This window comes from Theobroma cacao, chromosome 8, assembly GCF_000208745.1.
Source record: "Theobroma cacao cultivar B97-61/B2 chromosome 8, Criollo_cocoa_genome_V2, whole genome shotgun sequence".
Classification (NCBI taxonomy): Eukaryota; Viridiplantae; Streptophyta; class Magnoliopsida; order Malvales; family Malvaceae; genus Theobroma; species Theobroma cacao.
The window spans coordinates 5,495,109-5,562,994 of record NC_030857.1 but is presented as its reverse complement, the minus strand read 5'-3'; the positions used below and the strand labels follow the sequence as shown (position 1 = coordinate 5,562,994).

The 67,886-nt window shown below is 36.3% G+C and overlaps 11 protein-coding genes across 23 annotated transcripts in view; 3 read left to right on the top strand and 8 right to left on the bottom strand.

Moving 5' to 3' along the window:
• On the bottom strand, positions 3,379-4,983 carry LOC18592199. Its single transcript, XM_007018786.2, has 2 exons — positions 4,456-4,983; positions 3,379-3,823 (listed from the first exon to the last, which is right to left on the bottom strand). The coding sequence occupies exons 1-2, from the start codon at positions 4,824-4,826 to the stop codon at positions 3,661-3,663; spliced, it is 534 nt and encodes a 177-aa protein (XP_007018848.2). The 5' UTR covers positions 4,827-4,983; the 3' UTR covers positions 3,379-3,660.
• Positions 12,647-16,866, bottom strand: LOC18592198 (probable glucan 1,3-beta-glucosidase A). Its single transcript, XM_018125388.1, has 8 exons — positions 16,666-16,866; positions 16,431-16,550; positions 16,127-16,324; positions 15,009-15,167; positions 13,822-13,991; positions 13,567-13,722; positions 13,123-13,475; positions 12,647-13,027 (listed from the first exon to the last, which is right to left on the bottom strand). Exons 1-8 carry the CDS (start codon positions 16,849-16,851, stop codon positions 12,846-12,848), a joined length of 1,524 nt encoding a protein of 507 aa, XP_017980877.1. The 5' UTR covers positions 16,852-16,866; the 3' UTR covers positions 12,647-12,845.
• On the bottom strand, positions 18,478-21,005 carry LOC18592197 (probable glucan 1,3-beta-glucosidase A). The gene is made up of 8 exons (XM_018125482.1): positions 20,820-21,005; positions 20,615-20,734; positions 20,329-20,526; positions 19,859-20,017; positions 19,541-19,710; positions 19,296-19,451; positions 18,843-19,195; positions 18,478-18,659 (listed from the first exon to the last, which is right to left on the bottom strand). Exons 1-8 carry the CDS (start codon positions 21,003-21,005, stop codon positions 18,478-18,480), a joined length of 1,524 nt encoding a protein of 507 aa, XP_017980971.1.
• Positions 22,616-24,115, top strand: LOC18592196 (major pollen allergen Lol p 11). Its single transcript, XM_007018783.2, has 2 exons — positions 22,616-22,981; positions 23,597-24,115. Exons 1-2 carry the CDS (start codon positions 22,828-22,830, stop codon positions 23,920-23,922), a joined length of 480 nt encoding a protein of 159 aa, XP_007018845.2. The 5' UTR covers positions 22,616-22,827; the 3' UTR covers positions 23,923-24,115.
• On the top strand, positions 28,692-33,008 carry LOC18592195 (2,3-bisphosphoglycerate-dependent phosphoglycerate mutase). 2 transcript variants are annotated; one of them, XM_018126360.1, is made up of 9 exons: positions 28,692-29,127; positions 29,759-30,021; positions 30,313-30,536; positions 30,771-30,889; positions 31,030-31,186; positions 31,317-31,418; positions 31,516-31,635; positions 32,483-32,535; positions 32,652-33,008. In XM_018126360.1, the coding sequence occupies exons 2-8, from the start codon at positions 29,760-29,762 to the stop codon at positions 32,525-32,527; spliced, it is 1,029 nt and encodes a 342-aa protein (XP_017981849.1). In that variant the 5' UTR covers positions 28,692-29,127; position 29,759; the 3' UTR covers positions 32,528-32,535; positions 32,652-33,008. The 2 variants fall into 2 exon arrangements, with proteins under 2 accessions (XP_017981849.1, XP_017981848.1); XM_018126359.1 differs by having other exon boundaries at positions 28,693-29,127; positions 32,483-32,545.
• Positions 34,189-38,392, bottom strand: LOC18592194 (random slug protein 5). Of its 7 annotated transcripts, none has more exons than XM_018126313.1 (7): positions 38,112-38,386; positions 37,956-38,028; positions 36,888-36,980; positions 36,573-36,749; positions 36,062-36,160; positions 35,333-35,575; positions 34,189-34,848 (listed from the first exon to the last, which is right to left on the bottom strand). In XM_018126313.1, the coding sequence occupies exons 3-7, from the start codon at positions 36,960-36,962 to the stop codon at positions 34,429-34,431; spliced, it is 1,014 nt and encodes a 337-aa protein (XP_017981802.1). In that variant the 5' UTR covers positions 36,963-36,980; positions 37,956-38,028; positions 38,112-38,386; the 3' UTR covers positions 34,189-34,428. The 7 variants fall into 7 exon arrangements, with proteins under 7 accessions (XP_017981802.1, XP_017981804.1, XP_007018839.2 ...); XM_018126315.1 differs by lacking the exon at positions 37,956-38,028 and adding an exon at positions 37,802-37,880 and having other exon boundaries at positions 36,888-36,982; XM_007018777.2 differs by lacking the exon at positions 37,956-38,028 and having other exon boundaries at positions 36,888-37,035; positions 38,112-38,392.
• LOC18592193 (helicase sen1) lies at positions 39,163-47,342 on the bottom strand. 3 transcript variants are annotated; one of them, XM_018125947.1, is made up of 10 exons: positions 47,196-47,342; positions 45,890-46,138; positions 44,678-45,787; positions 43,590-43,778; positions 43,256-43,351; positions 42,993-43,158; positions 42,689-42,821; positions 40,826-42,592; positions 39,911-40,715; positions 39,163-39,797 (listed from the first exon to the last, which is right to left on the bottom strand). In XM_018125947.1, exons 2-9 carry the CDS (start codon positions 46,035-46,037, stop codon positions 40,266-40,268), a joined length of 4,059 nt encoding a protein of 1,352 aa, XP_017981436.1. In that variant the 5' UTR covers positions 46,038-46,138; positions 47,196-47,342; the 3' UTR covers positions 39,163-39,797; positions 39,911-40,265. The 3 variants fall into 3 exon arrangements, with proteins under 3 accessions (XP_017981436.1, XP_017981435.1, XP_007018836.2); XM_018125946.1 differs by having other exon boundaries at positions 44,678-46,138; XM_007018774.2 differs by having other exon boundaries at positions 42,993-43,155; positions 44,678-46,138.
• Positions 50,786-53,851, top strand: LOC18592192 (metallophosphoesterase 1). 2 transcript variants are annotated; one of them, XM_007018767.2, is made up of 5 exons: positions 50,786-51,192; positions 51,847-52,442; positions 52,553-52,719; positions 52,929-53,015; positions 53,557-53,851. In XM_007018767.2, exons 1-5 carry the CDS (start codon positions 50,935-50,937, stop codon positions 53,622-53,624), a joined length of 1,176 nt encoding a protein of 391 aa, XP_007018829.2. In that variant the 5' UTR covers positions 50,786-50,934; the 3' UTR covers positions 53,625-53,851. The 2 variants fall into 2 exon arrangements, with proteins under 2 accessions (XP_007018829.2, XP_017981651.1); XM_018126162.1 differs by lacking the exon at positions 52,553-52,719.
• LOC18592190 (probable beta-D-xylosidase 7) lies at positions 53,974-58,441 on the bottom strand. Its single transcript, XM_018126161.1, is given in 8 exon segments — positions 53,974-54,456; positions 54,945-55,190; positions 55,193-55,846; positions 55,946-56,710; positions 56,945-57,042; positions 57,166-57,335; positions 57,482-57,781; positions 57,939-58,441. Coding segments are annotated over 7 exon segments (2,463 nt in total). The 5' UTR covers positions 58,377-58,441; the 3' UTR covers positions 53,974-54,456; positions 54,945-55,152.
• LOC108663135 (probable beta-D-xylosidase 7) lies at positions 60,256-63,550 on the bottom strand. Of its 3 annotated transcripts, none has more exons than XM_018126377.1 (6): positions 63,043-63,550; positions 62,622-62,938; positions 62,319-62,488; positions 62,111-62,208; positions 61,119-61,883; positions 60,256-60,987 (listed from the first exon to the last, which is right to left on the bottom strand). In XM_018126377.1, exons 1-6 carry the CDS (start codon positions 63,449-63,451, stop codon positions 60,398-60,400), a joined length of 2,349 nt encoding a protein of 782 aa, XP_017981866.1. In that variant the 5' UTR covers positions 63,452-63,550; the 3' UTR covers positions 60,256-60,397. The 3 variants fall into 3 exon arrangements, with proteins under 3 accessions (XP_017981866.1, XP_017981867.1, XP_017981869.1); XM_018126378.1 differs by having other exon boundaries at positions 62,622-62,921; positions 63,038-63,548; XM_018126380.1 differs by having other exon boundaries at positions 63,038-63,118.
• Positions 64,529-67,886, bottom strand: part of LOC18592189 (probable beta-D-xylosidase 7) — a 4,364-nt gene continuing 1,006 nt past the window's right edge. The window contains exons 3-6 of the mRNA XM_018126165.1: positions 67,374-67,543; positions 67,149-67,246; positions 65,496-66,257; positions 64,529-65,368 (exon numbers count right to left, since the gene is read on the bottom strand). Of these exons, the coding sequence (XP_017981654.1) occupies positions 64,779-65,368; positions 65,496-66,257; positions 67,149-67,246; positions 67,374-67,543 (1,620 nt within the window). The 3' untranslated portion in view covers positions 64,529-64,778. The remainder of the gene's footprint in view (positions 65,369-65,495; positions 66,258-67,148; positions 67,247-67,373; positions 67,544-67,886) is intronic.

The window sequence follows — 67,886 nt, the reverse complement described above, 5'->3', positions numbered from 1 at the left end:
TATTTTAAGTGGTTCATTGAATGGGTTTCTCTGGCATTACATCTTGCATTTACCACAATCAATTGATTCAACCATTAAACTGTTGGAAGTAAATTGTAGAACAGCATGTGACATGCATTACACTCTCAATTAAAACCAATTAGTATTTGAGGTAAACCTATGCATGTAGATGTAGTAATTAATGGTTACCTTTCTCTTGCTAAAGATAAGCTTCTAACTAAAAATTAGAACCACGGGTACTTATCTAGTTCTCAACTGGACAAAGGATAGCAAAATCATCTTTAATAAATTCATTATATATATTGAGAATGTTTAGAACATGTAGGCAGGGCAGGAGCATCGGTAATTACAAAAAAAGATTTTACTCCCTCAGTTTCAAAGCCATGAGACTCAGAAGAGACATCTTTTGCTAAAGGACAAAGTACAATCGACAGGGATGGATGGTTATTGAATTTGTGGTCTTCCACTGAGGCATTTGGAATCCATTAATTATCCAACAAATTAAGAATGGATTTCTGCGGCAAACAAACGCGAGATACACCTGTCTCACTTAACCTCGATGAAAAAGAGGATTCGAGAGCTAATCAAGGATCATCAATATTGTACAATATTCATTGTATACCTCGTAGCTGCATTTAAGTACTGAGGCTGCTTGGTACCTGAAGAATTGAAAGCTTGAATTATACCTGCAACGTTTTTAACGATAGTTGAGAATCAGATTGTAGTATTAACAATGCATTTATCAAAACATAAACCTCTATTTGTTTATTGATGCACTATCACCCTCTCGGATTATGGCAACGTAAACGGCTCCAATGGACCATACATAAGCCAAAACCCAAATTAGAAATCTAAAAGTTGAGAAAAGAAATTGTACTATGTTTAACGTATATTTTAATATGAGCACTTGTTTAGGCCATTAATGAGACCGGCAAAATCTGATTATTTATCACAATCAGGGTGGATCAAAACATAGAGAAGGAGGTGGAAAAAGCTCGTGGGATTGGTTAGCTCTGACCCCACTTGACAAATTAGGAATCACTTCGAGTCAGAGACATGGCACACCTGATATATATATATATATTATTTGTTTTTAAGTGCATTGACACCCGTAATTAGCATTTGATTAAGACACATGTCCACTTGCTCAAGTGGTGTTAATTTTTTAAGGAACAAGAATTGCTCCAATGTTTAGAGTAAGTAATTGAGAATAAAGTAACTTTCACTAAAAGTTTGTGTGGGGAAGGTAGACTCAAATAATTTCACCTTTTTTTGTTTTGTTGATTATTGTGTCGCTGGTTTCCTGATTCTCAACACAAGGGGAATTGGTGCAACTTGCGTCCACACTCCCGAAAACCTCTTCAACCAAAGCTATACAAAAACTAAAACCCTATTTCCCAAACCTGTTTTACAATCTCCCAAACCTCGTCCTGTTAAGGAATCAAAGCCGCTCCTATGATGTCTAAGCCTTTAACTTATCAATCGGATTTCAGATACCCCTTGAGAAAATGTGAAGTACGTACTATATTTAATACATTAATTTATCATTATCGTTGAACCCTTATATATACCTAGATGACATAAACAATAGTGCAAGTACCCCGGTGCCCTAAAACTTACTACTATTAATTTAAGCATAATGTACAGACACTAGCAAAACATGAAATAAAGCAAATGTGATGGTTTGCAGCTTGTATGAATGTGATTAAACATACTGGAGTATTAAGTGGTTTATGTTTACAAGGGAAGCCAGAAAAAGCAAAATATATTCCGTAGAAAGCATTAGATATTATTCTATAGCTTTAATTCTCTTCCTCAATTGGCCAATTTGATCGAAACCACTGACCCTTCCAACGAAATTTAGCCATATCTTTCCCACTGGTTCTACCCTTTTTTATGGAGATTTTATAATTTAGGTTAACCGTAACCATTTTTTAGAAGACAAAGAACATCATAGACAGCGTTTTTGTTACATTTTTAATGTATTATTCATACACCTGAATACAAATTTACAATATCAAAACATAAAATGACAATCTTAAAATCTCATTTAATATTTTTAAGAATTATGAGAATTAAAAGCGAATAAGATATATGTACTTTTATTTATATAAAATCGATTGATTTAAATGTTTAAACAATTACAAATTTTATAACTATTAAAGTTTAAGTGGAAACGTGATAGAATTTTGAAAAAAAAAGTGAATGAGGTAATGTATTGTCTCTTTAATTAGTATAAAAAATATTTAGAGTAAAATTATCTAAACAAAAACAAATATAAGCATTTAAAAAGTGTTAACATATTTCATAAATTTTTTTTTTTTAGAAGCCATTTCCACGACACAAAAGAACCCTACGTGGTCCTTTTATGGGTGATTGGTCCCAAGTGGGGAACTTCACTGGGGAGCCATAGGCTACAGCTCACGTATCCTTTTAACCTATCATCATTTCCTCATTTTCATTTTCTTCCTTGGTGTTTTTTTACCTCAAAGAAAATGAAAAATTAGAGAGGTGAAAATCTAGTGGCGTAGATTTCGTCCAAATCACATGGCGGGAGTTAAAATCAGAAAGCCATGTGGAGCCACCAGCTGGGCCCACGTGACAAAGAAATAAGTATGTGGGGACATTTCTAATTCATTCGAGTGGGCCCACATTCACCCCCCCCCTCCGAATCAATCAAAACAACTCCCCGTCCAATATTCCAAATGAATCTCTTGCCTTTGTTTCTTTTTCTCCCCTTTGATTTATTTATTTTTTTTCACTCTGTACTGTGCAATTCGGGACCCACTCCATGCAAAGCTGACTAGGCCACATATTCCCCTTCTTCTCCCAAATTTGCTTTCATGAGCACTAATCATGGTCAATGTCACATTAACGGAATCGTCCTTTTTGGGAATTTAGTTATCAAAATTAAACCAGCTCGGTAATTTCCTTTTTTTTTTTTTTACTTTTTATTGACTTAAAAATACTAATCACAACAGTCCCAATGTCATTCTCATTGCAATTAAATCTTGGATATTGATTAAGGAGAAAGTCTTTTCTTATTCATTAAGAACCATAATGAGAACAATTTTTTTTTTCTTTCTGGGATCAGTTCTTGCTATAGATATATATATATATATATAAATATATTGAATCATGCTTTGCAATTGCAAACAATTCTTTTAAGCTGGCTCTTCATGAATCAAACCCTATAACACTTAAAAAACCCATTAATTTTTTGACGAAATTAAATTAATTTCATCAAAAAAATCAAGCCAAAAATCCTGTAGAACTTCTATCGAAAATAGTTTTTTATTTAGTAGTGTAACCAATGGAATAAATTGAAGAATACCTTCAAAACCAAATGAATTAAAGATCACAATGACAGAGTGGAGATGTAAGAAATTTTGTGAATCTGCAATTTTTCTTCCATTACCACTGAAAGATAACAAGGGATAAAAATTAGACAATAGGAAGAAGTACAGATTTCCATTTTTTTTGTATAAGGTTTTTTTTTTTTGGATCCACATAAAATAACATGTCAAAAACTTGCCCCATTAGCATTACAAAGTTAAACTTGGACTCCCCACCCTTATAGCTAGATATATTAATTCCTTTGAGTACCGTGGAATTTTAGAGCTTGGGTAAAATCCTTTTGGGACCACGGGTGATTTATTTCTATACGGCCGCAACGGTCTCGCCTTTGGCGGAGACGCCGGATCTCGCAGCAGAAGAGGCAGCGGCGGCTTGTTTCTTGGATGCAATCGAACATTTCTCCTTTTTCTCGTCTTGGTTCATCTGCTGTTGCCTGCACTCTAGGCTGCAAAATGCAGTATCACCCCTGCAATGAATAAATAGTTCACATGAGTTGATTAATTCCAAAGTTAATCCTATAACAATTAATCAGGAAGAGATATGCATTTGGATTGTCCAACTAATTAACGTATAAAGCTCAGACTTTATTTTATTATAAGCTAGTAAAGATCAGATAAAGATGAATTCTGGGATTTAAATTGGTAAATCATTTTGGTACCATATATACAAGGTTGTAATTGTAAAGGAAAGATGTTAATTTGGAAAGCTGCAAATCCCTCATAAATTATAAGCTTCCAAAAGAAAATTTTGAAAGAGATGAAGAGAAATTGAGAAGAAGACAAGAACTGGGTAAGAGTCCGTGTAAGAAAGTAAACTTGAAATTCCTTGGTATGACAAAACAAAAACATCATTAGCAAAAGAAAAAATCAAAAGGGAAAATAAAACAAAACCTGCCCCATAGGCCATAGCAAATTCTCTTTGAGAAAATGAAACCTAAACAAGAACCAAAAACAGAAGGGTGATGAACTTAATTGACCCCAATAATCAAAACTCAAAACCTCTCAAAAAATTAAACAAAAACCATAAAGATATATAACACAAAAACAAGGAATCCAAAAAAAAAAATTTAAGGCGGCAAACCAGGCAATCGAAAAGTACCTATACATGTAGATATCACGGCCAGGAACAAGGCGACGTCTGCAAAGACCACAAGCCCTTAAGAAGTGGGCGGTTTCTATAAAATCAGCCGAATGCCTTCTATGAGCTCTAGGTGACACCGTCACCAACAACCGTTGATCGAACCCTTCAAGGCCGCTACCACCACCAGCTGCACCACCACCACCATTAGCCTGGATCTGTGGACCCCAAACACCACCAAAGGGGCCAGCAGCCTGTTTTGGGTAGTTGTTTAAAGGGTTGTGTCGATCAGACGGTGGAGCTTCAGCGTTGCTTGTGTTTAGATCAAAAGTGATCTCTTTCATGCTTGTCGTTCTCTTCATTGGTGGCCTTGGCCTCTTCCCTAGCAACATCTTCGTTGTCTTCTTCTTCTTCTTTCTCTGTTTTTTTTCCGTGGATACTCTTCGAAGGTCTCCAAGGGAAACCTTGAGAGAGCTAAGAAGGAGAGAGAGGGGAGAGAGAACTGAAGAAGAAGTGGAGATGGGGGAGATAAAAGAAGAGCCAGAAACCGAGGAATGAATCTAACCCGTTCATTCATTATACAATTATTTTTTTCTCCGGTTTAGGGTGTTTACATCATATCATGGGAAATCCACGTCATACTACGTTACGTTTAATACGTATTTAATTGTCTTTGGGGGTAAATGGTATTCTTCGCTTACCATGCTCTAATTCCCCAATGACAGCAGTCAATTGCTTTGAGTTTTAACCGCCAATTATTTGTTCACACATCAACATGAGGTTTTAATTTTTTTTTATTTTCTTACTTGGGTAGAGAGAGCTTTTGGAGCCTCCTCAATTTAGTAAGTCATCATGTCAGCTGTCCTGACATGAAATAATTTATTGCAGCAATGTTGGAAGAAAAATTATATAAGGAAAGTTATCATTAAATGTCCAAATTAGAAAGCAAACTCACTTTGAGAAAATTATTTTATTTTCTTAGCAAAATCTAAATATTTAAAGATATGATAAAAACATCATCAATTAACTTAATTTGTAGAAGGAGTTGATACATTATTATTCACTCCCAACTCCAAACTCTGGCTTTTCCACTTTTAACTTCTCCCAACTTTTCAAAGGGCAGTTCTTTCATGAAAGTAGAATGGAAGAAGAGCTTAATACTGTATACCCTAATAATGAGACATGAAATCTTCGCAGTACTAAAGACATAAATGTATCACAGGAAGCAAGGTCACCTGCACTGTACCAGCTAAAGTCTAACAGGAGCTCCCCCTCCAAGCACTCTTCCTTGGAAAGGCCCATCTGTTTCAACTTCCAATGCCAGATAGACTTGCTGCTGCCAAAATAGTTCCCTCTCTGCTATCTGTATAGTTTGTCCACAGTCTAGAATTTATTTGAGGACTGGCGAAGTAAATTCTCAATAATTTTTTTTAGTATTGTGTTTTCACTTTTCCCTTTTCCCTTTTCCCTTATATACCTTGTTTGCATTACCCAAAAAAGGTTCTTTTGTTTTTTTTTATTACCACTAGTAGTGTTTTAAGCATAAAATTAAACTATGTTACTAATGTGGCACTTCACATTTGGTGAAAAATGCCTCTGGTGGGGATCATGTTGTTACAATTTCATGATTACAACCTTTTGATGTATTGTCTACATATATTTGAGTGTGATTAGATTTACCATTTCACGATCTCAGAACCATTTTTGATTGTTCATAAATTTGAATGTCAGTCAGGTAGCATTTTTTAGTATAAAGAATTGGCATTATATATGCTTTATTTTATGCTGTTCTTCCTTTTTGGTATTAAATGAGAAAGGAAAAAAATAAAAACAAGTGGTAGCAAATCATGCAACGTTTCAATTGGAACAATGTGCATTTTGTGTATATGGTGTGTGAAAACTAGAGATAAAACAAAATCAGACAGGAATACAATTAGATGCCTCCTCCTTTATTCATTGAGGGAGAAAAAAAAGAGTGGGGTGTGGGGGGAAGGGGAAGAAAACCAGGAGAAAGAAAAAAAAAAGCTACAGATTTTATACATATATATATATAGAGAGAGAGAGAGAGAGAGATAGATAGATAGATAGATAAACAGTGAAAAACCTGAAATCCAGCTAGCTAGACCAGTTATTAGTGGATCTCCCAAGTGATAAGTCCTTGTCTAGACCTTTGCTTGCACTGTGCATCAATGATTTTGGAGGTCGGGCTGAGCCCCGGCCCCCGGGGGTGGGGGGGAGGGGTGTGGTTCTGTCCACTTGCTGCTGGCCATAGTGAGAAAAATATCAAGTGGTTAAATAATAATAATTTCCATGCACATGCAAAAGCTGCTTGTTAAATGTTAATGCCCTAGGAAATCCAAATTAAACCCTAGCGAGTGTATTGTTTGGAATAATGTTTTATAGTACAAGCTCATGGTTAAAAGCTAAAAAGGCAGTTGCTGTGACATATATCTGTGCAAGGCTAAGGTTTTATGACTTATCAGCATCCCTTAAATACTTCTATATTTGGATTATTTATGATCTTTGGTTAAAATTAATATAAATCTTTTGCTGAAGAATTAAGAAATCCCAACTGGGTATACACTTAGCTTATCTTGTATATGTAAGATGTTCAAACGGAGATCTTAGTGGTCCCAAATGCATCATCAATTAGAGATTTTAACTTTAACATTCAGTTCCTTTTTGTCTTTATATTTGCAAATACTTAGAAGTAATGAATAGTTCCTTAGAGTCAATGAAGTTTTGAAGAGAAAGAAAAATAATGCAACTGAATAAATAAAACTATACTACTAGCCACATAAAAATACTCTTAAAGCTCTAAAATTATTCTCTTTTAAACATTATAAAGGACAAATTAAGTGTCTCAACTCTTATGTTTCCATATATTCCAAATGAATGTCTGAAAATTTATTTCTCTAATTTCAAATTAAAGAGTATAATGAATTATATATATGTACATGTGACATTAATAGGAAAAGAAATAAATAAAAAATTCTACTAATTCATCTGTTGTGAGAGCTTTAAGAATCTCACGTTGAATGACTTTGAAAAAGTTCTTGTTCTGAATGTGTGAGAGGTTTTAGAACCAAACATTAAGCAAATAATATTTTCCTGGGTTGAGTAGATATGGGGTACATCATATACATGACTTTGGAATTTTTTACCATTTATTGGAAGAAGAAGAAAAGCGTCAGTCACACCATGATCACGTATAGAATTGGTTGAGAGTGCAACATTATTGAGGGTAAGAAAAACAAGGCTTGTCTTTTTGACTTATTATTTTCCTTTCATAGCAACTAGCTAGGTGGGACAACCTGCAGTTTCTCATTGTTGTGCCCATAATTCAGCTACGAAAGCCTTTTTTATATATATATATATAAAGCTAGCAATATTAAAACAAAGTCTAGGCCTAAATTATGTTTGCTTCCTAGAGTAGCTTCTTAGGGGAAAATATCACACCTACCATGTTTGTTAGCATAGTTCGTGTTGCATGGCTGCATGTGATCAATAACATAATCGTTATTACAATATATGTCAAAGCTAGTACCGTAGTAGGATTACTTACTCTAATTATGCACAAGAAAAATATATCCTTATTAGACTTAAAAATTAGACGGTATCTAAAATTATCCGCAAAAGATTCATATATATATATATATATATTCTCCTCTTTCATTTGTACCTAACTATTTATTGCTTGATGGCTAAAAGTCTTAACTAAAAACTTTCTTGACTTCTAATATTGGAAGGGAAGATTATTTCACCCTTTTTTCTGCCGATCTTGAAGTTTAAGTGTAAGAGTTCTTGTCTAACTATGAAAAACTACTTCTAAAGCAATCCTTTTTTTTGGTTTACATGGTTATTATTAATTATCTTATTATAGCACCAATGCTTCTAAATTTGATGTAGATGCTCTTACAAGTACATGAGCAATTTGAGCTAATTAATTACAATTAATAAAAAATTTGGAAAGTAAATAGAAAAATATATTCTAATCAAAAGTACATAAAGTTGATTAAATATTCCTAAAAAGATTTGAAGAGTTTAAGCAATATTATATATGTAGTTGCATAAGCAAATATAATTAAAATATTTTCCTTAAGTCTATGTTTATAATAGTTGTCAACATGTAGAGATATGTAATGTTAATTATTCAGAATAGAATATTAAACTCTCAACAATATAAATTATATAATACTAATTAACAATCAACAAAGCTATATTTTATATTCAACTATATATAACTAGCTAAGATATGTCAAAATATACATTACATGTATATAATTATTGTAGCACCAGAGCATCAATTGGTTTATTAGTTGTTGTATGATCCATTACTTAAAGAGTAGGATTTAAATCTCATTTCTTTCAATTAAAAAAAATGCATATAAATATTGTATCTTACTTGTACGGTTTTTGGGGTCTATCATGCGCAAGTGAGCTGATGAGCAAAGGAAATTAATAGACTTAACTATCTGTTAGTATATTATTCTTACAGCATCCATGATAGTGACTAGAAATGCGTTCTTGAAGTGGAAAGTTGGGGATATGAGTAAGATCGATTATGAGATTTTGAGCTATCAAAATCTAAAGTTACATTTTTTTTTCTTAAAGCATTTGGTTCTTTTAATGTGGAGAATATGCCAGAAAATAAGTAACAAAGAGAAGTGCATATTCTTATAACACATCTAACTTTTTATCTTAGAGGGGATATAACTGTTTTGCTTCAAGTGTGAGATTTTCCAGCACCTACTTTTGAAGATGCAAATGGGTTGAGGGGATTGCAAGTGAAATATTTGCAAGATTACACAAGATTTTGCTGGATATTTGGCTTCCAAAACACAGTTGAAATCTTTAATAGTTTTACTTTCTATTATAATCTGATGTATATGGAGTCTTTTCCACTTTCTCTTTCAAAAAACAAAAGATAACAAGATATTCTCAGCATTTGTAACATAATAAGTTTTGGGGCATTGTTCTTTCTTTTAAAGTGAACCCACTTTTCTTCATGACAATGACCTAAGAGAGAGATGGAAAGGAAGGCAGAAAGAGGACAGGAAAAAATTTTAAAGAATCCATCCTGGTTTTTGTGAAGCTCAATGCAATGTGAGTGCGCAAAGTGCCTAGTCTGTCTCTCTCAAAATGCTAATTGCTTGTTTTTAATAAGTTTTAACCAAAGGGCTTTGAGACTTTAATTTAATCAAAGGTCAGAGCAGCAGCCAGTCATAATGGAGCTTGCTGCAATCCAAGTCACTTCAGTGACTTTCCCCAAATTAAATTAAAAAAAAAAAGAACTTTATTGTTATTTCTATATAGCATCTTTTCTCTTAGCCCAGCATAACCCAAGTACTTTTATGCTTCCTTTGGGAATGGTAATGCTTTCTCCAAACAAAATGGGAAAAGATTGTACTATATGAATTGTTATCTTAGCATGAAGATTTTCCTCGTCTGTCCCTGCCTACCAAGCGGCACATACATCTTTAGTTCTTAATTTTAGACTTCGGAGACTGCTTTTGGGTTAAAACATATTGTGGATCAAACTAAATGATGATTTAAGCAGCATGGTGAAAAATTATATATTTTTTACTCAGATTCCAATTTGAATTGAAGAACATCTGGATCGTTTAAGAACCCAAATGCAATGCCAAAACCACCCTTGGTGAGCTTATATAAACATGTTGATCTTGAAAGACTGTAAGCTTGGTCGGATTCAACATCGGCATAAAAGGGCTCCACACTTGCTGATAATTAGTCTGACACCCTGGTAAGTAATAAAACGATATGGACCGCTGAGTAAGAGAGATTGATTCATGGCTAAAATAAACGAGGTTTCCTGTTTTCTGTACATTAACTTCCCAATTCTCGGCTATGATGCCATTCCGATGCAAAAATATCAAATGGATGAATCAAAGATAATGATTGCTAGATGTAGCAATTACTTGGAACTAAGGAGTTTCTTTCTGGGGTTGGACCCATTTTTATCAGTGGTCCATATCCTTGACGTGAGAAACAACACATGTGAACAGCTCATTTGAAGTTGAGATGTCCATGTATGTGTTTTCTTTAATAATTTGCCAGTGAAATTGTTAAGCAAGGTGAAGTTTTTTCTTGTGAGCTACGTTTACCCACTCTAGTGGGAGATTTCTGAGGGCGTCATCACTTGCTTCTGCAACAATGATCAGTTATTGTTTGGCACCCACCATCACAACTCACAAGAAGAAAATCTACTCCATCTTCTTCAGTAATGTCTCTTTCTGAAAATGTTTTTTTTTAATCAATTATCAACGTCGAAGAAGAAAAACCTTTGCATAATTACATCCAACTTTTTGGTGTTGTTTTAAGCTATCACTAAGTTGATGTAATTTTCATGGATGTAAAATATCATAAAGCTAGATATACAATTATAACTGGTTTTAGTGGCTGAACTATATGCTTAATAATACCATTATTTGCATATAATCTCCTCCTATAGTAGGGCGCCCACCCAGAAAACAAAATATCTTCATAAATCATAGGGCTGTTGCTAGAGTGCTGGGGATAGATAGAGATTTCAGATGAAAAAGATTTAACCAAAGGAAGAAAGAAAATCTAATTGGTAAACTGTGGGATGACAGATTAATTTATGATGTAATAATTATTGCCTTCCACTGGCATGGACATGATAGACAAAAACCTATGATGCATTAATGTATGCATAAAGGTTAGACTGTCACTTCTTTCTTCCATGGATTCCACTCAAGCTTGATTCTTGGGTTCCATTTGTGGGGTGTAAAGAAAAGAAAAGAAAAGAAAAAATTTGCTGTTGTGCACCCAGCAAAGTGCAAAGACATCATTGGTAGCAAGACGCAGCAATTAAAAAGACTTCCCTCATATCACTGTCAGCTTTTAGGCCGATTCATCCCTGTTGTTTCACTGGCTGTTTCCAGCTTGTTCAAGCTGTTTAATGCAGTTTTGTAACTTGTGAGAATTTCAGGTTTTCCCTGTCAAATGCTACATTCGTATCAGTTTTGGACAGTTTCTTACTACATACTTTGCTCCATAGCCTCAAGTTGGGCCCCCCCTTATGGATCTTAATTGTCTCACTTCTTTGGATTACAGCTCAGAACAATTAGACTTGATGACCCAAAACATTAAACTGACCTAAAAGACTAAAAAGTGCACACACACACAAAGGACATAAAACATGAATTGTGCTACCTCTAAGGTACATATTATTAAACTATGGGGACATGTTGTACTCTCAATTGTGCAATTATATCTGCCCATGGAAAGAGGACAAATTTCAGTTCAGAAAAAGCAATAGAAAAAAAAAAGTTGGGAGAAAAAATATATAGAAAAACAAAAAAAGAAAATTTGAGTAGTCCACGTGTTTAATTTAGATAAAATTTGTGAAATAATTTGTTGAAAATTAATTAAAAAATGAAACTTGTGAAGGATTGTATGTGCTCTGTCATGTTAATGGAGGAAAAAGCAAATCAACATAGACCCACAAGCACATACATAAAATCTATTCGACCAACATCGAATCATGAAGCACATGTCATTAAATATATAGTTATATAAAATACTTATATTTATGTATTTATAATGTTATATTTAAACAAAACCTATGATACCTGTCAATTGATGAACTTTTGTTTTTAATAAAATAATAATCAAATGAAAAGAAAGAATATATAAAAACATATTGATACTTTATTGCTATTCATAAACGGAAATAATTATTGTTTGCAAATTGATACTTTGATCGACTATCATTGCCCTCTTATAACCGTTTAATTTAATGTTGTTAGTCAAATGTGTTTTGACTTTTGAAGGTCTCAAAACCTTTTTAATTTGAGATAATATCTAACAAAATTTCTGAATTATTTAAGAAAAATCAAATAAGTTCTTATTTTTTATTATATTTAATTCATTATTTATATTTTTATTTTAAATCAAATAAATTTTTATAAAAATATAGAAATTTAATTGACAGTTTTAAAAGAAGGAATATTTATTTGAAAATTTTAAAATAGTTCAGGAACTTTTTCAAATATTATACTTTTTAATTTCTATTGAAAGTGTCTTTTTTATACTGATTAACTTAATTGGACAATTCAATCACTATATATTTTTAGGAAAGAAAGGAGAGAAAGAGAATTGAGCATTACGTCGATTGTTCCTGAGTTACAAAGTTGGCATATATTGCGTTATTTAAATTTGACTCAAATGATAAAGTGAGGTGAGATTTGGATAAAGAATTGAAGTCCAAATTTAGTATTTTTTTCCTAAAAATAAAAAAGTAGTTGGGGTGTCTATAACCATGCTACAACTTTTTTTCTTTCCTTTATTCTTTTTTTTTGGGGGGGGGGGACATGTTGCACCCTTTATTTACTTGCTAGATGCTCATATTGCAACCTAAGGGCTAACTAAAGCTTGATATAGCCGTTGTTGATCATCCACTCGAGGCTCCAATGTCTGTTGACATTCCTCAGAGTCCAGTAAGCCCAACCAAAAGTCGCCCTCCCGTAAACCTCTAATTGGGCCTTGGCGAACCTTTGGTAATCCTCTTTAGTAGCTCCACTAACGTTCCACTCAGCCACCCATTCACCTGAATCAATTGTCATTGAATTAACTCACCAAATCACCATAATTTTCATCAAAAAGTAATGAATATCATAAAATTTGCAGGAGGATGATTCTTACCAACAAAAGTCAGAGGACCATTAGATGTAGTAATATGATTCAGCTGCGAGGACCGGTTGGTGTAGATAAAATCAATGTTCAGTTGGACCGTCAAGTTGTTGAACATGTCTTGGAAAAGATTGTAGTAATGTACATCGATAACGGATCCCCTTAAGCCACTGGCCATCGGGAATAGCTCCCTTGGCTCCATCGGTCCTAGCCTATTCGACAACACTACAAAAGCGGTCGAAGAGTGCCGACGGACGGCGGCGTAACCGGCTTTGTAGTATTTGGTCACGCTCTCCAGTGTTGCTCCTGGGGAGAGAGGCTCGTTGATCAGCTCAACTGCATAAAGGCTTGGGCTCTTTGCATATCTATATTCAAGGACCAAGATAAGGAATATTAAGTTGGAAACAGAAGGTTAGAGTTGGTTTGTAAAGGAAGAGTGGATTGCTTTGCTTTTACCTGGCTGTTAAGAATTCTATAACAGCAACTGTTTGGTGTATGTTTTCATCTGTCTTGCCCCATTCCTGGGAGCCATCTCTGGAAGCGCTGTGCTCCCAGCCATTTTGTGAACCAGGTGCAGCATGTAGATCAATTATTACTTTTAACCCATATTTCCTGCGAAAAGCACAAACCACAAGATCAATGGGGACAAAGTTTCGGTTTCAATATTTGGTAAATAGAGGTTCTTGCAGGGAGGAAAAAGGATGAACGTACTCTGCCCATGAGAAGGCATGGTCTAATGCTTGCAAGGAGCCCCCAACATAAGGCGGGGGTGGCGTTGGATCGCTGGCTATCCACCAACCAACCGGAATTCTGACAGCATTAAGTCCATTTTGTGATATAAATTTAAAGTCTTCTTCCACAATGAATGTTCTCCAGTGGTCCTGAGATATGCAATGACACATCAAATGATTTGTACTATGATTTACGCTGTTGGTTAGAAGCATTATCAAATTGCTTATCAAGGTTGCTGTCTAAAATAATATTTTGAATTATTGATCAATATCCAATAATTGAATCCCAAGAATATACGAATATAATTCATCTTTTAAGCAGATATAATGTACTCTCCTCGAAGAAGCATCTGTGGTCAACATTTATTTCTAAGATAGATGTGGTATATAGGTATCATCTGACTACGAATTTTCAAAGAGTAATTAACCATGATTGGAGCAAGAATTGTTGCAATAATTAATTGAGGTATATTTACTGGGATGCAAGCATTGCCAGTCGAAAGATCAGAAATCTGACACGTTTAGCACTGTTCCATCTCTCTCTCTCTCTCTTTGGAGGTCATCAGGTCAACAGCCAACCTCCATTATTTATTTTAAAGGTCAACAAGTCTTGTATCTTCTAAGTCAATTTTATCATGCATCACACGGTATAGTTGGCCAAGCAAAATCTGCATATAGTTGAGATTACAATTTGCATATACATGAACATGATTCCCTTTGTGGTTGACCCCATGTAGATTTGATACCTTAAGTTATTGATTGGTTTGACTCTTTTATTTAGCAAGAAGTTTGAAAATCAAATTTTTTTTTTAAAACTTGTCAATTATAGTAATTACTTTGAGAGGAAAGATTCAACCCCAAACTTTCATTTTTTTTTTATAGTTATGTATCTTTTAAGATATTATTAGTATTACATAAATTTTTTAAATATAACAGACTTTTTATGATATTCCATGAAAATATTACTTTATATAATAATTTTAAAAAAGACCATTAAGGAACTCGTTAATCTGATTTTTTTTCTCAAGCATGACAGCTAATTAGTTGAAGAAGGTTATCATGAAGCTAACTTTACATTGATAATGTCTAATTAAATGACCATCGCATTAACATTATTTTTAGTAATTAATCTTACTATTAATTTAATTTATGTTTAGCGGTACTTACCCTCATGACTTGTGGGGCTCTGTCCGGGCCATAGCCATTAGTTACTTGAAACTCGCCCTCAAGCCGTCCGGTCATCTGCATCACAAATACTGATGGATCATCATCTCCCCACCCACTACCCCCCTGCGAATCAGCTGTCACCAGCTCTTCTGTTTTCGCCTGCGAATTAGATTATTCAAAGGGTGCTTCAATATTTTAAGAAAACCATGAATTCATCTTTAATCCATGGAGTAGGGGAAGACCTAACAAATATATAATAGTTTATTAAGATGCCAATTGAACTTTGCCTAATTCGTCCCACCTCAAATCATGGCCATATAGGAATAATTAATGGATTTTGTTTAGTGGGGGGTAATTAGAGTATTTTGATTAACCTTACTATTATGAAATGAGAGCTATCTCAAGGTATACTTTAGACTTTTAGAGTTACAAAAAAAGAACATTCTAATTTCAATTGCAATTGTTTCAATGAAAAGTCACTCAAGACTCCCAGAGAAAGTTATAATTCTACTGCATGTGCTAAATTAACAGTAATTATTATCCCACTTGTGAAATATGATTATGTTATTTTGAATTTTCAATTTTGTTACTATTAGATTATATTTAGAAAAGTCTAATTTATTAAATTCATCTTATTTTATTTATTACAAGAGAAACTTTCATACATATTAGATAACTTTTCACACTAATCAATAATCATTAGATTAAGATGAGATTTTGAATTTTCTTGAATATTATTGACTTTTATTTTCAAGATTAATTAATTTATTCTTTTGTATAAAAAATGACTATTTTTTTATTTGGCCTTCTTGTTAATTGCGGTAACGTTCATTACTTTGCTAACTTATGAATGATAATATAGCTACTAGTTTATATAGAAAATTTCGATATGATGCTCCAATGGCGCCATTTGGTACGGCACAAAACTTCACCATACAATACAAGCTTAAATGATAAGAAAGACTTCTAGCTTATTTCCTCTCTTGTTAATGACTATGCCAATGATTGATCATTCTTACAAGATATTACTTAGCCAAAATAATAATAACAATAATAACAATAATAAAATCCAGAATGCTAAGAAGAATGGTTTTCAGACTGATATAAGGTAAAATTACCTGTAAGTAGTACCCATTTGGTGCTTTGATTCGAACCCGGTTCCTATCATTGGAGTCCCTCACAATCTCGAAGGTCTCCGAATTTCCAGGAGTTTTTGAAACAGCTACCATGTCGATCCCATTTCCATTTGTGTCAAGTCCAATGAATTGCTTCTCAAAGACCGTAAAATTAAGAGCTGTCCCATTGATCCTCCACAACTATCCATAGCAAGGGGAAAAACATAATAAGATGAACACTGAACTTCTGAAACAACAGGAAAATTACTTGTATAAAACTTCAGAGACAAGGGTAGCTTGAGTTTACTCTAAAGGTTTCCCAGCCAGAAGCAGCAGTCCGGTTGGCAACTATGATACTTCCTCCACCTAGCTCGGCGCAAAGATATTTTCCGGTTGTTACTGACTTGAACTGAAGCGCAGTTCCATCCTGATGATCATATCAATGAAACAGAGAAAATGTAACTTGAGTTAATCATATGGTTTCATGAATAGTAGCGATAAAAGGGACAGACAGCTCTAAGAAAAAGGTTGAATATCCAAACCAAGAAGTCCTTGTTCAAGATGCCATCAAAAAGAGTAGGCTTAATCCAACCTTCTGTCACAAGCCAACCTCCTAGATTAACTGCTCTAATCCGGAAATTTGGGTCTACCCTCCCCTGACAGAAAGATAAAACCAATGACAGGAGGACACAAATGCTCAGTACATGCCTTGTTGAGGAGACCAACATTTTGATGTTTCTTTTGTTTTCACTTTCGTATGCCCGCCTCTAACGTGCAGCTGCATATATACACACACACACACATGGCAGAGGTTGGAGCTGGGAGTCATAATCTAGAAGAGCTGAATGTTGACCAAATAGACGAGTTGAAAACGGCTGTACCTGTATTATATGGATCAAGAATCTCTGTATTGTATCTTTTGCCAATGTACAGGTCGCATTCACTTAACTTAGTCTAAGAAAAATTATGTTTAATTAGTCTCATTTTGTTATTAGTCCACATCAAAGCATTCTAAAGGCTGATATCCAAGTTTTTTTTTTTTCCAGTCAAATCCATACATAATAATGAAATGCAATAACAATATTTTTATTATGTCAAAAAGAGATGCTCAATACGGTATATTTTGTAGCATTATAGACTGACGGCTGCTTGATCATAAACGGCTGTTTTGAACTGAATTTGTATATAATAACATACATTAGACGTGACAGTCATAGCTGGCTAATGTTATTGCTCTTTCCCCAACTCACCATTCTCATGGACTGAATGCTTAAAATATTGAAAGGGGAAAAAATTATCAGAAAAGATGAACAAGTACTTTGACGACGTAGAATGTTTTAAACGTCAGATTATATATTGATGATAATGCACGGTGGCGGTTCTGATGACAAAAGCATGCTTCCATAAGTTAGCTTCTAGTTACTAGTTATTACTTCCACAATATCTTATCAGCCGCCAAGGATGATTCGGAATGAGAAGAACAAAGAGGGTTGATCACTGGATTAATGGATATGGTGTTAGTGGAAGCCCGCATGTTCATTGTGGGGTTCAAGATGAATGAATGGTGACAAGTTGACAACCTCTGGAAGAGTTGCATTTTTTATTTACAACACTGAATTGGATCATCTACCGACTAAAATCAGGGGACTTTAGCCACTAAAAGAATAGCAATCATTAACCTTCTTAAAAACTACTGCTTTGTTTGCCACTGTTGCCTAATTTTTTTTAATAATTTGGACTTTATATATGCATTAATTAGCTATATACTGATATTGATATCTCTTCCAAGATTCATCCATGTTTTTCATAGAAAAAGTCCATTTATTTATTTCGGTCCACGTTCCCTCGCTAATCCGGTGAGGTGGTACCAGTGCGTGAAAGAGCAATGATTGAGGGAGAAAAGGTTGACTCAAAAAAAAAAAAAAAGTGGAATTCAATGGTGAAAGGTCAAATAAGGGCGTTTGAATGGTTTTATTGCATAGTTGTAACTATTGTTGGCTTTACAAGTAGTCGGTCGCAAGAGTGAAACAATCTTCTTCGTCAATGAAACTGACATTAGCTGTGGAAAGAAACAGTGGCACAACTAGTCTTATAGGCTCATTTTCATTCCCTCAAAACAGTGGCTGAAAGAAACTGCTGTTTTTCCTTTCTTGACCAGGCAAACCAGTGAAAATGAGCATGACCATTTTCAGATATCGATTTGAATATAGGCCTTACAAAGCAAAAAATCACATTGTCCAGGCAGACGAATTTTGAGTTTTTCTTCCCAGTTAATATCTATGTTTGGCTGAAAGAATAACAACCGGAGAAGGCCCGAAAGTTGTGGAAGGAGTCCAATTATTGATGTTAAAAAGCTAGAGTTTGATGTAGCCATTCTTGATCATCCATTCAAGACACCAATGATTGTTCACATTCTTCAGAGTCCAGTAAGACCACCCAAATGTGGCACGCTTGTACACCCTTTTTTGGGCCTTTGCAAATCTCTGGTAATCCATTTTAGTTCCTCCCTTGAATTCCCACTCTGCGGTCCATTCCCCTGGAAAACAAGATAGCCACAAACAAGCAGCAATAAAATTTCCATTTATTGGCATTACACAACTTTTTTTTTTCTTTTATGGGATACTTGGGAGAGGAGGGATTTGAAAATAAAGATCATCCAGTTAGTAATTAGAATGCGAGTGTTATCAGACTATAACTCGTGAGAATTATAGTTGCATACCTACAAAAGTGAGAGGGCCATTAGATTTGGTTACATGATTCAACTCTGTGGAGCGATTAGTGTTGATGAAATCAATGTTCTGTTGGACAGTCATGTTTCTGAAGTTATCATTGAAGAGACTGTAATAATGGATATCGATAACGGATCCCTTTAAGCCACTAGCTAGCTGGACCAGCTCAGTTGACTCAGATGTTCCTAACCGGTTTGACAACACCACATAAACTGTTGAGGAGTGCTTGCGGACAGTTTTATAACCGGCTTTGTAGTACTTAATCAACCTTTCTATAGGCACCATTGGGGCACGTGGCTCGTTGATCAACTCTACTGCGTATAGGCTTGGGTTCTCCACGTACCTAGATGTGACCATGATAATGTCTAGAGCCGAATAATTGCATGCGTAATATAGCAGATTATGAATTTATGACATATATATCGTGGAGGTTTGATTTTCACCTGGCTGTGAGAAATTCTATTACAGCTATTGTCTTTTCCAAAGTATCATCTGTTTTGCCCCACTCGAGTGAACCATCTCTGGAAGAGCTGTGTTCATATCCATTCTGAGAACCAGGTGCGGCATGCAGATCGATTATAACCTTCAACCAGTATTTCCTGCATGCAAAACACTATCGGATATAAGATATTACTAAGAAGATGCTTTTCTGTTACTGCACTGATTCTGCTTAGAGTGATAAACTTACTGAGCCCAAGAAAAAGCATTGTCCAACGCATTCAAGGATCCCCCAACATAAGGCAAAGGAGGCGTTGGATCACTAGCTATCCACCATCCAACTGGTATTCGTACTGCGTCTAGTCCATTCTCCACGATGAATTTGAAGTCATCTTCAACTATAAAAGTGTTCCAGTGTTCCTGCATGCAGTAAGCCATTAAGTTTTCCATGCAGTTGACATATGATTGAAAGAATTTCACTTTATGGAGAGTTAAACAATGTCATATATGCCGCAATTGCACTGATCAAGCGTTCAGTATTCTTGGTAGTCCATCAATTTGATCCCACCCTCATAATTGGTGCAGCTTTCTCTGGTCCATAACCGTTAGTCACTTGATATTCACCATGAGCTGTTCCATTTACAGTCACTATAAAAACAGAAGGATCATCATTTCCCCACACAGTGTTGCCTGCATAATCAGCTGTCACAATATTCTCCTTGTTCACCTGAAAATTAGAGAGACAGAAATAGTCAGCAGCAATGGGCTGCTGTAATGGCTATGCACTATTTTGTATGGATATAAGTTGAAAAACTTTTCTTTCAGAGTAATTCATGAGAATACAAAAATAGCATTAAATTTAGATTATCAGCAAATAAAGTCATATACAACTGCGAGTGATATGTTAGTTATCAGCATCTGGATAACATTAATAGCTTTTTCCTGATCCAAGACTAATTAAGCAACTCAACTTGCTGAACTCGTGTCAAAAGTCAGAAAACAGTATTATGTAAAGCTCTCAAGTTGCATACTAATTACCTGGATGAAGAACCCATTCGCTGCTTTAATCCTTACAAGACTTGAATCATCAGGTTTCCTGACAATCTCAAACGTTTCAAGTCTAGCAGGCGTTTTTGAAACAGATACTACATGTGTTCCGTTTCCAGCATTTTGTAGTCCCACAAACTGGTTGTTGAAGACACGAAACTGGAATGTACTCTCATTTACCCTCCAAAGCTGAAGAGCATATGAGTATTGCTTTTATCAATCAAATCATGTACTGTTATTAACTATTAAGCACATGGCATTGGCAAAGTTAACTTACTCTAAAAAGCTCCCACTCCGAAACAATTGTTTGATCAGCAGCTATACTTGTTCCTCCACCAGACTTGGCACTAAGATATTTCCCATTTGTTACTGATTTGAACTGAAGTGAGTTTCCATCCTAGTGAAACAGCGACCAAAAAGAATGAAAAACATAATTCATAAAAAGAACAGTGCAACGAAGGATGGTTGCACATTTCACATACCAGAAAATCATTGTTTGGAATGCCATCAAAAAGAGAAGGTTTAATCCATCCCTCTGTAACCAACCAACCTCCAAGATTAACTGCTTTTATGCGAAAATCTCTAGTCCTTCTCCCTTTTGAAAGACATAGCATACAAGAAGATAAGATCCAGAGAAGTAGCAGCTTCCTTTTTGAGAAAATTGCCATTTTGGTATATGCTGGTTTATTCACTTGCAGCATACATTGATGGTCGTCATTGTATATACCATGTGTCTTGAAGTTGAAGTGCACCATATCTTCCCCAGATATCGATATACCATTGTTTTAGATTGAAATAGTCGGTTGTTGATAAAGTGGAAAGCAAAAATTTGTCTTGTCCTTGGATTAATTTATTCAATCTAGGCAAGAAATATTTTAAAAGAAAGACTGGATAACATATCACATGGGCAAAGGAGAGGAGCAGTAATGGTTTGAGGAGCTCCAGCTCTTATGAGCTTGAACAATGTCATGCCTTGATCAGTTTTAGAAGTCGATTTTAACAGTCTTAGACATCTTTTTGGCCTGATTGCCTTAAAGGAAAACTTAAAAAATTGACTTAAGAAATCTTACTTATGTTCTGTCCCATTTTCAAAGATCATGTACTCAAGCTCAGCTCACTGAAGTTTTCTTAGTTCAACTTGTTCATATTTTTCTTATTTTCTACACACAAAAAGATGATTAGAGCTGTCATTGACGTTCATGCTTAGCTGTTCCCTGTTGCGTCTTTCTAGTTCTTCTAACTATATTATTTAGCTCATGGCTCGAAACAATAATGAAAAAAAAAGGAAGCAACACATTGGATCCATTTCCTGCTTTTATTGATCTTGATATCTCGGAACTTCAACGTTAGACTTTAACTCATGTACCCGTCCTTCTTGGGAAGTTTCTTCCTTCTGAGTTATATACAAGTAACCTTGAATGGAGAATAACATAGTGAATTCAATAAACAATTTCAACAACAAAAACTCTACCCGGTAAGCATTTTTTGTGTATAACACTTCACCAGGAGATTGAATAAAAATTTCGGATGCTGTCTACCATAACAAACTCACGTAGGAACCCAGCACTCAATTTCAATATACAGAATGTGTGTCTATGCTAGTATAACTTTTACATGAAGATAATGATAGTTCTACTTTCACTCCCAAATTTGGCTCTACTCCACACTTGTGCGCTACAATCACATCAGTGAGCTAAGTTCTTTGAAGAATATTTGAAGAGATGGAGGAGCAAAGGAGTATTTTGTGAATTCATCGTAAAACTGGTCCCTGAGAGGCTTAAATCGCAGTCTCTGTCTGGGCCATTGTCCAAACTGCAAAGGAAGAAACCATCACTTTACGGGCCTGTCTAAAGGAACTTGGGCACTTGGCCCTAAGTCCATATCATGGATTCACCTCGTCATGTATGAACACAAATGGACTGGCTTCACGAGCGTGATTGGTGGTGGTGATTGAAGAAAGAGATGAAAACAGTTGCCTAATAATAATGCTACTGCCATCCCACTCCCAGCCCTCAACTTTGCTTGCCTTGGCATCCTTCTCAAAGACCCCATGTGACCACCTCCCACCGACACATGCCAGCTGCAATCAACCACGACCCGTGTCATATCCTCTACTTTCTCCCTCTCCAATCCGCTTTCCAGCCCCCAATAAAACCTCCCCACCTCACCATCCTAAACCCATCTAATCCACCAAAACACCCTTTCTTCCCTTCAATATTACCCAAAAGCCACCACCGCTTTGACGTGGCATCTAGAAACAGCAACTCTTATTCTCTTATCGACCACACCTGGAAACACTCTCTTAACGCGGCTTAGCCAGTTTTCAATTTTTTCACTTTTCTTTAATTTCCCTGTATCACTCCGCTTTATCATCACCCTCTCTTTATGCCTTTTAATTTGTTGCTAAGAATTTAATCTCCAAGCCCTCTCTCCGTTTCTTCAGCATATTTCGAGAAAAACCCAGATTTCAGAGAAATAAGCAAAAAAAATATGGCCAAAGTACTGTTGCTCATTGCACTATGTGTGCTGCCAGCTCTGGTCAGTGCAACACGAATGGTGAAGAACCCTTTGGTGGTGCAAGGACAGGTGTACTGTGACCGTTGCCGTGCTGGTTTTGAAACCCCTAAGACTAGAAACATGGCTGGTACTTTCCGTTTCTGTCATTCTTTTATGCTATCTATGTTTCCTGTGTCAGTTTTTGTGTGTTATGTTGGTGGCATTGTTAGATCTGGGTTCTTAGTTTGTGAACAGGTAGATCTGTGGACTAGTTTGAGGCTTTGATGTTACATGAGTTCAAGTAAATAGGGGTATGGAACGTAAGATAATGTTGGACTGGTCGTCAACTGGTCTTTTACAGAACTAGTGAAAACCACAAAAGTTTACATCTTGTAGAAACGGCAGAAGGCAATTAGCCTAAAAATATTGAAACTACTTTTTCTTTTACTATAATTTTGCAACTGACGGATCAACCCTTGTCGTGAGGGTGATTGTGTCTCTGGGCGATATAAAGATGTGATTTTAACCAAAAAGGGGAAAGCTATAGGTTTCCAAAATTATACATTTGGTCATAATTTTATTGGACCAAAATTGCTGGTTTATGGAGATGGAATATAGTTTATGGTTCTCCGATCAAATCCGTTGGCTTTTGGTATTTTGGGAATTGAATTTTTTTTATTAGATTTTACTGTTGGGTGATTAATGGTACAATTTGTTGTTTTTGGTTCTGAAATTTGGTTTATTGTGTCTTTGTGCTTTGTAGGTGCCAAGGTTAAGGTGGAATGCAGTGACAGGAAGACCGGCCAAGTTGTGTACAAGAAGGAGGGATACACAGATTCAACTGGACATTACAAGGTTGTTGTGTCTGAGGATCACTTGGATGAGATCTGTGATGCCATTCTTGTTAAGAGCTCCCAGCCTGACTGTGCCAAAATGTCCCCAGGTCGTGAACGTGCCCGTGTGATCTTGACCAACTTCAATGGCATTGCATCCAACACCCGCTTTGCCAATGCCATGGGCTTCATGGCTGATGAGGCTGATGCTGGCTGTGCTGAGATTATGAAGCTATACCAGGAAGAAGATGTGTAGAGTGTGGTCTCGAGTTTCTTGCGAGTCTAATGGACTAGTCGGCATATGATGTTTGTCTGCTCTTTGTTATGTGAATTGTTTTGTTATTTCTCTGTTTAGAGGACTTATAACTTGTCATCCTTGAATTCTATTACAATTTTATAAATATGCTAGCTTCTGTCTCAGAAGTATTCTGGGTAATCGCTGTTCTTTTTCCTTGATGAATCTACCTTAAAATGATATCGTTCTCGAACCTATTAGTTCTAGAAGCTGCACACTGGAACCAACCGGCGCCTGAACCTGCCCTGGCCGAACCTATTGGTGCAGGTTATATCCAAGTATCTGCTTGATGGTGTGGCTCACAGAGCAACGGATCAAATCCAACTAAATGGAGTGGAATTGATTCCTTCACTAACATGGGAAAGAACAATCGATTCTATTAGCATGGAAATAGATAATGGCCGTTACTGGTTGAGTGTCGATGCAGATTTCTATCTTTTTCTCTCCTGTTGAGAGATGCTCACTCACTTCTAAATTCTAAGCATATGTTTGGCAAAGAAAAAACAATTGTATAGGAAAGGAATGTATGTTGTCATAAAACTATTGGATCTAAAAATTTTCACTTCCAGAGAACTGACTCAAACTGTCCAGGGCCTCTAGGCCGCGATTGGCAAAGTAAATCCAATGGACTCTGTTTTAAGCCCTTGGGCCACTAAGGAGTCCAAACTTTTTTCTCCGCTTCCTTTTCAATTAATGAAAATTTAAAAGTCAATTTGAAAATTTAATCTTTGTATCGTACTATCTTTTCGTTATAATTTATGTAAGTTGATTCTTTGTATTCTCAACAATTATCAATTTCAATTTAAAAGTTAACGCACCATTAAATAAGTTGATTTGATGTTTTGGCGAAATTATTATAACGTTATTAATTATTGGACTGAATTTAACAATTTTTTGAAGCGCATGGATGATTATAATAGAGGGATTAAATCAAACATTTTTGTTAAAAATTTGACCAAATATAAAATTTCCAATTTCCCAAAAGTCAAAACTTTGCATTGTGCACGAAGAGACTACTTCTAAGGTACGGGGGAACCATTTTCAAAGATAGACGTGAGTTAAATTAGTTTCACCTTAAATATTTATTTTCTTTAGCAAAACAAGAATAAAGCATCATCATCTGTTAAAAAAGTGGAGAAGCAATATTTTATCTATATGAATGTTACAGCTTATAAAAACCAATTGGAGAAGCAACTTAATCAGGTGACATGGAGTTGTGTCAAGTATTTGTCATTGAATTATGCTTATTTGTCATTTTCTCTTTTCATTCATTTCTGAATTTTACTTGGACGTATAGTCCGCATGACATGTTTCCTTTCCTCATTCATTTAGTGCTCAACGAGAAGCTTGAAACTTTTACCTTTTATATTTAGAAAGCCTTTTAAATCTTGGAAATGGGGTAGGGTTTATAAGGTAAATCAAAATCATATTCTCTTGATAACCCATTAACTTGTTTTTGACTTGCTAAGAAAAGTATACACAAAGACACAATCAATGTTACGGTCCACATTAATTCTTTTGAGATATTTTTTACTTTGACTCATTAGTCTCACGATTTTATCTCATAAAAAACTTCTCACAAATTGAAAGTATCATTCTAATACATAGTCCATGTGAGATTCATAACTTCCATCTAGGAGCATGATATCTTCCCTTGCCTCCTCGCTAAGAGCATATCTCAAGGATGTGAGATTCATATGGTTACACGATAACACCGTGATATCCTCTCTTACTCTAACAATGGCTTATTGTCTTTAATAACACATCATTAATACCTCAAAGTTTGCTTTGATACTACCAAATTTGTCACGCCCCAAACACAAGGATTTAAGACATAACAAACACCACATACTTATGAGATGAATCTCATGTAAAGTAATAATATCATACTTAGTGCTTGTTTGGCCTAATTTACTTTTAACTTATTTATTTTTTAAAAATAAAAGTTGGGTCAAATAGTATTTTATGGAAGCTCTTAAAACAATTAACTTTTTTTAAAGAGCAAAATTTTAATAAAAGAGCTTAAAAAAATCCAAATAGGATTTTTTTTTAAAAAAAACACGTTAACTTCTTAAGAGAGTTATTTTAAAAAAAAAATCCTTTTTCAAAAAATACCTCCTCCTTCTCTTTGTCGATCTCCTTCTTCTCTCCCTATCTTTGCAAATCATCTTTCTAAGTTTTTTCTTTGTTTTTACAAAAATTAAAAGAAAAAAACATTCAAAATTCAAAAATGCGTTCAAGTACTATTTCTTCTTTGTCTTTCTATTTTGTTTTTCATTTTATTTTCTATGGTTCTTTTTTTTGCCTTGAAAACTCTTTTTACTGTTTGAAATTTCTAAATTTATTATTTGATATGATAATTATGTGATATTATTTATTCTTAACTTCTTTTGGGTGTATCTAATTAATCAAATAAGTCAATTATTGTTCTTAACATCAATTTTGTTCAACTCCAAATGTCATAAATTTCAAGTCAATCTTTAAAAAATAAGAACAAATATTTTTTTTAGTCTTCTTTTATCTTTTAGCAATTCATAATATTATAAGAAAAATTATATTTTTTTCACACTCATCTTTTTTTATTTGATTCAATTTTTTTCCTGATTTATTAAATACCTTTTATAATAATTTTAATCAAAATTAAAATTTATATAAGTTGTTTTACCAAACAGCTTATCTATAAAAAAAACTTATAAAAAGTAAATTTACCAAATAATTTTAACTTAAATTTAAAAGCTATTATTTTTCATAAAAGTTTTATAATAGTTTTTAAGTTAAAAAAAGTCAAATCAAACATGCTCTTAATAAAATATAATATCTCTAAAATTTTTTCAAAAACCTCAAATCTCAAAATATCATATTAAAATACAATCATCTAATAACATCTCCTTTATCTGCTTTTTTCTTAAACGTGTAAATAATGTCATATTTTGTAACTGATATTAACTAAACTACTCTATTTGCTTAAACATCCTTTCTTCTATTTTTTCTTTCTTTATTAATAAACCAAAAATCATATTCTCAATTATAAAAAATTAGACTTGAATTATATTTATTTATTTAATATAAATTATAACTTAATAATTATTAATTTATTTTTTATATAATTAATTAAGTAGAATATTTTTGTGAGGTATTACAATCAATTAACACAAATCCTTGCTGCAATTCAATTCATCCTGAATCCAGAGAAGCAGAAGAACAATGCCAAAGCATATTCTTTCAGACGCCAGCAAGACTCATTAAACCTTGCCTGCAGCAATTGCCGCATACCAAACACATGAGACGTCCCCCTTTTTTGACCCTTAATCCAGGAGAGAGTCAAAGACTTCAATTTTTGAAGGCAGACCTTGGTAGGTGAGTTCTTTGGTCTGAAAAAACATGCATGACCCAAGCACGTGTAAGATCAAACCGCACAAGAAGGAAGGAAGAGTTAGCAATGGTGTTAGGTGGTTTGAAGCAATGGTGTGAGGCCTTGAGGGTTGCTTTTGTTTGGTATTTGGGTTGGGGTTAGGAGGGGTTTGGTCCTTACAATCCCACGAAGGGTTGTTACCATTTCTTCCCCAAGCTCTCAAAATTAAGCCTCATGTTTTGTCATACAAACAGTCATTACCATTTAAAAAAGGGTCACGTAATCATTGATTATGTTCTCCATTTGTAGTCATTCACTCTCTACGGATATTATCCAAATATTAAATTAGCTACAACTTGGCTCAGATCTTCAGAAATCCAATCCCCAAACTAAACAATTGTAAATATTTTCAACGTGGAATTAATACCAACTACTAATACATTTTGCATCAAATTTGGCCCATCATACAAAAAACAATTCAACAATTTTACACTCCAATTTAGCAAATCGATAGTTAGTCTAAAAATAGCCAGGGCTGGACGTACCTTATAACTAGTGACACCACTCATTCCAAAAATTTCTACTTAGTTATATTAGTTAATTTAGAGTTTATATAGTTAATCATTCTAATGGATTTATTAATTTTTTTTATAATTTTATAGGAAAAAGGATTAAAGATTTCAAGTCAAATTAGATTTATTAAAAAATAATTTATATATTAATATTTATATATTATATTTAAAAGTAAAAAATTCTCTCTATAATTTAAGATTTTATTAAAAAAGTCAAAACTTAAACTACTCTCGAAACCTAAAGTGATGCTTTCTCTTCTCGATCTTTGATTACGTTCTTCATCCTCTCAAAGCAACTCATTTAAACTTCAATTGTAAGTAAATTTTAAGCTAATTAAGTTTTTAAATACTTCAAATCTAAATATTTTTTAATTAATTTGATAGTTTGAGTTTATAATTATAATTTAGTTAATAATAAATAATATTACATATCAAATAATATTTTAAAAATATAAAATTATTTATTTATTATATATATTATTTGATTGTTTAATTTTTATATTTACCTTGTGATGTGTGAATGTTTATATTTATTTTTTATTAATGAATATAAAGTTATCATATTATTAATGTTTAATAATTAGAAGAGAGAGATTCGAACTTTATTCTTTAGACAGGAGATCATGCATTAATCAATGAGCCAAATACTCGAGTGCATCATATTATTAATGTTGAACTTAATAATTTGTCCACTCAAAAAACAATTTTCGATCCGCCTTAATAAAAAATTACCCTGACTGAATAAAAACAAAGCAGAACATAAAGGAAAAACCCATAAAATTTGTGTCTTGTTATAAGAAAAAAAGGACACTTGGTCGATTGTCATTAAGCTGCTCCAATTTCCAAATATGTCCACATCTAAAGAACGAAACAGCAACGATGGCAACATCAACGGTTGTTCCTATAAAACCTGAGAGTGTTGCATCTTACAAATGCTAAAACAACTCAAGAGTTTTCCCTCTTTCTGATTTGTTTTGGGCTTCTTTGTCTGTTGAAATTGACACGTAAAAGCTGTGACTCGTTATTAACCAGGCCTCCATCTCCTTCTCCGTCAACTTTTCTTTCTTCTTCTCCTTGTAATAAACTCTGCCCCATATTCGCATTTTTTCTTTGCCTCGGTTTCTTCGCTGTTGGCCTATATAAACCCGAAGGTCAGCTTTTTCGTGTACCCAACAAGGCGAACAACCTCTTTTCTTTTCTTCTGGGATTTTCATTTTTGGTTTCTGGGTTGTTGTCTTTAAGGTTTGGTTCCATCTTGTACACCATATTTGTCTCATTTCCTGGATTCATGTTGTCTTGAAATTTTAATGTTTATTTGATTTATGATAGAAAAGCCCACGCCGATAATGTTGAATTTGCGTCTTTGACTGGGATACCTTTTCGATTCTTGGATCTGCCTGCTTATTTTTCAATATAGGTTATTTGCTAATTATAGTGTTTATGATCGACTTCCAGGTAGACAAAAATTTGTCGTTTCTTCATTTTTTTCTTATCTCAAATGAATTGACTTTTCTAGTGTTTTGTGGTGGCGTAGTGATCCTAGAGAGGTCGATTGTGTTTACTGAGCTTGTTGCCTCCCCTTGAATGTTGTTGGAGCTTGTTAAATGATTAGGTTGTTAATCTCTCCTAAGTCTACTTTAACTATAGATTTAGAATGAATACAAACCCTTAATGGCATAATTACGAGTTTCCTGATAGCAATCATTTGTTCCAGCCTCCTTTTCTCATTTGGTAGGATGGAAGGGCAAATGCACTATTCTTGAGCAAAACATCAGTTTGTCAATAATGAAGACTTTCTGCTGTATATTTGTGCTTCATTTTGTCAAGTTATGGAAGGTGTTCTTCTTACTACCTGCTTATAATGAACTTTCAGAATGGCCAATGCTATGTTGCACCAAACAGTTGGTAGTCTTCACCTTCTCAGCAATTCTGGAATTCATTGTGAAGTTGGGAACAATTCAGTAAGGTTGCTTCCCAAAGGTTTTAAGGTGGACGTTGGGTTCTCAAAAAGAGGGACTTACAGTTCTGGAGAGAGGAAATTCAGTGTTATTCAAGCCTCAGCTTCCCAAACTTCTGTTTTTGATCCTGTTTTATCTCCCTCAAAAATTGGCACCCATGAATCTCGCAAGAAATCAAGTAAGCCAGACCATTGTAGACATCGTTTCATATTTAATTTGCATTATAATAGATCAATGCACCATTGTTTCTTCATCACTATAAGCTAGATCCAACTGCACTTTTTAGCCTTTCTTCACAAGTTGTTTGGGTAGCACAAATCCTAATTTCTCAAATTGCAATGGCAGACTGCATAAGCACATTGATTCCCAACTGATGTAAGTGATTTGGTATTTCCTCATAACTTGGGGAACAAAGTTGGGTTCATTTTTGTTAAACCTTCTGATTTTTTCCCCCTGATATTCATTGCAGATGAAGCAGCTTTGATACTGATTCGCCATGGTGAGTCTTTATGGAATGAGAAGAACCTGTTTACAGGTTGTGTTGATGTGCCATTAACCAAGAAGGGGGTGGAAGAGGCAATTGAAGCTGGCAAGAGAATCAGCAACATACCTGTCGACATGATATACACATCGGCACTAATTCGTGCACAGATGACTGCTATGCTAGCCATGACTCAGCACCGCCGCAAGAAGGTAACTTGAGGAAAAATAAATTATATTGCACCTAAAGTTTAGGTGCTAGTGACTGCTTGGTGATACTGGGGACTTGATGCTGTCATCATTGGTCATTGGTAAAATCATGGACGTGGTTAAATGGATTTGAAGTTATTTAAAACCCCATATTTCCTTCCTAACAATCCAAGTGTGGTGATTTTATTGTTCGTCTATTTATTAGATTGATAACCTTTTAACATTGACTGTTGGCAGGTGCCAATTATCATGCATAATGAGAGTGAGCAAGCAAGGGCATGGAGTCAAATATACAGTGAAGACACCATGAAGCAATCAATCCCTGTTATAGCAGCTTGGCAATTGAATGAAAGAATGTATGCACTTTGTCTTTTTCTCTGTATCAAGAAGGATGAAGTCATATTGCTCGTGCTTTTGTGATTGTCCTCTTACTGGATGTCTCAAATTTTCTCAATTTTATTTCATGAATGATTCATAAAGTATCCTTCCTGTGCAGGTATGGAGAATTACAAGGTCTTAATAAACAGGAAACTGCAGATAGATTTGGGAAGGAAAAAGTTCATGAGTGGCGTAGAAGTTATGATATACCTCCACCCAATGGCGAGAGTTTGGAAATGTGTGCTCAAAGAGCTGTTGCATATTTTAAAGATAATGTAACTTCTATATCTGGCTTTATCTGTTATCTAATGATTTTGTCAATCTGTAAGGCCTTAGATAACTTTAGAGATTCAAGTTCTTTAATACAATTTATTAGCACCTCACAACAAATATATGATTTTGCAGATTGAACCCCAACTCCTATCTGGAAAAAATGTTATGATTGCTGCCCATGGGAATTCATTAAGGTCCATTATTATGTATCTTGACAAATTAACCTCCCAGGAGGTATGCACCCTTTTCTTTGTTCCATTCAGGATGTTTTCAGTTTTCCTGGTTCTCTTGTTTTAACAATAAGGCTATATTTGAATTCTTCATGAGACAGGTTATCAGTTTAGAGCTATCAACTGGGATTCCCATGCTTTACATTTTTAAAGAAGGAAAGTTCATTAGGAGGGGAAGTCCTGTAGCACCAACAGAGGCTGGAGTCTATGCTTATACTAGAGTAAGCACCTTTCTGTCTGTATTATTCTTGATCTATTATGGACCTGTATGTAAGTCCATTTACTCTGCTGCTTCTATTTATATGCTTTTGCTTCCGTAGCATGGAATTGATAGGTCAATTCAAGGTTATAAAAAGACTCAGTAGGTATTATTTCATTAGTGTTTTAAGAAGGAAAGGAGATAAAAAGGGGCATGGAAAGCATGAAGCATTTGGGCTTTTGGAATATTTCATTGGCTCTTGCTTTAAAGTTTTGGAGCATCAGGAATAACCTTGGAACTTCTGTGCAGAAACTAAGGAGTTAGCTGTTCAGACTGGTCATACAAATTAAAAATGCTTCTATCATACGATATGATTTCAGGAATAGTGACTTAAGTTTTTTTTTTTTTTTTGAAAGGTAATTGTGACTTATGTTGTCTTATAGGGAAAAACATTTTGGGTCATATTATTATAGATAAGAATCATGATTTCTTCCTCTTCTCAACATTTATTGAATAATCTTTTGTTTGGAACTAGTAGTCTTATGAAGCTGATGTAAAAACTATACTTGTTTTGTGAAGTGACAGACTGAAACATGATGGTACATGGAAATTAACTGATTTATATGAAAGGAGCTTTTCTGGTTGAATTCTTAGGGTTGACATTAATCTGGAAATTATGCTTTATGTTCTTACCTTTGGTATTATGGGTCTTAACCTCAAAAGGAAAAACTAGAAAAGTTTCAGTAGAATTAATTATTACTAGTACTATCTATATCCTCTTGTTTTGAGGGACTTATTCTGACCTTATTAGCTGGAATTATTAAGCTTAATCGAGGAAACTAATCGTTCTGCCAATTGAATTTCTACAGAGGTTGGCTCAATACAGGCAGAAATTAGATGAAACGTTGCATTGACATTTCCTGTAAGTATAGGTAACATCAAAATCTGGCTTTCATTTTTACTTTCTTCTGTGTATTAGTATAGTAGCCCCCTTTGCAACTCAAACAATTTTACACATTTTTTTAATCTGTTTTCCAGGGGCTTCCTTTTGCATTACCATCTACAATTAGTGTTGGTTATAATGTTGGACCAATAGCTCAGAAGGTTAGCTGCCGTCCCAGTTGATTTTTCCTATGGATGCGCCCAACCTACTAGTTGCAAGTCCCTGCCTACGTCCTTAAAAGTTCTGGTTAGGTGTCTGTGTCGAAGATACTGAACATTCATACCCTGTAATAGATATACTGAAATAAGCCTTGTTTTATTTGATTTTATTTTTTTCAGTCTCTACGGTGCTTTTAATGATTTCAGTCATTTGTGCTTGTATCGAGAAAATATGGACTGGAAACTCGTCTTTTTATCCAATTTGATTACTTTCTTCCAAGTGCTATTGCATCAGGTTTATCCCTGGGCTCTCTCTCTGGATGGAATGTAAAGAAAGAAGGGAAGATGGTTCGTGTATGTAAAATCCAACAAGACAAGCAGTCAAGCATTATTCCAATGCCAAGGAAACCTAAGAACAACAAAAGCATGCTTTGTATGCATCCAACCCATCTTCCCCAAGAGTGATGAGGATTTTTTTTTTTTTAATTATTTTGGTTATGGTGATCTTGTCGCGACAGAGTGAAGCCCATCCCTTTCAGGATGAAATGCCAACAATTTTCGTTTAAAATAAACCTCATTTATGGCGGCTGCTGACTAATACTAGTAAGTGAGAATCAAACAAAGTTGCATGCCTGAATGCCATCTTGATTTGGAAAAAGCATAGGCTAATTCTGCTCAACTGATGCATTAGCTCGGAGCAGATGTCGGTGCTATGCCCAAATGGGAATGGACGATCCGAGACGCAGCCTAATTGAGCTTATCCAGCTCCAAAACCATAGCTGCGGCACAACCATTTTCCAACTGCACCGACATACAGCCTTTAAAATAATGGGCAAAATGAGCTCTAAATAGCTATGGCCCCTCATAATTAGTTATTATTTATATAAACTTTGATATAAAATATTATAACATATAAATTATATATTTAATTATATATATATATCATTATGAACGAAGTTTGTAAGTTTTAATATTATATTTGTAAAAAAAATAATGATAAAATTTTAATCCATTAAATCAAAATCGAACCAATCAAAAAAATTCTATATTTGATCGGTTTAATCTTTCTTTATATTTGATTAATTTTAATTAATTTTTAAAAAATAATTATCTATTTGATCTTTAAATGTAATGAACCAAACAACTCAATTCACCCATTTGCTCACTCCTACCTTATAGGAAAGGAGAGGCTTTTTATAGATGGAAGCAGGCAGTGCCCACTGCCCCTCCCACCTTTTCTAGTTTCCCATGTGAATGTGAAATGGGGGAAAAAGACAAATCTCATTTGTCACACCTTCTCCGCTTGTTAATCTTGGACCCCATAATAATTGTTTTACGGCAAGATCTCAAAAGCTAGTGGATAGATTTTAATCTTTGAATGATATGAATATTCTAATGAAAAATATTGGAACTCGGAACAAATACTACGAACTTAATATTAGTAGATTAATAATTAGGGATGTGCATTATTGCGTCCATATTTGAAGAACCCACATTTTATTTTGTCAAATGTTAAAACAAGCTCACGAGGCAAGAACTTTCAGCTAATCATGAAGATCAAAGAGTTGGCTTAAAAGGGATAAAAACAAGCTCTTATCCAAGGAAATTCATATTTCTAACTAAAAAAGCAGTCAGTCAGCGAGGCCGCATACAGTCAGATCATCATAACTTATTACCTCAGCCAAGACAGGCTCAAGCTTCGATCCTCCTTTATCTAATGAACTTCCCTGGAGCCATTATCACTGCCCTCAGTAACCAAGACTCCTTTATTGGGAGGGAGGCCTTCTGAATCTGAAACATGACTCAGGGAACTGTCTACCTTGTCATTGTCAGAAGCATCAAAATCAGAGTTTAAATTGACAGAACTCAAATCAACCGAACACGTTGGTGCAGGTTGTGGAGCTGCTGATTGAGGATTTTCCCTTGTCCAAAATGCGGGAATCCTCTTGTCATCTTCCCTCATCCTCTCGGCATACTTATTAACGTCGAAACCTGAATCATCATTCCCGCCAAATGCAGACTCTAGCTTCTCCATATCAAAAAGATCCTTCACTATTTTCTTGGTATTGAGATCATCAGAGTAGGCAAATTTTACTTTGTTCTGAGTCTTGGCCTCTAAAAACGGTTTGACCACCTGCAAAGGAACAAAGTCCCATTGGCAAATCAAACTCACATATAAGGCAGAGACTAATGGGATATAACAGCATAATAAGCTGTCCTTAAAAATATACAAAACGAAACAAAAAAATGGCACTGAACAGCATCAAGAGATATCTTGGATAGTCAAAGACCAAAAAGGCTTGCATAGTGCCAGGGCTAAGTGTAGGAATGAATTTAAATTTCAGGTTTATATTAACATGAAAAACAATTGGCATAAAACAACCAGAGTGCTGAAATGTCTCACACTAGCATGGGCTGAAAACCAAAAGGAATCATGTATCCAAATTCCATATGAAGATATTAGCAACCATCATCTATGCTTAAAAATAAATCTTTGTACACAGTGCATATTTGTGAGAGAAATACAGAGAACCCAAACTCACGGATATGATTTATGTTCTTGAAAAGAAAAAGCAGGGGAAAAAAGAAAAAGAGCCAAAAAGGTCAAAATGGGTTACCGTCCAGAATGGTTCAAAGAACTTGGGAGGGTTGTATAGTATTGCCACACCCAGGCGCTCTGGATAATGGTCTTGTAAAACATGTGCTGTTTCCCTTGTCAACTTCACTGATATGTGTGACATGTTGAAGCCATTGAAATCTATCAACCAGACCATCTGCTCCTGGTCTGGTGGAAGATTTACAATTGCATTCTCCATGCAATAAACCAAATACCTAATCTGTCCTTTTGTCGATTTTGAGTTCTGCAGTCAAAACAAATTTAATTAAGTTGTTAAGGCTAACCAATACATGGCTAAATGGTATGCCTTTCAAACTTGAATCTTATTGGCAGATATGGTCCCAAGAATATGAAATGAAAAAGTATCTTTTCACTACTAGTTGCTTCATGGTTGACTACACAATAATACAAACCCACTAATCTGTAAGACAAACATGTCATCCCACTAATACTGTTGGCAAAGGACAACAGTGTTCTTATTAACAGCTTAAGAGGCATTGAAACATCCTATGGTTGGGACAAAGATGAGACACCATCATGACCAAAAATCTTAAACTATTAGATTGGGGTGTATCTTGTATATATGTCCTTTGTTCCTTTATTTTTTTTCTGTGATGCAGGATATCTCCAAACATGAACTCTAACACCTTTCGCTCAAAATTGCTTCAATATTTATGTAGTACCGATTTACTAATTCCATAGATATAGAGGTAAGCATGTGAGACATAACCTGGCAACTGGGTCTCATGACAAGAACCGTTCTTCCATGCTTGTCTACATAATTTGATCTGTAGATCTTCCCCGTCTCTGCTTCATGAGCAACCTCCTCCTACATCAAACAAAAAGTTTAACATTGTAAAATCACCATATGTCAAAAGAAAAAGGTTTGACCTGAAGCAGCTGTATATTCACACAGAAAAGGACAAAGCTCCTGCCAAATAACCAGAGTTCAGTCCTAAAAGTAGATTGGGCTTGGGTTACTCTCTAAGGGTTAAATCCAGGGCACTTATGTTCCTAATTCAAGGAATTATTCTGTGTATGAAAACAAATGCAAAGAATGCTACCACTAAGAAAGATCATCATGCCTTAACTGATTATCAATAGCGCAGTACACAACCCTATATTTAAAACTAAAAAGGATAACCTGTCACAAGCAGAGTGAAAAGGTCAAATCCTTAATGCATTTGGTACTTCCTATTCAAAACTACAGCTAATTTATAGGAGAATGAATTGTGGCATACCCAGCGAATCTCTTCTGGTTTGTATTCTGCTCTCCATTTTAAGGTCTCTTTAAGCATTTTAGTTGCCTTCTTGACATTCCAATTCTGTGCCCTTAAATATCTTGCAATGGCTGCATCAGAACAATAAATGGCCAACTTCTCAGGCAATGGTCCTACCAACCTTCTTATCTCATTAATCTGCAAATATCAAAAGGTTCAACTTTACTCTCCACAACATCCAAGTAGCATTTTCATGCTTCAACTGTCAAAATCTGTCTAGGCCAAAATGAAACCTATGAGATACTAGCGATAGGGGATCATATCAACAGAAGATACCTTTGACTGCTGCTCTTCAGATGTAAGAGACTTCTCGCAGCCATTTGAAGAAGATTTCTTTAAACCCGCACTCATAGTTCAATAGATGTCTCACTGTATATTTACAGTTAAATGCTTCAGAATTGTAGTATCATCAATCTCAGTCTCACTACATCCACAATTTGTGTTGCAAGTGCAAGCTTGTGTAAGAAAAAGCAAAAATCATTATCTTATTTTCATGAAAACGAGAAATTGCATAAGATCATGAAGGATGCAGATGCGTGAAATAACTTTCTTCTCCCACTAAAGCTGAATAAACTTTTCATATTCCATCATTTTTGTATATAAATGAAATGCGAATTCAAAATTATCAGATACGCTTAGCATATATTTCTTCGTTTGCATGTGTTTGTCAACCCTGCCTTAACTATTTATAACAACAGTTAGCATAAGACTGCTTCTTACTACAGCTTTTCTTTTCTTTTCTTTTTTCCTTTACATCCTTAAGAGACCATCTCTGTCACAGTGTGAAATAGCTGACAAGATTGCAGTGCTCTTGCCAGAGATAGACAAGTGGAACCATTTTTAGTTTCTTCTCTCCCTTTCTTTCCCAATTAATTGCATCTAGGAATTGTTCTGTAAGTTCTCTTTGGATCATAGCAATTTCTAGCAACTATCCATAATAGGAAACAAAATTACTGCAATTAGTGAATGATCCGTTTGATCAACCAAGTGACTTTAACCACACTCTACTTCTAAGTGCACTGGAACCATGTAAAATGGATCGACTTCTAGATTGCAAACCCAAAAACGTTGAGCCCTTCTCTAAGTTAATTATCTTATATAGCAAGACATAAACGCGAAGGTACTGGGATCGATTTCGATCGACATTAACATAAGCTTTGCTAACTTACCTCCGCCCTCCCCCCCCCCCCCCCTCCCTCTCTTTTTTCTTTTGTTGGTCCAAGCAAAGAAGAAAATATTCTAATGTGGCATAGAGTTGTGCATCTGGGACTGAAACAATTCAACGAAAACATTTCAAACCAACCATAAGCACAGGGTTCAAGTCACGTTGTTGACAAATCTAACCCGCAGATTTAGTTTATTTGATATGAACGAGTCCAACCAGCTTAAATATGAAGGAAAAGATAAGAGAAAATTTCTGCAGTTGAAAGTAAACAAGATGTCAAGATCCAAAGACCAAAAGTATGTTGCATTTATGGTAAATAAAAACGGGTAACGAACCTGAGCAATTCAAGGAATAATGGAATAAGGACGGATCTTCAGAAGGCAAATAGAGAGAGAGAGCTTGGGAGGGCGCAAACTGAGATGGTAAAAACCATACAGAAAGAGTCAACTCAAGCCCAGAAGAGGGTATCCCTTAGAAATAGGAATGGTGAGGTGGTTGCTTAGGAGAGTTTTGGTGGAATATTACTTGGATCCACTCATATGCAATCGAATCAAGAAACCGGGAAATTTGGGTTCCTTTTAATCCCCCTCCTTTTGTTTTTTTCTGGCTTTTGTGGAATAGTTGTGCAAATTTAGTGAAATCGTGATTGTTTTATGGTTCGGACTTTCTTGGGTCACCATGGTAGAAAACGGGGGTGTTTACATTTAGGTGAGTGGTAAATGTCAGAATCAACCTTAGGGAGGCCAAGAAATATGACCAGTAACTAACTTGTGGGAAAATGTAAATGGGGGTGGAATTGACATTTTGTGAGATAATATAAAAATGTTTGGGAAAGCAGACAAAGCAAAGCTCAAGGATACGATCATAGATTTTATCAGATAAAAAAAAGGGATTATAATAATAGGCCACGAATGCCCTCTGAAAGATTTCCAGATCCCATCGGACCCCTGTTTTTATCTTTAGTATCCACAAGGTTTTTTAAGGCCGCTGGGTTAAGTCGGGGTATTCATTTTTTCTTTTTTTGGGTTTTCCTTTAATTTTGACAGCAAAGCTTAGAACATTGAGACATTTTCGTTGCCCCCACCCGCTTTCCAGTCCTGTCGGTAAGGCGTACAAAGCACGTGCCTGAGGAGCAAGAGGACAAATAGTGTCCAACAGAAACGAGGAAGCAGCTATCCTAATTGTCTAGTGCCTAGTTCGAACTTTTAAATTTGAGCATGCACTGATGCTGTTCATTGCTCATAATATTATTAATTTTTCCCATTACCTTGGGCTCACCCACCCTACACTACATCATCCCAGATGGAGATAAATCATTTTATTTTTTTGCTCCATTCTTTATCGTTTTCAACAAGTTAGAGAACAAAGATAGACAGAGGCGAGACATGAGAAAGAATTCTATGATTCCACAGTTGAAGGTGTATGTACAAAGTCAGTTAACGTCATAATTGAGGAAATACCCCTATGGTATGAGATTTCCTTATACAAATTCTGTACTATTCTTCCTTCTCTCTCTATACAGAATTTTGGAGGAAAGTGATTCTACCTAAGTCTTTGCCTCAGACAACAACGAACAAGGAAAAACGAAAAAAGGAACAAAAGAAAGAATATTCAGTTAACCAACCCCGTATGAATTTTGCAGACCTCAAAATAAGTCACCATAGTGCACCTGCATGTTCAAAGAATGTACACAGCAGCTTCCAACTGTGTTGATTCTACAATAAACATCCCCTTCCCTAGTCGTCCTCAAGAATTTGCAAGCATTTGCAAATTTAATCATATACAAAGCATCTTTCCAATATGACTGATCTGAATGAACACATCCCCAAACTGACGAGTCAGCTGCACATTGTGGAGAACGATATTAGTGTCAATGGGCACAAAAAATTTAGGATGATTTGCCCAACTGTATCAATCAAAGACTTCATCCACGTAATGGCAGAATGGGACAATTTGCTCTCCATTGTCTAGTTTAAAGATCTTGGAGGGGCAGAACGATCCTTGATGCCAGCATTCAATTCCTGGATTACACACCATAGATTATATGTAAAACAACCCTAATGATCACAAATGAAACTTTAGATTAAAAGTTATGTCCACTACTTTAGCCTGATGATAATGATTTATTTCTTACCTTTGAGGCCTGTATGCTGGTGGATCTAGGGAATGACACATCCTACCCCAAAAATTATCCACCTCCTTGCAAGAAATCGCAGGAATCAATTTCACATACACATTTTTAACAAAGTAGCCAGAATTGAGCAAAAGTTCATTGGTGCCCCTTGCGAATCTGCTCATTTTGTTCATCCTACGGCAATTATCAGACACAAGTCCATCACCAACTTGTAATGATGTGAATAGCTGAACGGATCAAGAGCTAATGTACTCAATCCTTGTGGAACCAAGAGCAACCATCACAAGGATTAAAAATAAAGTTTTTCTCCAAGGCTCTTCTGTGCACAAACAATTCGCAGACAAACAATCAATGGCTAGGAATCTCTTTTTCCCACAACACCAGCAGAACTTTGCTTCTTCTGTATACCATATTGCCAGGCCTCTCTAGATTTATCACCTGACTGATCAAAATCATCCAAAGAAGTCTCCATTGGTGGCTTAAATGGCCGATAATTCCCGTTCCTAGAAATTACAGATGTGCCAGACTTATCTTCATCTTCTGATGGTGTTCCTGCCCTGGAGTCCATATGCATATCTAATGATCTGTGTCTTGGTCCAGCAGATCTTAAACCCCTCATATTAGAAACCTTACCTTGGGATGGAGGATAACCAAGTCCCCTTGGCCCTGAAAAATTGGAGAGTAACTCTTTTGGGAAGTCTTTGGGAAGAGAATCCATGTCCATATAACACTTCCTAGCTTTGGCATCAGCAATTAAGGCTGCCCAGTCATCAGATTGCACCAGAGCATTGGCATTACCCATAACCTGTTCAAACACTAATGTTAATACAAGAAAATAAACACAACATCAAGCAGTTGGAGAATGATCTGAGCTAGAATGTGATAGCATAGAAAATTAGAAGAAAGAACTCATACCCACAAAGCCCTTCTAGCACGAGTAAGAGCAACATTCATTCGACGAATGTCTGCAACAAAGCCCACCCCATGACTTGAGGCACGCACACAAGACATAATAATAACATCACGCTCCTGGCCCTGGAAAGCATCTACAGTATTAATATATAGATCCTTTCCTTCCTCTGATTTTATAACACTCTCAAACTCACGTTGTAGGCATTTTAGTTGCAACTTGTATGGTGTGATTATACCCACTGTGATTTTTGGCAAACCCAAAGATTTTACAGTTTTCTGTAGGTGCTCGTACAAGCGCAAACAAAACATTGCTTCATGCACATTCTGATACGAAACGGATCCACCTCTATGGGATTCCCGGCCATGCATAATATCATAGAATAAGTAAGGTTTAAGTAAAGGGTCCTTGTAGTAAACCTCGTCAGGTAACTTGGCAACACTTTCACTATCAGTAAGACGTCCTTGGTAAAAATACCTAGAAGGAAAATCCCTAATTTGCGGATGCATCCTATATTGCACAGATAACAACATAGTTGGGCATCCTGCTTGCTGGAATCTTTCAAAAAGGCTTCTACTGTATAAGAGGGTCCCAGCAGCCTTACTGATGACTGTTGCAGGAAGCTGCTGGGGATCCCCAACAAGTACACATCTTGCTGCACCGAGAGACAGGGGAGGAAGTACTGCAACTTCACTGGCTTGAGCAGCCTCATCAATAACAACCATATCAAAACCATGGGTAAGGCGAGAGAACAACTTACGACCACTACTTGAGACAGTAGTGAAAACAATCTCAGCCTCATTGGCAAAACTCGCCTCAAGGTTAGCGCGGGCTTCTTCTAAGTTGAAGTTACTACCAACACGGAACCTGGCTTCTAAAATGAGCAGGCGAGACATCTCAACTAGAACCTTATCTCTGTTTTCAACAGCTGCTGCCAGGTTTTGTAACAATACGTCACGGTTCTGGTCCCGAGCAACAAGAATATCAGGGTCAACACCTACCGATCCTTGGGACCGAACAGCAGCAGCTGCAGCAGTAAGTTCCCTTTGAAGAGAAGCTATCTGCTGAGATAACATAGCTTCACGACCCCTTAAAGTGTGCATATGCCCTAAAATTTCTTCACGACTCTTGAGCAGAAGTTGTTCGGTTCTCCGCTCAACAGAAACTGCCTGGGCAGCCCGTGTTTGAGAGTCTACCCCAACTCGGGCCACATCAGGACGGTAGATTTTCATCTCACCATCAATAAATCCTCGATCAAGAACACGTGCAAGAAGCTCATCAGTTGCAGCATTAGAAGGAGCACAAACTAACATTCTGGGTTTTGGGCAGAGTTTTGGAAGGGTGCGGAAAAGATTCTGGTCCATGTTCTGAAGGACTTCATCAATCGATCCCATCGCAACATTGTCAGGATTGCTCTCATTGGCTTGCTTATAGCTCTCAGGTGCTAATTTCTTAAGCAAAGAGGTATAGTACTGTTGATATTGAACCAGATGGATAACATTTAGCATCCCCCAGACTGTATGTGTCTTACCTGTTCCAGGAGGCCCTTGAACAAGAGTAAAAGGCCATGGCTCTTGCCTCTTTGTGACCCCACTACTTGTTCCCGCAGCTGTATGCGTAGCAGCCCACTGGATTGCTGCAAGCTGAGGCCCATTAAAGGTCCTATGCAAATAATCCACAAAATTTGGCGTGAAGCATTCAGGCATAGCTGGAGTTTGCTGTTCATATTTTGGAAAGTGATCTCGACTTGGTTTAAGGATTGCATTTTGCATCTGTGCACAAGAGAAACTTTGTTAACCCTAGTAAGACACATCAAGCAACAAGGACTACATCTAGCTGCACGAATCTTAAAAAAAAAAAATAAGTACCTGGGAATTAAGACGGCAAAATGCATGCAAAGCCACATACTCACGCTGGGTAGTTGCAAGAGATCCAAGTACAGTTAGATACCAGATAGCCCTGGATTGAAGTTTCCGCAGAATATGATCTTCATCAACCTTGCTGTAAAAATTAAGATTTTATTTTGACATTAAAATACAAAATGGGGGAAAATTAGTGCTCGTGGAAATTTGGCTAATCTTTGCATTAATCAAAGGTAGTTCAAAAGCCTTAGGACACAAGTACTTTCAAAACCACACAATATCAATGAGGAAGTAATATTTCTCTAATTACCTGTTTGAATCATACGAATCTCCAACATAAAAGTGAAGGATTGCACCAAGAGGATCACGAGTATCGATGGGTATGTGTCGCCTAACAGTACCAGCCACACGTCCAATGACCTCAGCCTCCTCATCTTCTTCGATGGATGAGCTGTTGTTCCGCTTGGTTCTAACTGCTTTATACAAGAAATAGACATTCCTAAGATATACATGAATCTGTAATTTATTCCTAAATAAATCTGAAAAGAAATTAGTCATATTCCACTATCATACCTGATCCAGGTCTTGGGGCTGATAAAACTGCAACATCACCCTCCTTAAATGCCCACTTGCACTCATTAGCAGGAAGAACTATCACATCATACCATCCTAAAACAACAAAAGGAAATTTTCCATCAATCAATAAACCAGCAGAACATTTACTCTCAATCCCAAAAGTACTTGTCAACATTTCTACTCTGGAACCAAAAAGTTATCCAGAATCACAAGTCAAAACTAATGGTCAAACTTAATAACCCCATTACCTACAGTAACTACTTTATCAACTACAAATAAAGACTACAAAAATGTATACTAATAAGTGTAATGACTAATCAGGCATCCTTACCTCTTTCTCGCCTTTCAATGTTTTTGATACGGACCATTATATGTGTGTCTCTTGAAGCTGATTCAGCCAACTCTTCCCATGTGCTGTACAGTTGTGCACGGCATTCCTCAAAAAGCAAAGGCTCAAATACTCTGACATATTCTTCTACAGATTCAAACCGCCCGGGAACACACTGGAGTTCAGTATCCTCTGATGCAAAAATTTAATAAATCAACAGATGAAAAGATAAAAACAAACAAGATAGAGACAAGTACAAATTAACCCTCAAACCTAACAATACTATCATGGCACGGTGATTACTACCATTGTACCTAGAAATGATCTAATACAATCTCGAAACTGCCAACCAAAGAAAAAAAGATCAAAGTAGAAATTCTTCAATTGCTTCACAAAATCAGTTATGTTGCTTAAGGAATCCATGAATGAATCTTCAAAAGGTACCGGGCCAGAAACAAAGAAAGAAATAGTTATGATCACATATTTTACATAGCATTAACTAAATATGCCTTCTTTTAAAATAGTGTATCAATGGCTTCAGAAGTCCTACGAATTATTGGGGCTCAATTTAATAATATTCAATTTCTAAGGCTTAAAAAATAGTAGTTAAATCAAGAATATGTACCCAGAGAAATCTCTTACGACATGCATGTGCCCAACTATAAAAACTTCAATGGCTCTTCAATTACAAAAAATTCCATTAAACACAATTCCACTTCAAGGGTCAATAATTGAGTAAATGAGTAAACTAGGAAACCCCGCAGATATGCAACATGAACAGTCTCTACAACAAAAATTCTCTCAGAAGTAACCAGACCATGAGAACTACTGCTAATAGATATTGCAGATAAATCAGCAGCAACAGTACAATTCAAAACCAGCTTTCAGAATAAAAATATACATCTCATCACCTTCCATGTCCTCTGAGCGTTACCATTCTCATAGAGTGATAATTGGAAGGACATGGATAACTGGCATGAGAAAAATAATAAAAAACTGTAAAAGCAAGCAGGAGGAAAAAAAAGAATATGAATATCTGGATTCAAGAAGTTCAGAAGTAGTCAATGGCTATCCATAAACATATATGTTACCTGGTACATGCCAAAACTTTTCATTGGTCACCTCTCGTATAAGACGTTCCACAGATGTGTCTTGATATGATGTACCAGCAGCAGTTGCCTTTTTAGAAGGAAGATGTTTCTTGTTTACTATCTTTGAATCCATAGAGCTTTGGCTGATTGGAGCTGGCTTTCTATTAGAAAACGGTGAATTCTTGAGCTGCCTTGAATCTATAGGTTGCTTCCATGAACTCTGTCTTGGAATGGGTGGTTGATGAGCCTCTGAAAGATCACTGTCACTATTTAACCTCCTAGGCCTGGCAAGTATTCCAGAATTTGTATCACCATTACATTCAGATAGAGGATCACATGACTCCACTGTAGGATTGCTTCCTTCAGTACATGGTAAATCCACTTGCTTCTGATCCTCATTTATAGGCTGACCTTGCTTTTCTCCAACACGTTCACCAGGTGGAGGAATAGAACGGACTTCTTTCACAGTACGAGTAGTAACTGGCGTTGGAAAGTTCTGCCTCCTTGGAGTAGAAGTTTTTATGGGGCCAGCTTGTTTGACATCTTCCAAATTAAGAAACATGGTCTTCCTATTGCGTTTCTTTCCCAGCATTGCTTCTTTCTGTTGGTCTATCTTCCTCTTTCCTGGATTATTTGCACACTTAAGTGCATGACTAGCTTCAATACCTTTAACTTCTCTTTGTTTTGGCACCAAGCCAGGATCTTCTTGACCATCAATGGATATATCACCTTTACCATTGCCTTCTGAATTTCGACTGTTGTTGCCTTTCTGATCATTCAGAATTTGATCCATTCTTAATGGAGAATGACTCTTTTCAGTGGCACTAACACTTTCAACAGTCACACCTGAAGCACTAGAGTCCATCACTTCTGGTACACCTTGCTCTTGTGAAGCTTTTACCTCTTCAAGCAAACTACTATTTCCATATGCATCAGCAGAACCCTCAGCATCAGACCATTCACCTTCTTCTCTTTCCACAGCTTGAGCATTTGCAGGACCCAGAACAAAGGAAGCTGCTGCATGTGCTTTTGTCTCACCAATGTTATTTGATTTTGACGATGATGATGCCAAATTGGAATTCTGATCTCCTGCCCTCTTGGGTTCAACACCTACTTCAGGGTAAGGAGAAGCTTTAGGTCGAATAAAAGGCTGAAAACCTGAACCAGATGACGCATGTGAGAAAGCATTGTTATTTACTATTCCTTGAGGACCTGCTGGTGTCATAAACATGTCAGAAGCATGGAGATTTGCAGATGGAAGTGCCTTTTGTGGCTGGAAGCAGGCAGAGCGGTCACTCTCCTCATCGTCTTCGGCCGGGGGTTCATTAAGATCAAATAATAGTCTTCCTCGGGAGCCCATTTCATATATAAATGCATACAAGCTATATGACTATTCCAACACAATGTAACTGGGTCTACTTGCGTTTTCGTTTCAGCAAAAAATGCACATGACATACCAAACTGTACATATAGTAAAGAATCATCAGCAAAACTAATAAAGATACCTCTAAAAGCAAGGTAGCTTAAGCAAACAAAGTCCAGTTAAGAAACACAAGTTGCACATCTGGTTAAAAAAACAAAGAGACTAGATTTAGGAAACAAGGCAATGTGTACTTGCAAGTATTTCAAACCAAAAAGTATGCAAACCTTCATAGTGAAACAAAAACCAAATGACAGCCAGTTTGACTGCCAAATCAACACATCCAGGTACATATACATAACTTTTATTATCAATAAAAAAAATAAAAAAAAAAACCTACCAAATCTACCATTATTGTCTAAATCACAATATGCATCAAAATCATTCAAAACAATACCTAACAAAAAATAAAACGTAAGCAATCGCAATAAGGCAACAAAATTACTTTCGAGGGCGCAATTAAACTCAATCAATAACAATAGACAATCTATAGTACTCACACCAAGCAAATAATTTCACCTAATTGTATGCAATGTGAACATTACAGTAAAAACTGAAGAACTTCACCCCCCCCCCCCCAACCCTAACTAACTTCAAATTTTAAAAATAACTCCAATCCGAACTTAACCAGAATCATAAGATCCCTAAACTTAGAATAACCTAAGCTTAATCTCGATAAGCACATAATAGTTTCACCTAATTAACCCTCAAATCACCGCCAGATCGAAACCCCTAGTCCAATAAAAAACCTAGGGTTTTAAACAAGCATAACTTTTAAACACTCAAGCTCCATTTTCAATCATCTCCTTTTAAATCCGCTAATTAAAAAAAATCCATATACTTAACCCTTTCGCAGATCAAAATAACAAAACCTAATAACTTGTTAAAACCCGTCAAAGATAGGTTATCCAAACAATGCATTAATCCAAAGGTCAAAGTCTCTGATCTTCGATTCAACAACGTCTAATTTCGTTCCTCCAACATTTTTCCAATATTCGAAATAAATAAATCCCAAAAACTTTAAAAAATAGGAAAAAAATCAGTTGAGAGAGAGAATTTCCTTCTCTGTAATTTTTTTTTTATTTTTATTCTTTTTACCTCTTGAGAGCTGCAGAGAAAGTATCGAGCCAAAGAAAGATAGAGAGATTAGAGAAAAATTCGAGTAGAGAGAGAGAGAGAGAGAGAGAGAGAATGAGGGAGAAGTTCTTTCTCTATTGGAAATGGAATGCAATATGCGACGGGAGAAAACGGGTTTATATAGGAAATAACGAGCCCATCTACCCGGCCGGTTTTTTCTCCGTTCACCGTTTAATTATTTCCCCGTCATCTTTTCATAAAAAACAAAAAAATAAATCCCACGCCTTTTTTTTCTTTTTTAAAAATTTACTTAATTTTATTCATCCTTCCTGTGAAACGAATTTACTTAAAAAACCCTTTATTTGAACCGACAGACTAGAAGATCTTGAGATATGGATTAGGGGTAATGTTGGGAATTGAGGAAGAAGCCTGGATTTGTTGAATTAACTGCGTAGTTTGCTTTGCGTGTATATCACTCACAGGGAAGAATCCTGCTCTTTCCTGAGCTAACGTTAGTTGATATTACACAAATAAGATGGGGTGCACGGGGACGCCATGTGATCATCGGGACAATTGTACCAGGGGAGAAGCTTTATTGTGACACGTATTTTGGTGACGAGAACCTGCCATTCGAGGGTTAATTTCGTCAAGACGGAGTCTGAGCTATGGCAGCCAATTGCACTCCCACGTGCGTTCGTAGGCGAAGGGTTCGTCACCGTCCTATCATATGACACCTAGGTGTTTTCGCGGTTTCTCGCATGTGCGGCCGATAGCGACCCATATTTACGAAACTGCCACTATTGATTGGGTCGTGGGGCACGCGATGGTCAGGCGCGTGGGAGTGTGGGACTTTTGCTCAAATTTTCAGGAAAAGAATCGAAGAACAATTTACAGTTTACTTTCTTTTCTCTCTAATCCCCTTCGCTTCTTGGTAAAATTACGTCCCCTAAAACACTAATCCTTCCCCCCTTTTCTACTGTATTTATCAATGCTTGCCTACACCATGAAATGATTCATGAATCTTTCAAGTAACCCAGAAAAAAAAAGGGGAAAAGAAAAGAAATAAAGAAATAAAATTATTAAAAAGAGAGGGTAAAAAGAGTTTAATGGTCATGAATCATGAGTCATCTGCCATGACTTGAAAAATCAAAAAGTGACCATTTTTAATGCATGTCAATCAAAATTACTATTATGTCCTCATTTGATGTCAATGTTTAGAGAATCATTTGACTTTTTCATATCGATAAACTTACTCAAATCATAACCTTTAAGATTCAAAGCATGAAAACTATAGGGCTTTGTTCCCTTTATTTGATAACAAAAAGAAAAAGAAAAAAGAATCCTTAACTACTAGCTATATTACTAGTTAATGCATATAGACTACAGTTGCTTAAATAACTTGGAGATAGAAATTGACCCATGAGTTGATGTTGATGGCTAAAATTTAATATCCATGTAAACAAAGTACTGTAGATAATCTTTTTGTTTTTGTCAACTTTGGTTGAATTCAGTAATTTGACATTTTTTAATTAAAAAAAGCTAATTTATTAGTGTTATCATATTCTATTACCCAAAATCAAAATTATCATTAAAAAAAAAGTAAAGAAGAAGAAGAAGAAAGACGATGCCTTTCGAGTTTCGAAAAGGAATATAAGTTGTATATATCTGACTATTTTAGTAGAGGCAAAAGGGAATAATAGATCTTCATTAGGCAAAAGAAATGAAGATGACAATGCCTAATGTGCACTATATGAGAAATAAAAGGGTATTTTCGTAACTGTAAAACTTTTCGAGGCATGAGATTAGCAAACCTTTTTTAAGCAGATAACAATCAATGCGAAAAGGATAAGCATATTGGAATTTAGCTAAAAGAAAGGAGTTTAAAGGTTAAAAAAAGTAAATCATAATGACAGACTCCCACTTAGCAGTAAAACTTTTTAACCGCTAAAAGATAAAAAAAAATTACAGTGCTCCGCGGCGTGACTAAACTAACCTTATAATTTTTGGTGGGCCATGCTCTGTTTGGTAAGCGTCTATATAGTATATTTATTAAGAATCAGATTATTAACCAAACAAAAGCTCAGAAAAAAAAAAATACAAAAAGCCAACCCTAACCTTGCCATGTGAGTCGAGGTTTGGAGTTACCACCGACTCGGACGAGTTGACTGGGTCAGCATCCATGATTTGATAAAATAGAAAACCCATAGAGCTTCCGAGTCTTGGGCCTGAGTTCAAGCCCTTAACCTCTCTATGATTCATAACCATCAAGTACATCAAAGAAAAAATGGAGCTTATACCAAAATTATTGGTCTGTAAATAGTTTGGTCAAGGTGATGACGTCACAGCCATTACCTTTTTTCTTTGTCTGTATAAATAAAAAATGTCAAAACCCATTCCTAATTTGAATTAATTGTACTGAATAATTGTTGTTGCAAAACGATTTGTCACGTGCAATTACTATGCAAATGCACTCTCTCGTGAGCAGGCTACGCCCTGTTGTTTATAGGTTCCCTGGAATTTCAAACTGGTGGCCAGAATTAAAAAGAGTTGGTGAGATTGGCCAAATTTTAGCTGAAGCCCTTGACATTTGTTCTCGGGTACTGCTGATAGTACTGGAGTTTGACACATAGTTAGATTTTGCTTCAAAATTCGGTAATGTACAGTGTTTTTCATTAAGTTCTGAGATTAATGTTTTGAATTGATCTTTGTACTTATCAATTATTGCAACACGTTGGCTAAACCAATAAAAGAAAGTACTGATTAATAATGGGTTTGTAATCATAAAAATAGATTAATTTATCAGAATATTTCATTATTTGCTCACGAAATAATCTTTTTTTTTTTATTAATTTTTAACTAATTTAAAACAAAAATTATATATAGTTATTCAAAGAGGAATGATGAGATAAGAAATTGAAACTTTTATCATATAGTTAAGTGATTCCGAGGAGGTAGAGGTAGAACCCCCCAACCATGGACCAAGGATGTGGATAAATAAATAAGAATGGAGGCTAAGACTGGAACAGGTGTGGTAAGGTTGAGGAAGTATAACAAAGTACCAGATTGAATTGACGTTGGCGTTGCTAATAAAGTAGTTTAAAGCAAATCCCCTTTGGTTTTATGTGAAACAGACACCAATCATATTCTCCCAAACACATCACATGATGAACAAAGGAAGATGCATGCTAGTGCCTTATTTTGACAAAGATGTAGTTGGTAGTTGTAGTTATTGCACCTCACCTTCAGCCCCGTAGTTTCCTAGTTTGGCTACCAAGTCAGGACAACCAAGGAACAACAATGAAAATAAAAAAGGTATATGAAGCACAATAAAACTTTAATTCAAGCTAAGAAGCAATACTATTAGTAACTAAAATTTAATGACAAGTCTTTTTATCAATGGAAAGATCTGCCTTTATTTCTTTAAAATTATGTTTGGTAAAAAAAATTGAAATGAAATGAAAATCGATTATTTCTTTTCTTATATTTCTTAATTTCTTTATTTAATTCTAGTATTTATTTTAGGGTCTATAAGGGCCACGTATTAGTGTACAGACTTGGGCCTAATTTTCATGCTAGTCACTGGTCATGTAAGGGTTTTTTTTTTTTTTTTTTTTAATGTTTTGTGGTACGCACCCGAGTTGTAACCCTTTGAGGGTTTCTTTGATTTACTGTTCTTAGCAATGAGTTCCGTGGTCAACAACAGTAATAATGGAGAACTCATATGATATAATCCCTTCACAACAAAAAAGAACCGAGGACAATGGTAGCAGTTGCTTGGAGGTCTTTGTTGCCTGTAATAATAATCTCTGCTTTTATAGTCTATGAAGAGCGGGTCTCATTTCCTTCTTGCAAGCACCTGCCTGACACCACCAACCATCCCGGTGAACATATTGGCAACGAAGATGGTTCGCCCGAGGATCTTACGGTTATGATGGTCGCTAACTTGCTTTTGCTCGGCTCTGATGCTGGTTTTGTCAACCTCTATTTCAGAGATTATTACATGTCCAAGTTTTTCATGGTCATTCATCCTTTTTTACCATGTTTCCTTTAAGCAGTTTGCAGTTTAAGAGTTCTGTCTCTCATACATTTAGTCAAAGTGGTCTTGTTTATTGAAATTGTTTTCTGGGTGCATCGAATTTTCAAGGGAAATGGCAAATTTTGTTTTGAAAAATGACATGGCCTTGGATTGGGCTTCTGTACTTGCCATTGATCAACAAACCGCAGTCATCTCTTGTTTGAAGTGATTCTAGATAGAGAGAAACAGAATGTGTGTGACGATAAGTTCATTACAATAAGACTTTGTTTGATTGTTGCTGTTGTCATTTGCTTTTGCAATTGATTTTTTCCTTTTTTTTTTTTCTGAAAGTTGCTTATACACTAGTAAAATGTAAAATTATATTTATTAAAGATTGGAAATAGTTAAATTGGAACATACATTCAAATATAGTTTTTCTATATATATATATATGTAAAATTATACATTTAGCTGTTCACAGAATTAAATTTTTTTATTTTTAAAAGTATTACTTGGTTTTGCATCTGATCACATTTTTTGCTTCCGCAAGCAAAAAACAAGTAGCAGAAGAAGCAACCCATAGAGGCTAAAGTTTTGTATTTATAATTTTGAAACTTTGAATGAAAAGATAATATTGTTTACTAATGTGCAATGCAGAAATCTTTCCAGAGTTTGAAGCCTGATATGCTACTAGTCTTAGGAGATGTTTCTGCTAAAGGGTCGGAGTTGTCAAGAAGTAAATGGTTATCGGTGTTTCATCAGTTTGATCGGTTATTGGGACCGTTTCTTGAACTCCCTTTGCATGTTATTCTTGGTGACAGGGATGTTGGAGAGTGTTGTGATCTTGATGCAAAGTCTGTTAATTGGGTAGCTAGGAATTTTCCAGGATTGGATTCATCAGGATGTGGTGCTTTTGAAATTAGCAATATCAGCTTTGTTTCACTTAATGCTGTGGCATTGCTTTGTGGTAATAATAAGCTTAGGTTTGGTGTTGAGAAGGTAGTAGAAAGGGAAAGTGTAGATCTACAAATGAAAACAAAAAGCACAGCTGAAACAAAGGATGAGTCTGGCATGTCTAGGGAGCTGTCCTATGGCTTTGGGTGGAGAGAAAATGCTATGACATCTGGTTCTGGACCGGTGCTAGTACTTCATTTTCCCTTGTACCGGCCAGGAAACACCTATTCTAGGGAAGGTAGTGCTTTCAAGTCTACCATTCATCCATCAGGACATAGTTTAAATTTCGTAGAGAGCAGGTAAATATATCTTATCAGTCTGCACTCTCCATATGGCTTGTGTATCATGGATTTAACTTTACAAGTTTCCTTCTATTTCTTTAATGAAATTATTCCCTACATGTTAAAAGATGCATTTCAGTTGAATTGGAAGATAAGGGCATGGTATTGAACTTACTGTCTTTATATTTAGTTCCCATGGCAAAGTTATTATGGACTGAAACCACATCTCTCTACTACCTAGTTGATCATGTTGGGCCAAGACCATCTTTATTGATGGGATCCTGGGAGATCAATGGGATGAATATTGTTGTTACATAAAGAATATAAGTATAGTTTTACCCATTTTTCTGAGATCTGGATTATCATGGTATTTATTGATCCTGTCAACAGTACAAAGACTTTCTGGGCTATGCATGTAAACTGAATTTTACTTTGTAAAGTTTATAGTTTTTCACTTCTGCTGCCAAACAGTCTGCTTAAAAATTGTTGAATCTTTTCCTTCAGCAACTTATCTGGGAGTGGGCCTTATGATCTATCACAAACTGTACCACCAAATGCTACTGAATACATTTTTCAAGCTCTTAAACCTAGGTAAGCATCCCCTACAGAATCTGCAAATAATTTTTTGCTTGCTTTGTCTTTGCACTTTCTATTGTCACCTAATTGTATGTATGCTTCCTATTATTTACAGTTAGCAATTGTGGTTGAACTTCAATTACTGATAACATTTCTTTTTTCCCTTTTTCCCTTTTGTTGGGGATTATTGTATGCTTGGAACAACTCTAATGCCCTTTAAAAAGCTTGTTTGGTGGATTACGTGTTGACTAACTAAATTCAGGCAAATTGAATATGATACAATAGAACTCATTATTCCCTCCAGACATCTGTGATATTAGATATGGCTGCTGGCATGAAAGTATTGATGATAAAGTAACTATCTTTTAAACTTTGGCAGGGAAGCATATTTACTCCTATCCTCTCATTGCAATCTATGATTTTTCCTGCTTGAGTTTCTTCGCTTTGCATGCTTGTTATGGCATTGTCCATAGCTTAAGGAGACTGTGTTCCAGAATTTGCATTCAAGTTCATTTTATGTTGTGATATCAATTGCTCCCTTCCCATTCATTTGTAGGATTATTTTTAGTGCTCACACACATGAATTTAGTGATCACACTCACCCAGATGGGACCCGTGAGGTAACAGTCCCAGCCATGACGTGGAACGCAAGGGATGACCCAGGTTTTATTGTTGCAACCTTTCGAGGGAACATTAGTGCAGTAAGTGTCACCTATTGCTCTGTCGCTAGGGAATCTGATATATTAATAGTCTATACTTGTACTCTGGTTCTGTTTATAATCCTTGTCATTGTATCAAATACACCACAATTGAAAGATTTTTAAGATGATGATTGTGGCATACCTCCCAAACATTCTGTGTTGTGCATTGTTCACTTTGGGCATGTGGTTAATTATTCAAATTGATCAGCAAAGAGACTTAATAGAGTTTGGTGAAATGACTACATAATCTAAAATCATATCAGGGGTTCACATGGAAGGAAATTTCTGTTTAGAGGCAAAATAAAAAAATCGAATACTAGTTCAAGTGCCATTAGTTTCATAATTCCATTATCACTAGAGCTGATTATTTTTTTGGAAATTGGAATGCCTGGATTTGCAACTAATACATGAATGACTCAAGTGCTCTGGGCAACATGTATTTGGCTAGTGGCTAGTTGGAAATTCCTATCTAGTCATGCTTGGGTTGTTTCTACTCAAATTAGGTAGCGACTGTTTGTTATCAAACTGGCTGAATTTGCCAGCCCCCCTTCCCTGTGGTCAGACGATGATTGTGATCTCAGACGCTTTGTTTTCCACAATCTTTTATAACCCTCAAACCATCGTCATTGGCTCTGCTAAGGTGCTCACCATGGCTACGTTCAGACTCAATTTCAGCCCTTTCTCCTGCCTTCAGATTCACTTTGTGGAACCCAATCAATTGTTTCATGGGATTCCCGCTTCCCACCCTTGCCTGCCTAATAAAAAAGCAACACTTATATCAATAAAAGTGTGTAAACAAACAATTTTTGTTGGCAAATACGATAGAGAGAAAAAAAAAAACTTTGATAATATGCTCTAATAACACTGCGCTCATTCAGATATGCTTCTTTAACGACAGGATCCACACCATTCGCCACAAATCTTGTGACAAAATTATGGTAATAAACAATTGTCCGATTTGACTCGTGCTTCAAAACATATTACAGTATTTTAGAAAGACTTAAGCTGAAGGATACGTTGAAAAAAGAAACGACACATAGATTGTACATGAGAAACGCTTTGATGGAGGATTGATTTCTATAGTTTTTGCTAACTCCCACATAACCTAAGCCTGACCCTGTTTAAACGTACCCATCCTATGTTAGATACGACAAATACAATTATGGTTCTAATTAAAGAAGATAAGTATTTAAAGAGATAAAGAAAGGTTGATGCAGGCTTTAGCTTTACGTTTAAATCTTACCGGCTAAGTGCCATCGTACATTGCGTCAATTCTTCTTCTCCTTTGTTGGCAGCTTTGCAAGGTAGTATAGTGTGATTCTTAGAACGTAGAACGAATGAAATTACGCTGAAACCTTAATGAACTGTGTTAATCAAGTTTTTGGATGATTGCTAACACTGGCATCTGAGTTATAACTAGAAATTGAATCGGGGAGGTCCATTAATTCATTTCAGGAGATATACTTCAAAACAATATGCATAGTAATGTATATATGTAAAAGAATTTCAAAATTCTTGGGAGGACAATGGCCCCCTCCTGCCATGATGCGGCTCCGCCACTAGTATCAGATGAGAAAGCGACTGTTATCTCTGATTCTTTGTCTCCAATGCTCAAGAAATGGGACCCTTCATCTATCACCATCAAACCACCTTCATTTGCACTACTAAGATGCTCACAAGGGCTCAACTCAAATTTAATTTCAGCTCTTTCCCCTGCTTTCAGATCAACACTGTTGAATCCAACCAGCTGTTTCATTGGTCTCCCATTACCAGGCTTTGCTTGCCTCACAAACAGCAGCACCGCATGCTTACCTGACATTTCACCATTGTTTTGAACTCCTACTGTGACTGGGAACTTGCTCTTTTCACAGAGCTCTGGTCCCATCTCTGAAACTGACTTGTATGCCACAGCCATTTTGTCGCTTGACTGATTATTTAGATAGACCTTGTTTTGTGTTACAGGGAGAATTTCATAAGAATAATTTGAGTAGCTAAGCCCATAGCCAAATTCAAAAACCTTTGGCCCTTGGTAGAATCTGTAAGTACGTCCAGGATAGCCTGAAGATGGTTCAGGACGCATTCTCATGTCTGTCATTGGTATTTTAATGAAACTTTGTGGATACCAAGTCATTGGCAATCTCCCTCCTGCATGGAAATATGACGCATACCATAATTGCATTATTATTTATAATGCAAAGGAAGACAAGTAATATTATCCCACAAACTTTATAAATGAAAGTTCACCTGGGTTGTGATCACCAAAAATAATTTCGGCTAACGCCTGTCCTCCAGCTTCACCTGGATAGCCAGCCCATATAATGCTTCCAATGTTTTGATCATTCTTGGCAGAGGATATGTCTACTGGACCTCCACAAAGAAGCACCAGAATGACAGGCTTATTTGCAGCCCTTACAATGCTAGAAATCAGCTTCTGTTGATTTCCGGGAAGAACCAGGTCTACACGATCATGAGCTTCCCTCTCTTGGGTTTGATCCAATCCCATTACTAGTACCACCTGGTCTGCTCCTGCCGCTATCTTTACTGCTTGATCAGTCAAATCAGAAGAACAATTAACTGTACTACAACCTGGGTGATAGTTGGTGTTCTTGATATAACTTTGCAATCCTTGCAATGGTGTAATAGGTTCGCAAGGAGGGCCAGCATAGTTGCCAACAAGTGTTTCTGTGGAATTGGCATCAGGGCCTATTACAGCAATAGAATTAGTTTTTGTTTTTGAAAGTGGAAGGAGGTTGTTAGTGTTTTTAAGAAGGACAATGCCATTGCGAGCAGCCTCAAGGGCAAGATTCAGGTGTTCTTGGGAGCAGACTTGGTCTGAACCAACGTTGCCGAAAGGCTGTTTAGTTGGATTGCCGTTGAAAAGCCCCAGCCTCATTCTAATTGAGAAAAGGTTGTGGAGGGCTCTATCTATTTCAGTTACAGACACTTTTTTCTTTTTGACAGCTGATTCGGTGTAGTTCTTCAAATATTCACCACAGTCAATGTCCATTCCTGTAAAATTCATTGATTAAAATTTTCAGATGCTGTTATCAGCATTCATAAAACTAGGATCATAGCTGGCGTACTTAATCTATTTCTTGAGCATACTCTCCTAATTTTTAGTACCAAATTGTCTTAGCTTCTGATGTTCAAAACAAGCATAATCAAGATGATGAAAACAATAGCACTAGCACAAGTTTAGAATACAGAGTTGATGTCACAATAAAATGCTGACTCCTTACATACCAGCTTTAAGAACATCAGCTACAGCGTCCTCCGGTTCTTTAGCATATCCTTGTTCATCATAAATGATGGAGACAGCATCACAGTCTGCGGTGATGTACCTGAATAATTTGAAACCTAACACAGAATCATCTTTCTGAATGACCTTGAATAGTTTTCTGTATTATTGTCATTGTTATCTCTAACAGGAAAGACTTCTCATTAATGTTATTCCATTTTATTACCCATCGAAACCCCACTGTCCTCGAGCTGTTTTGGACAAGAGATTGTAATCTGCACAGTTGGGAACGCCATTAATACGATTATAAGCACACATTACCCCACTGGCTTTCCCTTTCTGTATGCAACTCTGGAAAGGAGGCTGATATGTATCTGCTAAATCCTGTAGAGTTACCTAAAATCCAGAATAAAAAAAGCAAAGGTAGCAGATCAATATTCAATTGCTAATGCACTTAAGGCCAGAATGGAATCCAGCAAAACAAACAAATACTAATAATAAAGTCAAAAATCAAGTTAAAAAACTTTGGAAGTCACACTTACATTTGCATCAAAGACAAACCGGTTGATTCCTTTCCAGTTATCCAAATCATAAGCTGTAAAATGCTTACAACAAGCTGAAACTTGAAGATTCTCACCAAGCTTCCCTCCTTCAAAAGAGTCCCCTTGTATTCCTCTTACAAATGACACTGCATATTTCCCTGTAACCAATGGATCCTCACCAGGCGTTTCTTGCCCTCTTCCCCACCTTGGATCCCTATATATGTTAATATTTGGCGTCCAAAATGTCATGCCTCTTGCTTGTCCAGCATTATATATTCCTCTAGCTTCTATTCCAATGGCCTGCTAGTAGTCATAAAATGAAAATGAATAATGCAAAGAGGAAAAAACAATTCGTTTCTTTTAAGTTATGCATTTCTAATTTAACTAGTCTTCTTATTAAAAAGATAGAGGTGATACTGAAAAAATAGATAGATAGAATGTTAGTTATAGGACTTGCCTGACCAATGCGGTACCAAAGATAAGGATCAAAGGAAGCAGCAGTGAGGATGACTTGCGGAAAACTGGTGGCAGATTGAATTGTTCCATTGAAACGGATACCTTGGCTTATGTTGGCCACAAAGGCTACGCCATGCAAGGCTTCAGACCACCATTCATAGCCAGGGATGCCCAGTCTTGAAATAGGGGGAGCTGAGTTAACAAGTTGAGATATCTTCTCATCTAATGAAAGTCTGGAGATCAGGTCTTGAACTCTTTGGTTAATGGGGAGTGTAGTTTTGCAAAAAGGGTAGGATTTGGTTAGCGGATCAGATGAGTCACATGAGAACGGAGGCTGATCAGTGGACTGAGCTGAGACGAGCAGCAGTGAACTAATGTGAAAGAGAGTAAGAAGAGGCAGTTTTTGGAGCTTCATTTTGTGACTTTCTAGGTGATGCATGCACTTCTTCTGGGGATCATTGTAGCTTTCCGATTTTTCTGGTTCTCATTCTATTATAGCTTATTGACAAATGTTCTAATTATTTTCTACCTGAAGAAAAAATAATTGCAGGGAAAACGAAATTTTACTTGTATAGTTTGCAACTAAAAGCATCATCAATTTGCTTAGGAGTAAAGCATCAACTTGCATGCAAGGCAAACAAACTGTAGGACCAGCAAGCATGGTCACAAAAAGACCGAATTCTATTGGTGTTTCAGTCAAATCCACACAAATGACCTTATCTTGTGATTTTTGTACATTAAAAAGTATATGTTTCTTATTGCACTATCAGAATTTTCACTCGTTATTGACACTCTCAGCTTCAAAATGATACTTTATTGTATTATTTCTTGATCTTACAGATAATACAGTAAACCTGCAGGTAGCCAATCAAAATTAAGATATTTTTTCCCTTTTTTTACACAGTTTAGGAGTTAGGACTTATAAATGTAACATTTGTAAATTGTCCTTTTAACCTGACCTGGTTCACATCAGATGATTTAATTATGAGCCAAAGTTGTCCAGATTTAGGGGACCATTTAGTCATGATGTTCTGTAGTTTGGTTAACCAGAAAGAAGAAAGCTATTAATTCAGCCTCACGTTTGCTGTGGTTTTGAAGGGTTTTAATTAATGAATATGAATATATCACAAATCAAGGTTGACAGGATATTGCACCTTGATCATAATGGACATGAATTCCGTGAACCCTAAGAGAAGAGCATGCATATATCACATCTATTAAACCAATCAATCATTCAACCACTTTATACTCTACTAATAGAACTCGACGTGCCATGTTTCTATTAATAAAGTGGTGATGAAAGAAGGCAAGTACCAAAATAAAATGTTTCCTGAGCAAGAATTCTTGATGGAGGGCGCTAGCTTAATCCGAGTGGTGATGTGAAACTATCAAGCAATATAATTATAATATGTATCGTTTGCTTTGCCATCAAAAGCAGTATGCAACTTCCGAAGTGGGTTCAATTTCAGATGTACTATGTTTTTCTCTAGGTGCTACGACTACTACGAGGGAAGATAGCTATGGAATGATAATGTCAATATTAAAAAGGATCAAGGGTGGCCAAAAGGTTAGAGTCTGCTTCCCTTAATTTTTTTATAAATATACCATCAGCAAAAAAGGAAAACATAAAATGGTCTTCCCTTAACTACCAAACATGGGATGTTAGAAGCATGACCCTGTTAAAATTCCTGGTCCTATGTTTTGTGATTGGCAAAGTACTGCTTGGCTGACCATTATACTTCATGTTTATTTCCCTGTGTATGCAAGGACTAATAGCCTGAACTCCAGTTTGATTCTGGTTTTTCCTAATATTATGCTTTAACAAGGTCTCCCGTATGACTCCTTATACTTGGAAAGGAACAGAATTATGCTAAAACCTTAAAGAAATATATGGATGGACCCGGAATTTGCAAACAGTGGCATCGACGGTACAAGCCAGAATCTCAGAAAGGAAAGGAAAATTAGCTTGTGGGCTACAATTATTTGTCTCCAGGATTACAATACTTCAGAATGAGAGGCCATTGCCAATAGCGTTGGTTAAATGGCTAAGCCTAGAACTATTTCATGTCAAAGAATCCAAATTATAATACAAATGAAGAGAAACAAAAAAAAAAAAAACAAAAAAAAGGGAGGCAGATATGAATGCAATTCGATCTCAGTGAAGGCAAAATATGATATGGACTATACTGCCAGTGCTACATGTTAATGCTTCGTATCATTGCTTAAGGGTTACTCTGGTTGTCTTTTTGCTTATAAGTTGTTATTTTGTTGCTGAAGAAAAAGAATTATTGGGAAATCAAGATTTCACTCATATCATATGCAGCTAAAGCTTCAATTAGCAAGTGAAAACGATTGTCAAAGGAGACAAGACAGCTTTTTATTGGATAGCTGAATTATAGATAGAGAAACATGGTTCACTAGCTGTAAAACTTCCGTTATTTGGAGAGCTGGTCTTTTGTATCATATAAAAACTGTAATCTCTGATTCTTTGTCTCCAATGCTCAAGAAATGAGGCCCTTCCTCTATCACCATCAAACCATCTTCATTGGCTCTGCTAAGATGCTCACAAGGGCTCAACTCGAATTCAACTTCAACACGTTCCCCTGCATTCAGATTAACACTGTGGAATCCAACCAATTGTTTCATTGGCCTCCCGTTACCAACCTTTGCCTGCCTCACGAATAGCAACACCGGATGCGTACCTGCCATCTCTCCATGGTTTTGAACTCCAACTTTGACTGGGAACTTTCTCTTATCACAAAGTTCTTTTGCAATCTCTGAAACTGGCATGTATCTGACAGGATTTGAGTTCTCAACCATTTTATTACATGACTGATGATTTAAATAAACCTTGTTTTGTGTTACAGGGAGAAATTCATAAGAATATTTTGAGTAGCTTAGACCGTAGCCAAATTCAAAAACCTTTGGTCCTTGGTAGAATCTGTAAGTACGTCCAGGATAGCCTGAAGATGGTTCAGGACGCATTCTCATGTCTGTCATTGGCACTTTAATAAAACTTTGGGGATACCAAGTAACTGGCAACCTCCCTCCTGCATACAAATATGATGAAGCATACCACTTTAGTAATTTTATCTCCAGTACAAGAAAGTTTTATATTACGCCTTTCATTAATCATGCAAAGAAAGGAAATTAATTATATCCTACAGGAACGAGACTTCACCTGGGTTGTGATCACCAAATATAATTTCTGCTAATGCAAGTCCTCCAGCTTCACCTGGATAACCAGCCCATAGAATGCTTCCGATGTGTTGATCATATTTAGCAAAGGTTATGTCTACTGGACCGCCAGAAAGAAGCACCAAAATGACAGGATTCTTCGCAGCTCTTGCAATGCTAGATATCAGGTTCTGTTGCTTTGCTGGAAGAACCAAGTCTACACGATCATGATCTTCCCTCTCTTGGGTTTGATCCAATCCCATTACTAACACCACATGGTCTGCGCCTTTGGCTATCTTCACTGCTTGATCAGTCAAAGCAGAAGAACAATTAACTGCACTACAACCTGGGTGATACCTGGTGTCCTTAGCATAGCTTTGCAATGCTTGCAGCGGTGTAATAGACTTGCAAGGTGGGCCTGCATAGTTTCCAACAAGTGTTTTTGCAGAATTGGCATTAGGGCCTATTACCGCAAGGGAAGTAGTTTTCGTTTTTGAAAGTGGAAGGAGTGAGTCAGTGTTTTTTAGAAGGACAATGCCATTGCGAGCAGCCTCAAGGGCAAGATTCTGATGCTCTTGGGAACAAACTTGGTCCGAACCAATGTTGCCGAAGGGCTGTTTAGTGGGATTGCCGTTGAAAAGCCCCAGCCTCATTCTAACAGAGAAAAGGTTGTGAAGGGCTCTGTCTATTTCAGATATAGGCAATTTTCTCTTTTTGAAAGCTGATTTGGTGTAGTTCTTTAAATAGTTACCACAGTTGACATCCATTCCTGTAAATTCATTGATCAAAAGTTCAGATCAAGCTATTAGCATCCATCAACTAGAACCATTTCTGGAAATTTAACTTGGTTCTTGGCATACTGTCCTAACTTTTTGTTCTAACAATGCCTAGCTTTAGATGACAAAAAACCAGCATATTGTAGATAAAAATGACGATTAACACTAACAAAAGTTCAAAATATAGAGTTGATGTAGCAGCAAAACTGCTCCTCAATACCAGCTTTAAGAACATCTGCTACGGCATCCTCTGGTATTTTAGCATATCCTTGTTTCTCATGCATGATGGAGACAGCGTCACAGTCAGAGGTGATGTACCTGATTTTTTTTAATCAATAAAAGCTCAGAATCATCTTTCTAGAAGAACATGTTATTTGTATAATTAGTATTGTTATTGCCAAAAGGACAAACAGCCTTGTCATGATTACCCATTGAAACCCCACTGCCCTCGGGCTGTTTTTGACAGGAGATTGTAATCTGCACAGTTGGGGACGCCATTAACACGATTATATGCACACATTATCCCACTGGCTTTCCCTTGCTGTATGCAACTCTGGAATGGAGGTTGATATGTATCTGCTAAATCCTGTAAAGAGACCTGAAATCCAGAAAAAGGGAAAAAAAAGGTAGCAGATGAGTAATCAATTTAATGAAATCTTTCAACTTAAGCAAACGCAAATGAACAGATAGAAACACTAGATCAAAATAAAAATTTTGAAACTTATACTTACCTTTGCGTTGAAGACAAATCGGTTCACTCCTTTCCAGTTATCCAAATCATATGCAGTAAAATGCTTGCAACAAGCTGAAACTTGAAGATGTTCACCAAGCATCCCTCCTTCAAAAGAGTCCCCTTGTATCCCTCTCACAAATGACACTGCATACTTCCCTGTAACCAATGGATCCTCACCAGGCGTCTCTTGCCCTCTTCCCCACCTTGGATCTCTATATATATTAATATTTGGTGCCCAAAATGTCATGCCCCTTGCTTGTCCAGCATTGTATATTCCCCTAGCTTCTATTCCAACTGCCTGTATGTAGTCATAAACTGAAAAATGAATAGTAGAAAGACCAAAAGAAAAAAAGTGTTCTTGTCTTTTGAGTTATGTACTTTAGTTCAATATAGAACAGTACTTATAGGACTTGCCTGACCAATGCGGAACCAAAGATGAGCATCAAAGGAAGCAGCAGTGAGAATAACTTGAGGAAAACTGGTGGCAGATTGAATTGTTCCATTGAAACGGATACCTTGGCTTACGCTGGCCAAAAAGGCAACACCATGTAAAGCTTCGGACCACCATTCATAGCCAGGGATGCCGAGTCTTGGAATGGGAGGAGCTGAGTTAACGAGTTGGGATATCTTCTCGTCTAATGTAAGCCTGGAGATAAGGTCTTGGACTCTTTGGTTGATGGGAAGTGTAGTTTTGCAGAAAGGGTACGATTTGGTTCGTGGGTCAGATGTGTCGCAGGAGAATGGAGGCTGAGTGGAGTCAGCTAAGACGAGCAGCAGTAGTGAACTGATGTGAATGAGGGTAAGGAGAGATAGCTTTTGGAGCTTCATCTTTGTGACTCGTTTGAGTAGAAACGAGTGCAGAGGCAAGGCAAGTGTGGGGGGCTTTGGAGCATGTCTTATAGGACCAACAAGGTCGCTGTTAGCTAGACAGGTCCGACTCTTGCTGTTTAAGTCAAACATCGCAACAGACCTCAAATCATGATTTTTATGAAAATAAGACAAACTCAAGAATTTCACTCTCAACTTTAAAATCACAGATCCAGTTGTAATGTTTTAAGAAATGATATGCTGTATTATTGATCGATCTTACAGATGATATATTAAACCAGGTTAGTAGTCCCCAGTACGCAAGAAATTTTCCATTTCTTATACCCAGTTTAAGATACGTAATGAAGATGTAGCATTTTTGAACTCGATCCAGCTTTAGCTCTGATTTATATTGGATGCTTTGCAGTGTAAGCCAATATTGGTCCAGGTCCAGGGGACCATTTTGTGGCTTTCTTTAGCGATTATGCCTCTCTTATTTAATCAGAAAAACAAAAGGCTGTTAATGCAGTCTCACTGTTGATAGCAGTAAAAGAAGGCAATACCATAATAATACCTGGAAGCAAATGCCTAACAGAGGATTCTTACTTATCCAGTGTTGGATGTGAAAGCATCGACTATAAGGCCTTCACTAGAGAATACATCGAAGTTAAATTGCCAAAGTGAGTTTAATTTCAGATGTATTATGTTTTTCTGCGCAGTAATACTAAAAATTTAGACATTAGTAGTAAATAATATTTGATCAAGAGTGGCCTAAAAGTTAGAACTGCTTTCTTGTTTTAAGGTTGCTGTGCTTAAGTTCAGGCTAATTACATGGACGTACTGCTACTCTTAACAAAGACCACTGAGCAATTATTCTAGTCCCATTTGTATCTAATCATTGTAAACAGAAGTTAAGTCTTCTACTTTCCCTTCACTACTTATGGTGTTACAATTTAAACTTCAGATGAAAAAGAAACTGGATTACAAGCACTATCATTGTCTGTCTTCCAATTCCATACAAGTAACCCTTCACAAAATATATATATATATTAATTCCTCAAGTAGAAGGCATCCTAAGCAATTGTTTGGTCTGGAAGATATCTTTGTGCATCTTGGAAGGTCAAGATGAGCTTAATCTGAAGATTGGCTTTTCTGAGGGCCGGCCAAATAAATGTGTGATACATTGCATTCAACCGACACCTAGAAAGTAAAACTATTATAAACAAAGTTTCTTCCTAGAAATACATAATCCATATTTATATCTCATGTACTTGATAAATTATTATGGGAACTTGAGGCCCACATTTTGGGGTTGATCAATATCAGAAGAAACCTTTATCCACCTATATCAAATTGTAATAGTAATTGGGTGTTTATCATCTCCTACAACCAAGAAATGTCTGCCTTCTTCAATTACCATCAGACCATACTCATTGGCCCTACTTAGATGCTCACAGGGGCTCACCTCAAACTGAATTTCAGCCATTTCCCCTGCACTTAAAATCACACTTTGGAATCCAACCAATTGTTTCTTTGGCCTCCCATCGCCATGGTTTCCATGCCTCGCAAATAGCAATACTGGATGCTTACCTGCCATCTCCCCATGATTTTTCACTCCAACACAAACTGTGAACTTCCTTTGATCACAGACTTCTGCCCCCAACTCTGAAACTAGCTTGTATCGTACAGAATCTGAGGTCACAGTTGTATGAAAACTTGAAGAATGATTCAAGTAAACATTATTTTGGGACACACGTGTGAACTCATAAGAATACTTCGAGTAACTGAGGCCATAACCAAATTCGAAGACTTTGTCTCCTTTATAGAATCTGTAAGTGCGCCCAGGATATTCTGAAGATGATTCAGGCCTCATCCTCATGTCTGTCATTGGTACTTTGGTGAACTCTTGTGGATACCAAGTTACTGGTAATCTCCCTCCTGCATAGCAACATGTAGTGAATCATCATTTTAATCATAATATTTCTTCAGGAATAGAACAACATTGGTTCTTTCGCATAGACAAGAGAAACACCTTCTCCTTTAACCATGGTCAATGGCTTTTTACCTGGGTTGTGATCACCAAAGACAATTTCTGCAAGTGCAATACCTCCTCCTTCTCCTGGATAACCTGCCCAAAATATGCCCCCGATTCTCGGATCATCCTTGGCAAAAGATACATCAATTGGACCTCCAGAAAGAAGCACCAAAACAACTGGTCTCTTTGCGGCTTTTGCAACACTGGTGATGAGTTCCTGTTGCCTCCCAGGAAGCAACAAATCAACACGATCAAGCTCCTCTTTCTCTTGAGTTTGGTCCAATCCCATTATCAACACAACATAATCTGCCTGTTTTGCTATGTCTACTGCTTTGTCAATCACACCAGTAGAACAAGAAACTGTATCACAACCAGGGTGGTAAACGGTGTTCTTGACATAGCTTTGTAAAGCTTGCAAAGGAGTCACAGACTTGCATGGAGGGCCTGCATAGTTTCCAAAAAGTGTTTGTGGGGAATTGGCATTAGGGCCTATTACAGCAAGGGACATGGTTGCTTTTGGAAGTGGAAGAAGTTTTTCTTCGTTCTTTAAGAGGACAATGCCATTACGAGCTGCTTCAAGTGCTAGAATCTGGTGCTCTGGGGAGCAAACTTGGTCAGTCCCAATGTTGCCAAAAGGATGTTGTGCTGGATTTCCATTGAAAAGGCCTAACCTCATTCTAACAGCAAATAGATTATGGAGAGCTCTGTCTATTTCAGATTCAGGCAGTTTTTTCTGCAGAACTGCTGATTTGGAATATTTCTGCAAGTAGGATCCACAGTTGAGATCCATGCCTGTAAATGTTTGTCAAAGAAAAACATAATTGCATCTATTTGTTGTATCCACAAAATTCTCCTGATTGAAAGGTTAAATGAAATTCACCTGCAGTACAAATCCATCTGACAGAACAAAACTTAAACATTTTCTTGGGATGCAGTAGTTGGTTTCTAATTATGTTTCATGCTATTCCGATAAGCCAGGGATCAACAAGTAGTTTACAACTTCCACCTAAGAGACTGCCTCTTTGTTGTCTTTCACAAAGGAAAAATGAGAAACTAAATAATTTGTATAAAATGCAAGTTTTCAACTAAATCACATTAAGCACTTCTAAATAAACATTGTCACAATTAGCATCGTCCTTCTAAGATCTCAGTTTGATTGCAGAAATTACGTATAACAAGTATCACCTTTTAAATTCTCTTATGATGCTTGTCATAGAAATGATCAAAGATGAATTATCAAAATTTCATCACATTTTTTTAAATTTTATCCCTACACATTTTTCACAGCAGCATTTCCAGCTAGAACTCAAGGTGAAGAAAATGTTAAAAAGACGATTGCTAGTCATTTCAATATTTTTAATTTTCCCTTCTTGGTAAAGAATTGCAGCAGTCTAAGCATCCAGAAGAAGAAAATAAGACAAAAAGTATTAGAAGGCTGCTGTGAGCAAAAGCCCCACTCACAAGTATTCGAAGGTATGAACCCACATGGGCATCACATTCACAGTGGTCCACTATCTAAGATCCAAAATCCTAGAAGATACAGTAATTGTGTGATGACGATGAAGAGGGCCACAGCAAAGAGAAAAAATGTGAAAATACACAGGAAAAAATAAGTAGAAACACAGGCACATGCTGCTGCAACAATACAAAGGATGACATTACAAGGGCTGAGGTCCCACATACCAGCTTTAAGAACATCAACGACAGCATCTTCGGGTGATTTGGCATATCCTTGATCATTATGGATGATCGCGACTGCATCACAGTCCGATGTGATATACCTGATTAAAATTTTAAACCAGTGGCTAGTGGCCATTAGAACAAATCATTTTTTCTAACCTATTAAATTGTCATTGAGGTCTTGACAAATGACAGGAAAAGAATATGCACTTTATTGAAATAAATTACCCTTTGAAATCCCATTCTCCTCTCAATGTCTTGGATAAGAGATTGGAATCTGCACAGCTTGGGACTCCATTCACTCTATTGTAAGCACACATAATGCCACTGGCTCGCCCATCCTGCACACAGCTCTTAAATGGTGGTTGGTATGTGTCGGCTAAATCTTGCACAGTAACCTACAAATATCCAAACAAAAGAATTACACCTCATGCAAAAGTTAAATGCTTATCTGCTTCAGCGAGTTTATGAAATTAGAGAGTAAAGTAGCTTTTACTAAAGTGAAATAACAACCGCATTTTCCTCCACTAGAACAACTTGCTTCAAGAGTTTGTCCTCCAACCAAGGTAGGCAGACAACAATGGAATCAAGTTCCAAGGTATTTTTTTTAAAATCAAATTCCAACGTACTAAAAATCTATCTTTCTAATTTTTTGATCATGCCTTCCTTCTCAAGGAAATATGATTAAAAACAATACCCATGAATCAACGCAAAGCCCAATAAAGCACATCCACTGGTCTT

Excerpts from the sequence above, each read along its gene's own strand:
- LOC18592194 (XM_007018777.2), bottom strand. The coding sequence starts at position 36,962 with ATGAGTGCGGGTTTAAAGAAATCTTCTTCAAATGGCTGCGAGAAGTCT. Across the intron at positions 35,576-36,061 it reads TCATGAGACCCAGTTGCCAG|AACTCAAAATCGACAAAAGG; the intron begins GTTATGTCTCAC and ends TTTTGACTGCAG. Across the intron at positions 34,849-35,332 it reads TCTTTGAACCATTCTGGACG|GTGGTCAAACCGTTTTTAGA; the intron begins GTAACCCATTTT and ends GTTCCTTTGCAG.
- LOC18592192 (XM_018126162.1), top strand. The coding sequence starts at position 50,935 with ATGGTAGCAGTTGCTTGGAGGTCTTTGTTGCCTGTAATAATAATCTCT. Across the intron at positions 51,193-51,846 it reads ACATGTCCAAGTTTTTCATG|AAATCTTTCCAGAGTTTGAA; the intron begins GTCATTCATCCT and ends TGTGCAATGCAG. Across the intron at positions 53,016-53,556 it reads TTTCAAGCTCTTAAACCTAG|GATTATTTTTAGTGCTCACA; the intron begins GTAAGCATCCCC and ends ATTCATTTGTAG.
- LOC18592195 (XM_018126360.1), top strand. The coding sequence starts at position 29,760 with ATGGCCAATGCTATGTTGCACCAAACAGTTGGTAGTCTTCACCTTCTC. Across the intron at positions 30,890-31,029 it reads TGGCAATTGAATGAAAGAAT|GTATGGAGAATTACAAGGTC; the intron begins GTATGCACTTTG and ends CTTCCTGTGCAG. Across the intron at positions 31,419-31,515 it reads ACAAATTAACCTCCCAGGAG|GTTATCAGTTTAGAGCTATC; the intron begins GTATGCACCCTT and ends TTCATGAGACAG.
- LOC18592196 (XM_007018783.2), top strand. The coding sequence starts at position 22,828 with ATGGCCAAAGTACTGTTGCTCATTGCACTATGTGTGCTGCCAGCTCTG. Across the intron at positions 22,982-23,596 it reads TAAGACTAGAAACATGGCTG|GTGCCAAGGTTAAGGTGGAA; the intron begins GTACTTTCCGTT and ends TGTGCTTTGTAG.
- LOC18592198 (XM_018125388.1), bottom strand. The coding sequence starts at position 16,851 with ATGTTGGTCTCCTCAACAAGGCATGTACTGAGCATTTGTGTCCTCCTG. Across the intron at positions 16,551-16,665 it reads TCTTGAACAAGGACTTCTTG|GATGGAACTGCGCTTCAGTT; the intron begins GTTTGGATATTC and ends TATGATCATCAG. Across the intron at positions 13,723-13,821 it reads CATGCCTTCTCATGGGCAGA|GAAATATGGGTTAAAAGTAA; the intron begins GTACGTTCATCC and ends TGCTTTTCGCAG.
- LOC18592197 (XM_018125482.1), bottom strand. The coding sequence starts at position 21,005 with ATGGCAATTTTCTCAAAAAGGAAGCTGCTACTTCTCTGGATCTTATCT. Across the intron at positions 20,018-20,328 it reads CGAATGGGTTCTTCATCCAG|GTGAACAAGGAGAATATTGT; the intron begins GTAATTAGTATG and ends TCTAATTTTCAG. Across the intron at positions 18,660-18,842 it reads TGGCCCTCTCACTTTTGTAG|GGGAATGGACCGCAGAGTGG; the intron begins GTATGCAACTAT and ends CTTGTTTTCCAG.
- LOC18592193 (XM_018125946.1), bottom strand. The coding sequence starts at position 46,037 with ATGGGCTCCCGAGGAAGACTATTATTTGATCTTAATGAACCCCCGGCC. Across the intron at positions 43,352-43,589 it reads CATTGAAAGGCGAGAAAGAG|GATGGTATGATGTGATAGTT; the intron begins GTAAGGATGCCT and ends TTGTTGTTTTAG. Across the intron at positions 43,159-43,255 it reads AGCCCCAAGACCTGGATCAG|CAGTTAGAACCAAGCGGAAC; the intron begins GTATGATAGTGG and ends TCTTGTATAAAG.
- LOC18592199 (XM_007018786.2), bottom strand. The coding sequence starts at position 4,826 with ATGTTGCTAGGGAAGAGGCCAAGGCCACCAATGAAGAGAACGACAAGC. Across the intron at positions 3,824-4,455 it reads CGTGATATCTACATGTATAG|GGGTGATACTGCATTTTGCA; the intron begins GTACTTTTCGAT and ends TATTCATTGCAG.
- LOC108663135 (XM_018126377.1), bottom strand. The coding sequence starts at position 63,451 with ATGAAGCTCCAAAAGCTATCTCTCCTTACCCTCATTCACATCAGTTCA. Across the intron at positions 62,939-63,042 it reads TCATCTTTGGTTCCGCATTG|TTTATGACTACATACAGGCA; the intron begins GTCAGGCAAGTC and ends TTCATTTTTCAG. Across the intron at positions 60,988-61,118 it reads ATTTGGTGATCACAACCCAG|GAGGGAGGTTGCCAGTTACT; the intron begins GTGAAGTCTCGT and ends ATTTGTATGCAG.